The 72,089-nt window shown below is 42.1% G+C and overlaps 3 protein-coding genes and 1 long non-coding RNA gene across 21 annotated transcripts in view; all 4 read right to left on the minus strand.

Moving 5' to 3' along the window:
* Positions 1-362: 362 nt before the first annotated feature.
* On the minus strand, positions 363-23,131 carry LOC119011231 (protein APCDD1-like). The gene is made up of 5 exons (XM_037084178.1): positions 22,706-23,131; positions 13,942-14,125; positions 12,583-13,108; positions 2,249-2,570; positions 363-1,647 (listed from the first exon to the last, which is right to left on the minus strand). The coding sequence occupies exons 1-5, from the start codon at positions 22,743-22,745 to the stop codon at positions 1,184-1,186; spliced, it is 1,536 nt and encodes a 511-aa protein (XP_036940073.1). The 5' UTR covers positions 22,746-23,131; the 3' UTR covers positions 363-1,183.
* Positions 23,132-47,752: 24,621 nt separating this feature from the next.
* Positions 47,753-48,437, minus strand: LOC119011460. The gene is made up of 3 exons (XR_005072200.1): positions 48,370-48,437; positions 48,143-48,234; positions 47,753-47,870 (listed from the first exon to the last, which is right to left on the minus strand). It is a non-coding gene; the product is annotated as an uncharacterized LOC119011460 (long non-coding RNA).
* Positions 48,438-59,315: 10,878 nt separating this feature from the next.
* On the minus strand, positions 59,316-65,661 carry LOC119011633 (zinc finger and BTB domain-containing protein 14-like). 5 transcript variants are annotated; one of them, XR_005072233.1, is made up of 5 exons: positions 65,401-65,661; positions 63,407-64,767; positions 62,625-62,721; positions 60,472-60,660; positions 59,316-59,456 (listed from the first exon to the last, which is right to left on the minus strand). XR_005072233.1 is itself a non-coding variant. In XM_037084940.1 (2 exons), exon 2 carries the CDS (start codon positions 64,742-64,744, stop codon positions 63,572-63,574), a length of 1,173 nt encoding a protein of 390 aa, XP_036940835.1. In that variant the 5' UTR covers positions 64,745-64,767; positions 65,127-65,342; the 3' UTR covers positions 62,755-63,571. The 5 variants fall into 5 exon arrangements, 2 of the variants coding, with proteins under 2 accessions (XP_036940835.1, XP_036940836.1); XR_005072235.1 differs by lacking the exons at positions 59,316-59,456; positions 60,472-60,660 and adding an exon at positions 60,855-60,871; XR_005072234.1 differs by lacking the exons at positions 59,316-59,456; positions 60,472-60,660 and having other exon boundaries at positions 62,026-62,721.
* Positions 65,662-68,101: 2,440 nt separating this feature from the next.
* Positions 68,102-72,089, minus strand: part of epb41l3b (erythrocyte membrane protein band 4.1-like 3b) — a 56,658-nt gene continuing 52,670 nt past the window's right edge. For all 14 annotated transcript variants that reach the window (XM_037084926.1, XM_037084932.1, XM_037084928.1 and 11 more), the window contains one exon: positions 68,102-69,229. Coding sequence is in view for 2 of the 14 variants with exons in the window: in XM_037084931.1 (XP_036940826.1) it covers positions 69,224-69,229 (6 nt within the window). In the remaining 12 variants the exon portion in view is untranslated. The remainder of the gene's footprint in view (positions 69,230-72,089) is intronic.

A 72,089-nucleotide genomic window follows, 5' to 3' on the forward strand; every position in this document is an offset into this window, starting at 1 on the left:
AGATCCTAGTTAGCAGAGTAGGCTTCATAATAAGGATGTCTGATACTGGATTTTTACTGATTTCTGATGCCAATAGTTTCCAACACATTATAGCCCAATTGCCAATATGGATATAAGCACCATCTGGGACTGCAGAGACACAATGCTTTTGAAAGTTTACACACTGACTTGTCCAATTAAGAAATCTACTTAAGCCCTGTCGACAGGTTACGTTATAGCTATGCTTTTTCTATGTGTTTTGGCCTTCCATTCACATTTGAAGTGTGGACAGTGACTGTAAGACATGGTTTTTGACACTATTGATTGTACGATGATGAAAAAGAGACATAATGTAATTACAGTCTGCTTCCTGAGTACAACTGTACGCACATGCCAGTGTACGTGACTGGCAACGGGATAAATGTTTTGTCTTTTTGATTTATTAAGTTTACTTTTATTGTAATGTTGCACAGAGTTGCATTAATTCGATTTAGTGATTTCATACATTATTACATTTAGCCACTTTGCCCAGTCCTTATAAAGTCAATTGTTTTCCAGCAATTTGACAACATGACATAATTTCAAAATAGCCCCAATGGAAACAAGGAGTCAAGCGTCGTTCAGTGAGGAAGCAACTATCTGATCAGTGATGGAACAAAAGTCTCCTTATAATGGAAGATAACTGGCAGCAGATGAAACAGTTTTATTGTTTCCAAAATAACCTGATCTTAATGTGGAAACGATCACATACATGCTGCAGAGTTGAGTTTTATGTTTAAAGAAAATGACTGAACATTAGAAGTGTAGTTCCCTTTTTACTGTAAACAATGACTGTCCACAAGCACATCTCCTCCAGACGGGAGCTTCTTGTCAAGAGTTCATCATAGACAAAGTTTTCACACTTAAAATTGTGTCCTTTAGCAGTATCAAGAAATGATTTGCTAGTTGTAGGTAAATATACTGTATAAAACATACTCTCAGGTCTGTGTGGATATATAGACATCTTTGTATAGTTGTGGAAACACAAACAGGTGAGTCTTTGGTTCCACTGTAAAGTGCAGTTTCTGTGGTGCAGCAGTGTCGAGTCTTTGGTGGTTGAGAGGATCAGGAGCACCATCCTCTGTCACATAAAAGAAGTTTAAATGTGCTGGTTTAACAAGCAGTCTTGTAATCCACACTCTTGTTTGTGTGTAGAAAAAGCTCTCTAGCTTTGCCAGCAGATAAGCAGAGACGTGACGAAGGCAGCGAGGGCCACCTTGACTTGTGTCTGGCTGCCTCCGTGCCATCCTGTGCAGTCATTGTGGTGCAGCGGAGGCCTGTCGCTGCCGTCCACTATGCTGCGGTCGGACGGCAGGCTGCTGGCCGAGCATTGCACCAAGGGCATCTGGTAGGAGGTGGCCCGCTTCTCGGGCCGGTCCGGGCTGGAGCCGTCGCTGGGACGCTGGCCGTTGTAGAGCAGGTAGCGACCGTGGGCATCCTGCTCCATGCGGAAAAGCTCGTATTCTGTGTGCGGCAGCCGGATACCAAGTGCCACGCAGCCGTTGGTCACAGTGACGTCCTGCTCCACCCCGACTTGCCAGGACCCCTGCACCCCACACTCGTTACCGTTGAAGACGTTGAGGAGGGAGGTGGTGGCCAGGTCCATGGGAGTTACTCTCATGTGGTTCACTAGAGGAGGAAAGACACAAGATCTGTCAGCTGAACATCGCATGTCAGGGTGTGGCAAATACTCCCCGAGGTGCACCAGACTCTAAACCTCCAACTGGCTTATTTGAACAGACTTTCTCTGCTTGTTGCTCCAACTTGGGTCTTATTTTTGTCATTTTGGCCATACTGTAGTCCCTGTTACAGTAACTCACCAAGATAATTACAGAGATCTGGGAAAATTAGTGAAAAATCAGTGAAACAAATAACCAAACCAGCCGCTTGGGTGGATTTTCAAAACCAATGTTTTAACTGAACTTAAATTAGTGTACAAGAAACGTAGGTAATGATCCCTTATATTAAAATGCAAGATCTGATCATGTGACTGCTCATCTTTATCGTCCTGAGGTACTTCTTTTCATTATTTTTGATGACTTCAGATGGAAATGTTGACTTAACATGAATAAAAACCACAGTGTAAAAATGACCTGTTTTGGTCTCAAATCACAAACTGAGCAATAAATCCATTGAGTGAGAGTAAGGACGCAAATGTATTCTCCGAATTGTTGCTGTTAAACTTTTTAAAGAAAACTGCAGCTGTCAGACAAACATATCTACCAGTTACCTTTGAAGACAAAGTCCGTCCCGCCCATGACGCGGTTGGAGTGAAGGCCTCGGCTGTAGCGTCCACGGGCGTAGATGGTGAAGGTGGGGTGCTTACAGACGGGGTCAGAGTAGTGGTAGTAGTGGCCCTCCCAGGTGTGGTTGTTGTCGTGGAAGATGAAGTGACGGGTGAGGAAGAGGACCTCGGGACGAACCTCGCAGCGCTGACTCACCCACTGACCGTACAGCCCGACGGTCAGGTCGGCCCGTGGCGGCAGGATGGGAGGGTGGAACTCATCGGAGCGGTAGATGATGCGACAGGCGATGCAGCCGTGGTCATGATTCTAAAATCAAAGTAGTAAGTAAATAACCAAGTAAGGGTTTAAAGCTCATGATTGGATGTTGTATCATTGTGGAAAAAAAATGTTTTTGCAGAACATTATGAGTTCACTGTGAAGTTGACCTTTGACCTGTTAAATGTAAAATGTCACATTTAATACTATTTGAGTATTGTGGGAAATGTTTGATGTAATAAGCATTTGAATTTGCTGTGGCTAAAAATGTGTTTTGTGAGGTCGCACTGTCGACCTTTGACCACCATATTGACAAGAATGGTCCCAGGACACAGAGTCATCAAAATAAACCAGTCACTGCTCTCTGGTGGATGATTTTATTCATCTACCGGCAACAAGCTAATCTCAGCTGATAATGTCAGTTAGGCTCCAGTAGGCACATACGGAAGCCAAGAGGCGACTCAGGACATTTCTTTTTCTCGCGGGAACCATCGTCAAAGTCTGATCTAAATATTTTTTTCTCTTGTGTTTATGACGTGTGGACAGGTGGAATAAAAATTTTTTGGGTCCTTAATATTTTTTTCGTGAAAATTGTTTTTTATTCTCCCTCATGTGTGAAACTGAATAAAAATGTCATGCGTCATAGTTTATGGTTATAATGGTTACTGTCGGCTGCAGCAGTTAGGGTTCAGTTCTTTGGTGTGTTCTCGTGTTTCACGTTCAAAATGTTTTCGTAACACCACCAGCAGTAGTAACCAATGCACTCCAGCAGGGGGAGCACTCGACTTTTGGGCTGTGTTTCACACATGGAAAAAAAAAAATCTTGAAAGACTATTTTCCACACATGAATTTTGTTTCTCCTCCTGAAATTTCGCACATGATAAAAACAAAAAACAACAAAAAAACCCTAGTCCATTGGATTTTTTTTTTTTGAAGTATTTATCCTGAAGGTTTTTTTTTAACTCGCATTTTCCCTCCCAAATGTTTTTCCAATTGGTTCCCCAAAAAATAAATTAAGGAACTTATTAAGGAACTTAATTAGGAAAGATTATCCCGTCAGAACCTTTAATTCCCCACAACAGTTCTCAAGTCATAAAACACAGCAGAGAAAACATTTAGAAAATGGATCATTAAAAAAAATATAATAAATAAATAAAATATAATTCCTCACTTGCCCCTCTGGGCTTCCACAGATACAGTATTTGTAGAAATAGTGTAAAAGCACATTTTTACAGGTAAAGTAACAAAAACCCAATTTAGCGACAAAGCTTTCTTATGATAAAATGAATCAACTGATGAGGCTGTAAATTATCACAAACTGGGAGCTGACGTTCCCACTGAAATGTCCCTATTCAAGCCAGTCATAATGGGATCTGTCAGTGTCGAGAGCTTTTCTAATCCATCATCAGAATATTGTATCATGAAATGCACATAAAGGGACTCGGAGCTGAAGGAGGAAAAACTATTTCCTCTTCAGTGTTGGAAGCCAGACAAGGTTCCAACATTTTCTCAGGGTGATCACATCATTTTACCGTAAAAGACAGATGTCTGGTCAAAGCAGAGCCATGACAACAGGAAGTCACACAGCGAACAGCAGGCTGAACTTTCATGCTACTTATAAACAACAGCGGGACGTCTTTTATTCACCCTCATATTGACAGAAAAAAAAAGGGTTTGGAAGTCTGCGAGTGACCATCAATCATGCACAAGTCTGCTCGAGTGGAGCCCCGGAGCCGCATGTGATTACAGTATCCACAGACAGGACAGCTGCGGGGCTCCGGCTGGAGAAAAGACTGGAGGGCCGGACGGATTCGGAGCTTGAAGTCGTAACAATGTATTCTACAAAATCTCTTCCACCGAACTCCAGGGAGCCTGGAGTTTTTTGTTATTTGAGTGAGGGTGGTCAAAATGTAAGACCTAACCTCCCCGAAACAATTTTTTTCCCATTTTTTTTTCCCAGACAATGCTGTGTCCACATGGGATTTGTGGGGAGCTAGAAAGGAAAAAAAAAAAAAAAAGAGCGGGAGGACACAGGAGTATCACTACATGTTGGAGATGAGATAATCCCAGCACAGCTCCATAACCGCCTCGGAGTGAGAGGTTAATGGGACGACTGGAAGTGAAGCCTCCTGTGAATCCAGCTCTGAGCGTCTCAGCGATTGTGCTCACAAGTGAGAAACACATGTAGCAAGGAAAAAGAAATAAGTAGAGCGAGAATTAATGTACATTGGCATAGTTTTAGATATATGTGTGAAGAGACTAGAAAAAGTCGCGCGAGTTTCTGCTGCAGGTGCGGAGAACATTGCCCCACTTCTGCAGGAACTTTGAGACCATAAAACACAGACTAGTTGGGTCTGAGTGCTCCTACAGATCGCTCAGCTTTTTCATCTCAGGCAGTAAATTAGATGTTTGGTTTCACGTGAGCAATTAACAAAAAACTTTCTTTTGCAAGAAATATTGAATACCACCGCCAAGGAGGTTATGTTTGTGTGTTTGTTGGTTGGATTGTCAGCAGGATCAGACAAAAACCACTGAATGGGTTTCCTCTAAACTTGGATAGAGGAACAGTCTTGGACCAAAATAGATATTCAGTTTAGGCGTGGATGTAAACATTTGTTTGTATAATCTTCCTTTTGTCTGTGTGAACCAAAATACTGTTTTGTACAGCAGTAGCCATACACCTACATGTACAAGTTATATGTAGATGTAGATACAGTACGTGCCTGTGCAGTATTTCCTTCTGCGAGTACACGTGTATGTGTATTTATATGTGTATAAGTATACAATCTAACAAATTGCCTCCCAGATGTCAGACAGTGTCTACGTTGCATTGTGGGTAATGTAGACACCATGTTTTGAAAAGCAGTCCACTCCTATAATACTGTTGGACTCCTAATGGACGGTTTCAAAACAAATCATTGAAACCGATTTTCCACACGTTGTTCCTTTTCCAAATCCTGGTGCCTACATTACCCACAATGCATCGTAGCCACTAATCAGATTACATGCAGTTTCCTCTGGAGCTGCAAAAGGTTGTTGTTTTTTTTAAACACTTTTTTCCACATATGCAGTGATACTCCCTTTAACACACTCTAATGTGTAAAACTGGTGGAGTTACCCTTTAAGCATCTAAACTAACAAACTACACTAAAGGTGGTGCTGAGGAGCATGTCAATATTTTAAATCAGCCCCCCTCCTCTGCCATCGCGACAATATGAGAACAATGCGAGTTCCGTCAGAAAATCAACCTGCAACAATAAAAGTGAAAAGCGAGTGCAGCTCATAAAAAAGGTTAATATGTTTGTAATCACCGCGGCTGAGCGTTAAAGCCAATCCAGAGGAGCCTGAGGCGAGCTGCACACAACCCAACCGCTTGTACAATTACTTGCAGGTTGCGAGTAAACTTTTTACTGGTGCTCTGACACCACACTTATCTCCAACATTCAGAAATAATGATTAAAACAAATTGCTGGCTGTTACTGGATGGTTATTTAAAAGGCCCAGCGTGTACGATTTGGTGTCATCTAGTGGCGAGGCTGCAGATTGAAACCAATTAACCACACCTCGCTAAAAATGTGAGAGGCCTTTTGTACAAAGTCTGTGTTTGGTTTGTCTGTTCTGGGCATCAATATGTATAAGAACAATTTCTATGACATTTTCTATCCAGTGTTTAAAACACCATGTATACAGTATGTTAAGATAAAGTTAAGCCTCGTTAGGAGATATGCTGTTATATCCGTTATAAGATGAAGTCACAGCCAGCAGCAATGAAAACAGGGGAAACTTCTCAAGAAAGTTACAAAATCTGCCCGACAGCACATCTAAAGCCCTCTTACACATAGTACCGTGTATGTGTGATCTTATTAGGCTGCCAAGACTCCAAGTACAAACACAAATTAAAAACGTCTCTCTCTTTTTTTGTGCCGTATTTTGCATAAGAGAGTGGCATCAATTAGCTCATCGAGCTCCGAGCAGCGAGGCCCAAACCTCGTTGCTTCCTGGTCTCACAGGGCGTGTTTGCATTGGTTAACAAGTCTCTCTTGGCTGCAGTAGCTGCCGTTTGCTTGCCTAACCTGACCTCAGCAGCAGCTCACTGTCCAAGTTTGGGTTTTTCCAACAGCCAAGATGGTTACAAGTGCTAAACCGAACTCCAACGGTGGATTCCAAATGAGGACACCTCACACCAGTGAGCTCCTTCATGATCACTTGAGATGTTAAAGGAATGGCTACTAGTGAGTTAACACGGGCACGGGAACATATGATCAATTAGTGGTTATTCTCAAAAATATCAATATCTTGCTCATCTCCCCTGAAACAACTCCAAAGCCTCCAAACAGTCAGCTCAGACTGACCTGAGCCTGCAGCTGTACTCCTCCGTGCACCGGTCAAGTTGCTGCTCCTGAGCCGTGGTGTTGAGCAACAGCCAGAATATTGTGATGTCATACTGGAGTTGACCTTCTGCATATCAAATGCCATCAGTTCATCTTTTTATCCATTTAGACATTTGTGTAACATTTTGACATGATTATCTGAATCTTGTTGAGCAATGGCCAAAAATGTGTTCTGTGATGTCACAGTGACGTCCAACAGCCAAAATAAGATCAGCTCATCCTCGAGTCCAAGTGGACGTTCGTGCCAGAGAGACGTTCCCTTGATGTTCCTCTGAGATGTCACGTTCACATGAAAGGGACGCCATGAAGTCATGATGGACACCATCATCTAAACCATTTCTCTTTAAATCCAAGTGGACTTTTGAGGAGAATTCTCTTAAATTTGGCATTTGGAAGTATTCTGGAGATATCCTGTTCACAAATTTTCAGGGATCCACTGAAGTTGAAACTGAGGAGCCCTCAAGTCCAATAAGTATGGAGGCACATTGCTGCCACACCAGAGAAAGAAAAAAGGATCACTATCATGTTATAAAAAAAATGTTATTGTTATAACAAGACATCTTTAATGTTATATCAAGACAAAAACTTTTTTTTGATAAAAAATATAATTTGTATTGTTACAATGTAAAAAGCTTCATGTCAAAACACAATAACTTAGTTACATAGTTATAGATAAAACCTGAAAAATATCTTGTTATAGCGATCGAATTTTCATGTCATAACTTGATCGTGTTTCTGGTGTGGCAGCCATGTGCTTCTGTTAATATGAGAAAGTGACGCTACAAGCAAAGTTTTCATTTCTGGTATGTGAAAGCACAGACGAGCGGTTTCTAAAAGGATTTCAAATGAACTGACAATGAAAGCTTCAAGTTCACAAACTTCAAAATACATTTGGAGCTCGGTGCCTTTGCCATATAGCACACACACACACACGCACACACACACAGTGCAGCTTGTACAGGCTTGTTTTGCAATAACTTGTTGGCTCTGTGTGATGGAAGCAAACACATTTTATACTCTGACTGGAATTGAGGAAAAATAAGGAAATGAGGAAGGATATTACTGCCCTCGCTTCATAGAAACTAGATTTAATAATTACGTTTTATACTACTGCGTTCGGCGGTCACTTTCCTCTGAACCAACAGATGAGTGAGTCCAAACCACAGCAGATCGAGCGGAGCGAGAACTGAATTGCACTTTGTTTGGCAGCATTTGGAGGATTACCACCACAGTTCAGGGGAAGATGATGTCCAGAAGCAAACATCTGACGGGGAACAGAGACTACAGCAGGCTTTATATATACATATATGAAAAAAAGAAAGGAATATGTTTGATATCAAAACCACTATACCCATGTTTCTGGCATCCTTAGAGCCGGACCAGCATCTGTCCTGTAATATGACCTCATAATAAAGAGCCTTATCTTAAGACTGAATAGCTTCATTACTCAAGTTTCAGATGTATTTTGGAGGCTTACAGGCTCACAAACAAGTATCAAAGAATAACATAAATCAAACTCAGGAATGCGTAACACAACATTACAATGGAGTCTCCGCATGAGGGCGACGTGTCAAAACACGACAACCACTGAAACACAAAATCAAAAACCGATCCGTCTGAACAAGAAATCATTATCGAGCGGTCAGTGCTCTGCCTCGGTGACGCAGCAGTGATCCAGGCGACAGAAAACAGAAAACTTTGAAACAAAGTCTGCTGCTTCGCTCTTGCATCACTGCTGAGATCCACCCAATAACCACAAATGAACATGCTGGCACCAGCAGAGCTTCTGGACTGGGACCAGCTCTGGGTACACCGCTTAAGATTAATGGATTGGATCGTCACCATGGCAGTAAAAAGTCCCTGAAAAGAAACCATCACAACCTCAAAAGATGGTCAGATTTAGTACTCTGTGTGTAGGAAGGAGTGAGGCATTTTCTACGACTGCTTTACCAAGAAAAAACTAATTTACTGTATGTGCATAGCTGATGGGCAATGGGGCCCAAAATTGGCCAAAGCCATCAAATTAGTCAACATTTACAATGTTCAGAAATGTCTATAACACAGACCTGTATCATTTCAGAATCACGTTACCAAACTTAAAGGGTCAGTTCACTCAAACGATAAAATATTTCCTCATTTATCTCCGAGTTTTCTAAGTCTGAGAAAATTCCGAGAGACTTTTGGTTTTATGTTTGAAATCGAATTAAGAAACCACTTTCTTTCATGTGGAAAGTGAAAAAACAGTTTGGGAGAACACAATGCTCGCCAAAAGTAGGACATGACAGTAGTGTTAAATAATCTGCTAACACACAATAGACGTGTCTTGTGTTTAGTGCGTACAGACAAATTAAAACTCCCGGGTTAGGATTAGGGTTAGGGTTAGTTAATTAACATTTTTCCATGTGTGTCAAGTCATAAAGTTATGAACAGAGGAAAGAACACAGATTACAACAGGAAAAAAACCTCACTTCGCCCTCAAGGCTTCCGTAGTTTTGGTCTCCACCAGCTCCTGCTAAATGTTCCACTCTTGGGGCCTTTCCATACACATGAGCTGGCTCGGCTTGACTCAGACTCGAATTAGCTCGAGGGTGTGTCTTAAACTAAGGATGTGCTCGTCTTGAGTCAGGGTCACTGTGTGGTTAGTAAAAACCCTTGATCATCACGCAGCAACGTTACAAAATGTTGCTTGGAAGTGGGACTGACACGCTTCGGCCCAACTCCAGAGAAAGTCCATCTCGACATGGCTTGACACAACTTCGTGTCCCTCCACTGGGAATTGAAACACAAACGGGTGCAGCTTGCAGCCTGAAGTGCCAGCTGGAAAAGCCTCACATGTTCACCAGCGAGGCCCGCCGTGCACTCTGGGAACACTTTTTCTTTCTATGTTCGTCCTTTGCTCCCATCATTATGGCCCCCTGCTGGTGCTGCACCTTCATGCTATCCTCGAGTTGATCGTCGGGGCTGTCACACACTTTGTATCATTAGGAACGCTATTTCCGGAAACAGATGTAGATTTTTTTTAAATTCATGTTTCAAAGCACTGCAATCAGCATTCCATTCGCTTCTTTTCTACCGAGTTAGCAGCAGAAAAAGCAGGACCCTCAAAATCTTGCCAAGTAGTTCTGCATGGTGAGGCGCTGTAATTAAGTTTGACTCACTGCAATGTGGGGAAGTGCACCTAAGAGTGAATCAAAGCTCGCCCGACACCCCGTCTTTCTTTTCATTCAGAAACGACTGAGGGGGGAAAAATGAGCACGAGCAAAAAAACTTTGATTTGAGCCTCAGGCATGCATGAAATCAGACCTGGTATGCGCTTGCTGGAATAATTCATATGGCCGCATGATTCCGAATTCTAGGAATACCACATGTCGATCGCTCCCAGAGATAGGCGCGGGCCAGAGGGGCTCAAGGAGAGCAGATCTGGTCATTACAGCGCCACAGGGGAGCTCGTCTGAGCACACCTCCTCACTCCACGCTCTGTTTACCCTCTGATCAGCAACGCCGAGCCCCGTCATCCCCGAACAACTGGATGTTTATTTAGACGGCCGACCTGAACAGGATTTCGTCGTAATCTCTGTGCCGGGTGACAGTGAAAACATCACTCTAGGGTTTCAGTCAGCAGGGGAAACTGCTGCTCAGCAGTGTAAATAGAGAAATTACATCCTATAAGCCCAGCGGACGAAAGAAAGAGCTCTGACTTGATGCTAGATTTGAGAGATGAAATCAGTATGTACAGAGAATCTGGTTTCTAGCAGTGCAAATGTTTAGCATCGGGGCAGGACTGTTGACACACACACAAACACACTGATCAGACATCAGATTTGGATTTAACGGCATTGGACTTGGATGGATGTTTGTTTCCACTGACAGGTGGCAGACTACACTATCACAAGCTGTCAGGAAATTACTATAATCTCACATTGAAGCATTGAAACACTCTGTTACCTCATTAACACATCTTGCAGCCTTTACCTTCAAATGCCAATTCACCCAGGCATCATATCACAGCCTCGTGTAGGCTAAGATAAACTAAGATTAACTCTCACGCACGCATGCAGTTCTTAAGGTCAGCTCATGCTGTTTCTGATGTGCGTGTGGTCTTCAGGTCGACACAGTTGGAGTCCAGTTCAGCAGCGCAGTTCAGGAGGTGGAAAACAAAACTCTTCCCCAGGCCTCATCATGCATTTCAAAAAAGCGTTTGTGGGTGGGAGGCCTCCCACCGGTTGACACTGACGAGATGTAGACAGATAGTTAATAGGGAAACTATGTAAATGCTGATGGCGCCTTAGCTTTGTGTGTCAGCATGCTTACACTTCCTTAGCACAGTTTTCATATTACATGTATTGATTGCACCTATATGGATAAAGAAAGTGGTGGCATTAGAGGGGCGGTCAGAGTGTTGCACCATCTGAGAGCTGTTAATAGTTGTTGGTTGGATTGCTGTGAAATTCAAACAAACAAACAAACAATTCGTCATAGAGATATATGAGTCGGAGACAAAACCCAATATATCCTTATTACTGCAGAATTTTCTTGTTTTCTACTCTGGGACTAACTTCTTGTTTTTCTTGTGAGCTCTCAGGAAAGGAACTAGTAATCTACAGAATTACAGCAGCTCTTGATAAACCAACATTTTCCTTCAACAGAGACTCTGCAGCCTCGCTTCTCCTCGTCCCTCTAAACCAGGGGTGGAGAGCCTTTTTTTCTATCGAGGGCCATTTCAATTTTCATACCATCCTTCAGGGGCCATGAACATTTTTTTAAAAGTAAGCAGCTCAAAATATTTTTATGGTCTTTTTAACTTAATTGCAATAACATAAATAGCATGACCATTAATTAATGTTTTAGCCAATTTTAAATTTTATCCATCCCAGTGTATCTTATTGTTTTAATCCAGTTCATTTTTAATAATCTGTTCCTGTTGGTTTTATATTCACTGATGTTTAGTAGTTTAAGCAGTAGATAACCTTATAATGTAAAGCTCTTAAAGCTCAGATGTCTTGTTTTTTTCTGGCACATGCAGCTCCACAGCAGCAACGAGGCACTCCTTCACAAACTCACTGTCGGCATGAGGTTTCAGTTTCTTAGCAATTAGCTCACTAACCACAAAGCTAGCCTGTGTCATGTTGTCCTAGTCCGCTTGAGGTTTGGATAAAACTGCTTGCTGGCCTTTCAACGCATCCGGTTTTGCATGTTTCGCGCAGTAACGATGCTCAAAGTTGGCCTATTTCTTTACCGCCAGCGCGTCCCCCCCAACCAGGCGCACAGTCTTGCCTTTCACTTCCACAAAGAAGAATTCACTCGTCCATTTATCCTGGAAAGAGCGACACTCCGCATCAACTTTTTGTTCATTAGTCGCCATGTTCCGTTTTAGCAAATGCTAGTCTCCTCACGTTGTTGACACCTCTCAATAACTGAGGACATGACGCAATGACACACGATGACAGTTACGCTGATGTTGTGTTAAATGACCTTGAACTTGACCCGGAAAGACAGACACCTGCCCCGGGGGCATTTAATTGCATCTGATATACAATTTCCTGAATTAATTTTTTGTGGGTGGGTACTTATGGATGTCCTCGCGGGCCGGAACAAACAGTCTCGTGGCCGTATACGGCCTAGAGGTCGGAGGTTCCCCACCTTTGCTCTAAACGACAATCATTAGGACGTACCTTGGCGTTCTGCAGGGCCATCTGGTAGCTGGACGGTTTGTAGTACAGCCTCTGGGACGGCTCGGTGTGGATGTCCCCCAGGAACAGCTCCTCCACCAGGTGATCCAGGTTGTGATGCAGGTACTGCCTCTCCAACCTCAACAGCTGCAGCTCGTGCATGGCGAAGTTCAGCTCCCTGGAGCAGTCGAAGCCGCCCTCCTCGCTCCACAGCTCGTAGATGACATTGGGCTCCCAGGGGCCCTTCACGGCCCCCCTGCAGCTGCTGTTGAACCTCTGGCTGAGCTCTTTGGCCACGGTGGCCGTGTGACAAACCATCTGGATGCGGTGGAGGTGGTACTCCGCCTCCGTGCCGCCGCGGATGATCCAGGAGGCCTGGCGCAGGCGCAGACGGCCGCGGATCACCAGAGTGTAGGTGGGTTTGGTGCAGTGGTTGTCCTCGTAGTAGAACTGGTGAGCCTGGAAGGTGTTGTTGGAGAAGAAGCTGTAAGAGCGTGTCAGGAACTCCGGGCCTGGTCTCACCTCACAGCTGCAGCAGAAAACAGAGGTTTGAGATGAACACAACATAATATGTTATTAATGACTAACTGATGATTGATTGTTAAGGCAGATGACTATCAACCAAGGAAATTCCTTAAAATTAGGATCCCTAGTCACAACTATACAGTCACAGCCCTCAGCTATGGCTATGGACCCTTCACGCTTCTGACCTATAGGACCAATCTGGTGGTTTTTCTCCGGTGTAGACATTATATTTCCACAGACCAAAGGGTTACATCAACTTCTACAGATATTGTTTTTGTTTTTACCTTCCATGCAGCCAAAGGTTTCAGTTCATTGCCTACACAGTAATTATAAGGTAATTTTCTTGAAAACGTACTTAAAATTGAATTTAAATCACTGTTTTATGGTAAAAGTCAAGTTTCGCTTGTGTGGTAATGTAGATGCGAGCAGGAAATGAATTACAAAAATACTCTGTCACATCAAGGAGACTCAGAAATTCAGGATTTATGATTTGGCTGAAGCAAAGCATTATTTCTACAAGCTATGATTTTTTTCTTTAAATAGAAGACAAAAGGCTTACATGAACAGGAAGCTGTGCACGCATGAAGTAGAAGTAATCACTAGTTGAAAGTGCATAACTCAGTTTTTAAAAATGGAACATGCAAAACACCATTATTGTCTATTCGGAATGTGGCCCCAGTATCAAATCATCTAAACTATTTTAGGCTACATGTCAATGTTTAAATGCTCGTATTTAAAAATGTAGGGATAGTACTGGATGAACTGGATTGTGTGTGTCTGCCTTCCTATAAAATAAGATGCATAAAACACGAGGCCATTAAGGCCAAGGTTGTTTACCTCGTGGACACCCAGTGACCCTCTACGTTCGGAGGCATCTGCACAGTGATTCGGGCTCCATTGTGAAGGTGCTTCAACATGTGATGGCACTGAGAGTCTTTGACCAACCGCCCGAAGGTTTTCTCCATGGAGAGCCGGCTGGACCGACCGTCGGAGTAGTGAATAGAGGAACCTTCAGCCCAGACTGCGGGAACAAGAGGGACACCACAGGTTTAGCTTTGAGGAGATTTCACCATTATTCATTCACTTACTCTTTATCAAGACGGGACATTTTTTTGGGGGGGATGAAATGGTAATATGTCAAAACAAAGATTTTTGTCTTTAAAAGGGAACATTTCAGGATTCAAAGAGTTCACTGTTTGAGGTAACAATCCATTCACATAATTTTCTTGGGCTGTCAAGATCTATGATCTGTATTTTCTGACTCCACCCAAATGCACAAATCCATTTGACTGGATGTCTAAAAGCCAGTCAGAGTCCAACACCATCTAAAGTGAACTGCAGCAGTGCTACGACGCCTTTTTCAGCAAAGTGTTGTGGACCACGATGCCACGAGGAGGCGTCATAGTCATTTTTTATGTCCAATTCACATTCTCATATTAATCTTATTATCTTATAATGCATCCTTACTTCTGTTGTTTAAGAGAAAGCTGCAGCACAGTTTTTCTGTGAAGCTCCAGAAATGTCGTTCAGATAACGACTGAATATTCATTTTAGGGTGAACTTTTCCTTTAAGAGCGTTTATTGTAATTTTTATCATTAGGGGGTTCCAGCCTTAGATTCTTCATCCAATGGGTGTGACAGAAACAAAATCATTCTTAATTCTTAAACAAATTAATATTTTAATCAATTTTTTTAAGCTTATGATTCATGAGTGCAATAGAAATCCATCATAACAAAAGTTTTGCTCAGGTTTAAGGTCTTTATTATACTGAAATCCTGAACAGATGTGTAAACAAAAACAGAAAAGAATCATTCAAAACTGAAAAGATGTGGACTAAAAAATTGGTTATTCAATGAGCTTTGAACCTCAGACTTTCCTCATTGAGGTTGAAATGTTCAGTAAACTACTTAAGAGTGAGTTTAGCTTGGCAGAGCTGGTTTCTTTTAGATCTTTATATCCTTATAAATGAACTACGTTTGAAAAGGCAGTTAGTTACTCTCGGATCAAAAAGAAAATAAGTCTGGCTCTCATGCTTTCACTTTGCTTATCCAATCAGTCAGGCCTCTTTGAAGTCTCTACAGGGTTTTACTTAGTCATTTTAACTCATGTCATCGCCAGGGGATTACAGGGCTTTATCGGTGACCCGCAACACCTGGTGTGAGTGGAGTCTCTCTAGGTTGACGTAAACCGAACGTGTAATGAAAAGGAAAAGCTTAAGTATCGAAACAGAAAAACTGTTGGCTTTTTGGGACCCCAAAAACTACAACAAACTCTGAAATCAAGCAGCAAACAAATGCTTAAAAAAAAACAAAACAAAAAAAAAGCACAAGAGAAGCATTGATATTTGAAAACACTAAAGTTCCCACCCTGCGCGCGTCCCCTCGACGCACCACATGAAATAACAATACCTTCAACAATGGGCCGAGCTTAAGGGGATAAAATGTCGGAAATGAAAGCATTTTCAGAGCCTGCGGCCAAAGACGAGCCTTCAAGCTCACATTCCAGCGAGGATTTATTCCATATAATACTCCAAATATCATCAAAATCTACCTTGAAATATGAAGACTCTGCCTTAGATTATTTCTATCGGACCCGACTTGCTCGGCAATATCATTTAACGCCTTGGAATGCCTCTGCGGTCGCCTCGGCGCTTTAATTTGAGACCAATAACACAGAGGGAGGAACAAAAAACATCTGATTAAAAGCAGCCAAAAGCTCCATGAAGAACAAAAGCCCCATCCAGTTGTTTTACACCCAGTGAGGCAGCAACTACGTGTCTTAGCCAAGGCTTGTGTGTAAATCACCACATCACAGCGCTGCTCAGTGGAAACACTGGACAGCGTGGATACCCGATCCCCCGACTCAGCTGGTGGCATTAGTAACGCCGCTCTGCTGGCTGGAGCTGTGGTGAAAATCAAAGAAAAGGCTTCACAGTTTGCTGCGTTTTATGTGTGAATGTGTGTTTATGTGTGATGTGCGTGTGAGGACTTTTTTTTTTTTTTTTGCACCTGCAGAAAAGGCGAACATGGAAAAACAGTGGCTGTGAACACTTTAACGATTAACAAAGCTGTAACCAAGAAGTGTGTGTGAGAAACGAAAAGGAAACCTGATTAGATGTGTAACACCAGTGCATTTTTAGCTTCACTAAAGGTTTCCGCTGGTAAAGTAGCGTCTCAGGTTTAAGAGTAGGCGGCAGAGAACAAATATAAACCCTGTACATTTAATAAAAACAACACAAAGCAAAGTATTTGAAGAGCAAATCGACACATCGCTAGCTGGATGAATATTCACTGACTTTCTGACATTATGGATCTCTTATGAAAGTCGCTTTGCATTTCTAAAGTAAAAATACCAAAAACAGCAATATTTAAAATTTTTGTCATCTTGTCATGACAGATAAATTGAACACTTTTGGATTAATCGTCAGACAAGACAAGTCATCCGAAGACATCCCTTCATTTTTTACCATTTTCTGTCATTTTACTCAGTTTTTGGCACCCTATGGTGTTTTCTCTTGGACAAAAGATGTTTGAATTCAAAGTTTTCAGCTGCTGCCATCTTGACTCCAGTTTCAGTTCAATCACGAAAAATTTGAAGAAGACAGTTGTTGTGAGAAATAAAAAAGACCATGTGTCACAGTTGCCCTGATGGACTGCAGTTCTGATACACTCTCATGTTGCTTTTGGAAGCAGCCGGGTCTCGTGTGAAATCTAGTGGTGATATTAATTATAACTGGTCTGGTCATCGGCCCCAAATCAAACCTGTACCACTTGATATAAGTGGTAAATTATCTCTTGACATCTTGACATCCTGCTGGGATTCTGGATAATGAATGCCTTTTTTTGAGGAATACCTTGGATATAAATATAAATAATTTTTGGACATTTACTTAGCAAATTCTCATGCTCATTCAATATCTATTGAGTTTCTTTCCCAGCTTCAAAATAGATCTGGGACTTTCCACTTTCTCCTCACTAAAAATGCCGTGTAATGTTGAAAGGAAAGTCTAGGATGCATCTAATTTGGCTGTTTTTGGTCCCAGATGTGGGTAAATAAAAGAATCCAGAGACTGAAGAACTGAAATGAAACAGACCAAGACTTGTTAAACAGTTGTGGTTTTGTGGAAAAATCTGAATAATAATGAAACACGAGTTTTATTAAGAGTAATCTTTTGTATCACTCCAAAGTCAAACGGGATCTCAATATGGAAAAACATGCTTACAGGGAAACAAATGAGGAAATTATTAAAAAGAGGTTAGCCTGTTTGTAAATTTGGACGCGTACAACTTCTCTGCACACTGAATGAGTGTTGAATATGTGAGCGGTGGGACTTTCTTCCAATAACTTTTTTTTAAATAAAAAAAGAAAGAAAAGAAAAAACTCTCCCCTCATTACGGCAATAATCACAGTGACTGGACTCGAACCCTCTCTGGTCCCTTGCTGCTGCTGCGTTCCCAAACTGCTGCACTCTATCTAAATCAAAGCACCCACAAAACTCCCAGAGCCCCAAACCACACAGAACATTTCCAGTTGGCCCGATCCCACCGGTGAGGTAACAGCACTGGGACCCCTGACAAGCCGAGAGACTCCACATCGTTTATGGGAAGAGAAAAATCCACAAGTGCCAGAGCAGAGACCAGACAAAGAACTGTTCTTTGTGTTATCTTAGCATTTGGCAGCGACCATGTAGGTCTTAAACTAGGCAGAGAGAATACCACTTGAGAAAGTACTGGTGCTCGAGCAGTTTTATTTTTGGAAGATTTTCTACTTCTGCGTCACTGGAATTCAGTGAGAATTTTTTTTTTTTTTTTTAATCCTGCACTCATTTATCTGACAGCTGTGGGTATCAAGTTTGTGCAGGTTTAACATTCAGCATGAAGTAAAGTCATAAGATATTGTTTATGTTGGACAGCAAGACTCCACATCCACACTAGTGGCTCAGCTGCATAGTATTTAAGCAAAGTGGAGCTTGGAGCTAAATGCTAACATGCAGCAGAGGGTAAAAAAAAAAAAGAAAAAGATATGAGCCTAAGAGAATAGGGAAAATGTACTCACATAGACAAGAAGCTGACACAAGTGTTCTGCACCTTAACAAGTAGCTAGGTTTGGTGACTGAATCCATGCTTAGACCAGGCAAAATGTGACACGGACATGGAGCACTGGTGGGTCCATGACACACTTCAGCATGATATCAGGATGCACAGGGATGATGTTAACAGATGGATGGTCAGCAGGCATGTTTACCATGTTTATCATCAAAGTCTAGTGTGCTAGCATGCTAACATTTGTCAGTTGGTGCCAAACGCCCCGAAGTTGTTGGGCAATAAACCAAAGTATTGGACAAAGTATATTTTTGGTCTAATGTTGCTTTACATGCAGTTCAGAGATCGCTTAAGATCATCCGGTGGGGGACATGAATGTATGTACCCAATTCTCATGACAATTCACTCAACTGGACAGTTCCCTGTAAGTAAGACATGTAAACCTCATGGTGGCACTAGAGGAAAAATACAGGGGTCACTGTAGAAGTCTGTAGAATTCATCCTCTGGGAACATGAACATCTCTACAAGGTTTTGCTCGAATTCCCCAGAATATTTTGAGACATTCTACTGGATAACTACACGCATTGAGTCTTTAGGGCTCATCCTTTGGGAATCTTCGATATCTGTATCGATTCATATGGAAATCAAACTAAAAGGTGTCGAAACATTTCACCAAAAAGTAAACTGTTGACCTCATGGTGGCACAAGAAGTAAAGATGAATCACCAAAGATAGAGGGATTCATCCTCTCAGGATCATGAACATGTATCACATTTAAAAGGCAATCCATCTATTAAAAGGTGCTAGATGGACTGACTGATTTGTCATCTCTTCAGCTGCACTGCTAGCGCAAATCATGAATATGTTAAGGAAGAGATCAGAAAGAGCTTTGTGACAATCATTTCAGACATGACTGAAAGTGCACGATCCCTAAACTGTGGAGAAAGAATGTCCCGATTCATCTCAGAAAAAATTTAGCAGCTTTTCTGAGGCTTTCTGTTTTTAGGGTCAAGAGTCACATTTGATTCTCATTTTCTTAAGTAAACATGGACCAACAAAGTCCTCCAAATGGTCAGATACTTGAACATGTATATGTCCATGACAGACTCCATTTGTTGATGAGGATCGTGAAACATAATATGAGGCTGTACTGTACTGAAATGGGACATTAGTGAAGGTGGTTAGGTTATGGGTTAATCCTTCACTATCAGTGTCTCTCCAAGAATTTTCTCCCAACTTTCTCCTCCACCACTGAAACCTGCTCATACAGAGGAGGGAGATGCTGGGATGCAGGGAAATTAGCATCATTTGTATCTCCTCCCTGTCTGCGTCCTCCATCATCCTCCTGTTGGTCTGTCAGAACGTTTGGCAGTTTGTCTGTATTGTCTGAAATGATTTCTCAGGATGTTTCCCCTTGATATTAGGTTTCTGACTGAAGACTCTAGAGGCACCACTTGATGTTTGAGCTTTCAAAGCAACATGAAAAAACAAACAGAAACCCAAAACCACCATCATCTTCATCATCATCAAAAGACTGATATCAGACAACTAAAAAGCACGCGACTGATAAATCAGATGGCTGATAGCACTTTTTTTTTTTTAAATACTGGAGCATGTTGTTATTTTTTTTTTGAAGAGAGTGCCTATAGCCCATTTCCATGTCTCTTTATATTAAGGCCCATCGTTTTAGAAACACATTCATGAATTGCACTATGTTTGCTGTACTTTATGTACGCAGCATAAATTTGCATAACCAGAGACTACGGATGGAAACTAGCTCATTATCTTAAGCGGCACATTTACACTGATGTGTAAATATAAATGTTGATTAACGTGTGTTATCCCTGGCAAATAAACAAATAGATGAAATGTTCAAAGCTGCATATAAATACATGTGTGTATACAGCATGATAGGAAGCATAGAAACTCATGAATTATATATTAACTGAGTATGTAAGTGTTTTATGGGGTGCATTTATTTATATATCTGACTCTCGTTTCTCGTAATATAAAATGTTTATGTATTTGCCACAAATGTACCCTGACCCTGACCCTAACCCTACATGTCAAAGCTCCTCCGTGAACACATTTGAGTGAGCATTGGTCAAAATTCTTCTTTACGTCTCAAATATGCATATTGGTATCCGCCTCAGAGATGAAACATCGGTTCAAGATCTAGTTGGTAACTGTGATTAAAGTGGCTAAATGTCTTTTTTGTGTTTTAATAGTTTGCCTGCAACGACTTGAATATGACTCACACATATTGTCACATAATCGGCGAAAATGGAAAAAAAAAAACAAAAAAAACATCAACATTCAACATCAAGATGAAGAGTTATAGTAAGGCAAAAATGAAAAGGCTTCAGGTGGCTTCGATAACGATGCATTCAGAGTCTCAAGAAGTCAAGCTCCCAAGATGGACAAGTACAAGCCGTACGTTTGTGACTTGTAGCGTTCCCATTTATTAAACCATGATTGGGATTTTTTTCAAATATTTGGGGATGTCGCCACACCAGATTGTCACGACACAATCATTGCTGCTTAAAAAAAAATCACGATAACAATATTATCGCGATATCCACAGAAATTTGAAAAAAAGAATTTGACCAAACCTGTTTACTGTGTGTTTTGTCCCTTTTGTTAGCAAAAAAAAAAAAAAAAAAAATACGAGCCTAGTATTGAAGTACAGAGGCCCTATACGGTCGTGGGTTGATTCATATAATTTCCTCCATTTTTCTGTGGTCACAAGTTATTGGTGTCATTATGATGGCAAAACACATCTTTCCTTTTCTTGAGATCTCAAGAAAACAAACTTTGCTCATCTCGAGTTATCATGAGATAGAAAGAAAAATAAATCACTTCATAAGTTTCATAAGTCTCAAAGTAAGTTTCAAAGCAAACCATATGAACTTTTTATCATTCTTTTATTATTTTTTTACATAAATACTAAGTGCTTCTTGATCTCCAGTACTTTTAGCTTGAAACAGTTGCTACACTTGTTAAGATGCCATGTGTCTCTGCTGGCTGATGGAAGAGACATTAAGCTTTCAGGAATATGGAGGGAACAATCTTTTGTTTTCTTGTGATAATGGATTCATTTATCTTGCTTATCGCAGGAAAACAACACTTGACAGAAAAAACTCATTAACACAGGAAAAACAGAGGACATATTAGGTTTGACTCGTGGCTGTTTCAGACTTCTGTAGAAGAGAGAGACTCTGTGACCACAACTGTTAAAAAAAAAAGTATAATTACCCTCATTTACTGGTGAGAAGGCAACAAAACGAACTCATTAACAAAAGACGCACAAGTCCAAACATCTCCGCTGTATTACACACACACAATGTTACCATGTGTGTTTTATCAAAACATTCAGAATGTCACTTTTTAATATTATCTTGACTATTGTGATAGAATAGTAAAATAAATGATTAAAAACAATGAACTCATGATAACTAAACCCACAAAAAGTGACCCCAGGCTTTCCTCTACGGATGCTTGCATCATTACTATGACTTCATAAACTTTAATCAGTATGTTTCTGTATTGTACTGTTGTCCTTTCGGCGTGTGCCCTCGTTATCTTATACTGATGTGTCCCCGTGTGTCTGAAATACACAAACACATACATAAAAAGTTGTAGGATGAGCCACTGGTTGAGCAAACAGTTGAGTCTCCGTCTTCCACTGCAAAGTTGAATATTTACAGATGCAATAAAACTTCAAGACCCTGCTGAGGCCGGGCAGAAGTCCCTCAGGATTCATATCTGGATAAAAAATGTGAAATATAAGCAGCTCCGTGTTTCTGTCTTTTCTAAACTTTGCTGTTCAACTCTCCTAAGACTCGCTGAGGTTTCTTCTCCCCCCGGTAAATTTAGGCTGACGGTGCATTTTCATTTCCACTACGAAAGGCTGCAATAACACACCACCTAATTGAACGTTAGGTGCACTTAAACACACTTAAGGATAAGTGGACTCCGAAATATCGTTTTATCTCAACCCGCTCATTTGATCTTGCTGCCAAATGTTGCCTTCCACTGTCACTGGCAGCAGATGGATTGGGTCAACTGCAGTCCCATAATCCTCTGCTGCTCAGACAGGGGTTTTCATCAGGAATGGATGTTTTTTAAGTGGCTCTTAACTCTCTCGGCGCTTTCATCTGTCCGGCAGCCCCCCCAGGGAAGCTTTTTATTGCCTTTTAGTCTTCAAAACATGTTCATCACCGGGTCATGGGTGATAACTGAGCCAGAAAAATATTACTATAGCTGCTCCCGTTAAACACACAGACACAAACACACACAAACACACGCACAGCAATGAGGGCAAACAGGTGTGCTGAAGCAGAAGGAAACATTCACAGTTGCAGACAGAATTTAGATGATCTCTTCCTGTTTTTCCATGTTAGGTTGCATTTTGTACAAAAGGCTGTGAAAGCACTTTGTTTTCAACACACATGTGCAGCAAAACACGTCTTTCAGTCATCCTGGAGAACACAACACAACTCAAGAGGCCGAACACTTGCTACACCACACGGATCACAGTCACTTGGTGATCTCTTACCCAAAACAGCGCTGAGAAGCAGCGCAGATGACGGCCCCATTCCGCACTGCAGGCAGGATCCACACTGGTCACACTGAGAAAGTTTCCTTTTTTACGCAGCGTCCCCGTTTATTCCGACACGAGTGCTCACATTATGTATCCAAAGCGTGGAGGAAACACTCCCCTGATGTCCGAGCATCATAAGGAAACACGCGTCTGGTTCGCTACACAAAACAACAGCCAGCTGCACCTGAGGCTCGACACAAAGAATCGCACGGTCAAGTCCAAACTTCGCTGCAGGAGTTCAGCCGCTGTCGCTCACTGTTCAGCTGGAAGCAGCTCGGTCGCTTTTACGCGCGTCCTCCGTGCGTCCTGCGTCCTGGAGGAGTGTTCGTACGTCTGCTCAGACACCGGACTGGACTCGACGCCCCCCGCCTCCTCCTCCTCCTCCTCCTCTTCCTCCGGAGAGATCTTATGGGCGTGGAGTGTGCCGTGAAGTTTTCTCCCGTGAGGTGCACACTGCAACACGTCGCCCATGTCCACAGCTGCTGCACCTGTACATGTTTGGAGTCTTAAAGATACCTTTAAGTGGTTTAAATCATTTTCATTTCTCTAAAGAAAATTTGCAAACCAGCACCACCACTGCATCATCACAGCATCACAGTGCCACATCTGGATGGTTTTTTTTTGTTTTTTTTTTTTTTCAAAAAACAACAACATTATTTTCAAGTAAATCCCATTAAAATGAGACTTTACAAGTTAAATCTCTAAACTTTCACTTCTGGGTTTGAAGAAAAACAGATTTGTATTCAAGATCAGACTCATTTTTCGGCAGTGGAGACATCCTTTCATTGGGTCAATGGTTTCTTTCTTCTGACTTCCCCCAGAGACGGACCGGAGTCTGCTGGAGTCTCTGGTTTGATGACTTGCAACTCTATGACTCTAATCACTTGTTGATGCTCATTTTATATTTTCAGTTTATTTATTTATTTATTTATTTATTTTTTGTCTAGCTGGCAGTATTCATTTTTTAAAAGGTGCAATATGTAAGAATTTTAGTTCAGAAACTTTAAAAATAAGTAACCTAAATTATCAATAGATGTGTGAATTTTTTGATGTGAAATCAAAGACTTCCATGTATTGTGTTGCAGGCAGAGATATCTTGCTAGTGTTAGCATGCTAACCTGCTAGCCGCGGGCCTGTCGTGTCTTGTTAGACCACTCTGAGGTCACATTCTGGACTGCTAGCTGTGTGGCTAGCTGAGCTAACTTGCTACAGTTAGCAGCAGGTGGCTGCTGCTCCGGTGAAATGCTGAGTATAAGTTCAAGATGTGGCAAATTCTCATGTAGGCTATTGCACCTTTGAAAGTCATGGAGAGGGAATATTCACTTGATTGAGAAGAAATTAAGATTAAATCACTCACGTAGAGCAGCTCAACTTCTTAAAACTCTTGTTTGTGAGAAAGTTTCGTTCCCACCTCGTGGCGGTCGACCAGACAATCCCAAAGCATCAGTATTACTATCTTACCAACAGGAGCTTTAACTAGGACTCAATTTGAAACTGACTTGACACAACCTGTGGCTTGATTTGCCCAAGAACAAATCACTTTGGACTTCTGTGAGACTTGGTCCAGGACATATCCTCCTAATTATTTCCAAACATTAGTGTGTTGCAAAGTCATGATCCCGATCCAAAAGAGAAACTCCAAAGTTATCTCAAAAAGATTGCTGTAAGAAAAGGAACTTATTGTGCACAAACTCCAAAATGTCAAACCCAAGATAAAAGTTATTTAGGTTATTATTCTTGAAACAGATTTCAGTCCCAATTCTTGGGCACAAACAAAAAGCCAGAATGAACCTGACACCTAACCAAATGGACATTGGCACAAACACGGCGACATGTGAGGGTTCTTGTGCTGTAGTCTTGTTACAAAATAAGCAGCTGTGGTCGCATTGATGTTGACATGTTAAAAGTGTGATCAGATGAATGCAGAATGTTGAGGATAAAGCAGAGGGATAAAGTTGTCCCAGGACTACGCAGGAGGTTTCATTTATTCCATTAGTGTCCGACTTCCTGCTTGTCATCGTTGGTGATGAATGCTGCACATTCTTCTGGATAGTGGCTCTCAAATTATTCACCCTCTCATCGTGGCCTGCCTGGAGGGGGGAACAGCAGCAAGCGTTCACAGACACCTGTGTTAGTGTGTGAGTGTGTGTGTGTGTGTGTGTGTGTGTGTGTGTGTGTTAGAGTCATGAGAGACCTTGGCCTTGAGTTTCTGGCTCTCTGTCTCTTTTCAGCTTGTGTCTTTGCTGTCGTCTCTCTCTGATCTTCTGACCCTGAGGCGAGTCTTCAGCTCCGACACTGAGCCAACTGTGTTGCAACCGCCTTTGGACACTGATTATATCTGCATAGAAGCACCAGACTCATTTTTTTTCTTCTCTTTTATGATGTCAGCTTCACAACTTAGACCTCTTATGATCTAATCATTTCCGACTTAAAAAGAACGTCATGGAACACAGCTCAGCATACATTACAGCTTATTGTTTAATTTGATTTTAGCAGATAGAGAATAAGATCCTGTTAGAACTCCACCTTTACTTTGCACGTCAGATCTAAGAAATATTTGTTGTTCATTTAGTCCAGAAAATGTCAGAAAATAGTGAGGAATTGTTCACAAGCTCCCGACTGTCATAATTAAATTACCTTTGTGTCCGCAACTGAACGAGAAAAGCATCACATCTCTGACTAAAGAAGATTTTAGGTTTTTGTCAGTAACGCCAGCTCAGAATCTTTATGATGCTGCAATAAGATAATGTTTCGACCTCAAAAGGACACGTCCCCCCAAAAGTATCCTTTTTGCAGTGTTAAGTTTACATCCTTGCTTTCACATAAGTAGGAATGAGGGAGGCCCCGGCGTGCACAAAAACAGTATTTCATGAGCTTATCCAATAATCCTCCAATCCTTAATCAGTAGAGCAACCCTCCACCGAGGGAGTTTCTAATTAATTTCTATTGTCTGCAGTCTTAACCCTCACGGCTGCCTCCTTCTATACGCTCCATGGTATTTGCTCTTTTTCCCTCTAATCCTGGATCCACGCTCTGGGAGAGTAACTCCAGCCCTCCTCGCTCTCTCTCTCTCTTTCTCTCTGTCTCTCTCTCTCAAGTTCCTTCTTTTCTCTGGATCCGGAAAAGCTGCCGAGCGAGATCCGGACAAACAGACTGATGGGATTTGCAAGAAGAAGGCCGGAAGGGGTATTAATACGAAGTCTGTATAGAGGAGAGGCTGGAGGCAGGGAGGTGAAACTGGGAGGCTTGTTCTGGTGTGCTGACCCCTGCGTTGTCCTGTGTGGCTAATCAAAGCATCGCTGCACCCTCTTTGTGTCGCTGCAGGAATGCGATCCATGAGAGCCACAAATAAGCTTTGCTTTGATTTGAAAAAGGCTCAACGGGACAGTGAGAAACGTTTCCTACGGAGAGCGTTGATATCATTACAGAACTTTTTCCCTGTCTGTGCTGAAATTTGTTTGTCTCTTTTTCAACCGTCGAAGGATTTTTCTCACATGTTTTTTGCGTTACGCCTTTATCATCGGCGTCTCTAAACATGTCAGAGCAGATGAATGTGGTTGGGGACATTTCAAAGTTGCTGTCTCTCTGCTTCTCATTAAGGCCGTGTTCTGAAGCGCTGGGTGACTGCGCTGTTTTCTGTTTGCCTCTTTTTTTTTCCTTTTTTTTTTTCCCTTTTTTTTTTTTTTTTCATGTCTCCCCGTAGACGTTTGTGTCATTTCTGGAGAGTGTTGTAAAGGGCGGAATGAGAGGGGAGTGGCACACAATGAACATAAAACTCACACTGAGTTATGGGATGTTAATTGTTTAACCGTTTATTATTTGTTACTGGCCCCGAGGAGGCACCGACTGAGATTACTGACGGCAACAGAAATGTGTTCTTACCGACGTGTCCACCAACCTCTTCAACCCTCCCAACCACTTTCTGGTGTCCAGCCTCTTTTTCTCAAACGCCACAGGATTTTACCTGCAAGTTCCTGAATATATCAAATTCGTCAGGCTGAGCTCAAAGACAGTGGGAATAAGCGATGATTTTACTGCTTAAATCGACATAAACACATATTTCGTCCACTTGGATGCAGCAGAAAAAAAGTTGGAACACGACACCGACACATCATCATGTTTTAGGTCGACATGGTGAGACTTGTTGGCCAACATCTGCATAGTTACATATCAAGTGTATACTGGGAAGCATTGAAGTAATTTTTTCTGATCCACCTGAGGAACATCTGTCTTTTTACAGCTCCGTTTTGTCCACCGATAAATATTTGGCTCTTTTGCGCTACCTGGGTGCTAACTTTGTCTGTCGGCTGTTTAGTGCTGTGTAGGCAGCTTGCAGTGGACTTCTTAGAGAGCTTCTTGCTGTTGCCTGATGAGAGTGGTGTGTGAACCAAAACAGCAAAGTTGCAAGCAGTGAGCTGAGAGATGCTAAAATGCTCCACACAGCTGAGAACAAATCACCATGATCCTGTTGTGCCAGTGTCAATCTGTTTACATTCTTTAAACCAGTCATTAGACATGGCTCAAACAGCGGTTAGGCCTGTATATAATTTGTACTGTTTCATTATTCACCTTCTGTACTCTACAGTTCTAGTTCACCCAGCAAGAGCACCTCAATCCGAGTGAGACTTCAGGGGTGTCGTCTGAGGCTCCAGTAATCTGGTGATGGAACTCAACAATCAACTATCTTTTTCTCCGGGAAGTTACATTGTGTTGCTTTAAAATAATACTCAATCTGTGCCAGTCCAGTCTCAGATCAAGGAGGACACTGGGACAAGTGACCGAGGTTTGAGGCCTGTGTGACGCAAATGGATATTGACTTGTGCGAAGGAAGGACCAAGAGCTTTTATTTCCTAAACCTAGCCAAGTAGTTTTGATGCCTTTATTTTGAAAGTGCCACCAGATGCAGCATGTCTGTTACTGCTATGGCGAGGTCAGATGAGGTCTACTCGGCCACCTGGCTTTGCGTGATGCTGGGTTGTCTGTTCAGCAGAGGAGGCATCGACTTTTAGCCTCTTGTTCGGGTCAAGCTCGGAAAACACCGGCTCCTACGATTCTCAACAATGATGCAACAAAACAGTTTGTTTGGACCTTTTGGTGCACATCTACGTGACCATGATGACATCAACGTTACATCCCGTCACTTTCTCAGACTTTGGAAAGCTTCTCCAGAGTCACCTAACTCATCGTGCAACTGTTTCCGCGAGCCGAGTGGAACCTTTTCAAGAGGAGAAAGCTGATCTCTGTTTGTAAAATAAGCCAAAGGGCCCTTTAAGGCAATGTTAAACGAATGAAATATATCTGCAAACACGACAGTACTCGACCTGCGTTTGCTCCAACTGCAGTGGGACGACTGCGATATTTAGAAAATGAGTCAAACATGAGAGGTAGCCCTGAGCCCAGTCGAGGAGGCCTCGCTCCAAGTTTGGTTCCAATATGGCCGCCATCTGCTGCTGCAGAGACAATTGAAACGGTACAGTTAAATCAATCCAGACCACGAGCGGGAATTAGGGAGACAGAGAGGGGGGAAAAAGCAGAGAGGAGGTGTAGGAGTGGAGGGGAGGGAGGTTATTTCATCTGTGCTGCATTGGTAAATACTCCAATGAGCAATGAGAGACCCCATTGTGTGGAGCCTCTCTGAAATAAAGCCGCCTGCAGGGTCAAGGAGAAACTGTCTCTGAAAAACAAAATCCCCGAGACAAGAGGGAAATAAAGGGACAGTATTCAAGAGAGAGCATGCAGCGGCTGAGGAAACACAGCTCCTACTGTCACCGTCTTATTCTCCCCCCCACCCCCATCAATCTTTACATCATTTACAAATCCAGGCTTTCACAGTAGCTAAAAAAAAACAACAACTAAAAGACATCCCGCAGGAAGACCCAGATGCTGCAGGAACTTTTTATGAGGAAACAAGCTCCTGAGTGATTGCTTCCTCCGGCAGACCTCCAGGTCTTTCCTGCGGGTGCAAGGTGATCGACAGTAAGCAGAGCGTGAGGCGATGCAGCGCTGATATGAAAGCGCTTGGCTCGAGCACAGAGGAGTAATGATAAAACCTAAAACACTGACAGGACCAATAAGCTGTCATGTTTCCTGTGACGGATTGTTTACCGTAGGCGATTTTAGCAGGGCTGCCGCGGACAGGAATGAAGCGGCAAATGGCTCCTTCTAAAAAGGAAGAAAAACAACAAATGATAAAAATGGAAAAGGAGGGGAGAAGTTTAATTGCCGTCACGGGCCAGAAAAAGACAAACTCCCTGAAATTCACAGACATCCGTGATGCAGTACCACACTAAACCAAATGAGGCTGTTGCTCTGCCGTGCCAGAGGCAGGATTCTTGTGGTTTTTGTGGCCTCTGGACCATAAAGCGGCCTTTGGCTTTATCTGACGGGCCCCCTGTTTGTCCTCCATGGTGGCAGCTGCTCAGTGGACACACAGTCTGACTCGGCTAATCGTCCTGCCCTGTATGCAGACTTTGATAACCAATCACAGAAAAATGGTTGTTGATATCCAAAAAAAAAAAAAAAAATATCACTCTCAGTAAAGACTTAAGCAAATGTAGCGAACTATCTGGAAAAAACTCATAATTGCCGCCATTTTTTAATTGGCCGAGGGCAAAATTAAATAGAAACCTGTGAGCCAAGTGTAGTGTTTATTGTTTTTGATGTGTCAAAGGCTTTGGCATCAACATTTTCACTTGCTTTCTGGAGAACACAACCGGTTAAATGAACGTTTTGTGACTTGCTGCTGTGCTCACACTTTTACAACTGTTTTTAAAGCCTCTCTCCGACAAGTCCAACTTTCACAAAAAGATACAGGCAGCAGATGTGGTCCCGGCCTCATATAATATGATATAATAAGACGTGTTAATAGCATTTGTTCACCGCACCAGTTGTCATCTTGCAAACTCCGCATGAAAAAGGGAATAACAATGCATTACAACTCTGTTGAAGGGTCGCCACAGAGTCAGATAGAGAGATTTCATTTTATTTCTGTCCAAGTGGTTTTCCCCTGGGTGTGACAGGCAGCTGCATGCATCAAAGAGTCTGGCACCACTCTGAGGAGGAGGAACGGAGAGCTGTGAAACGCTTCCTGACCGGCCAGCCGCTCACAGGTGGCAGGAAGATGGCGGGAGAGCCGCCTCGCAAATGGCGCGATGGCGCTGGTGGGGGGGGGGGTGTAGCACTCCGAGACAGACGAACACATTAATCATCGTCATTTCAAGTTGTGCCATGTCGCCAACTATGTTTCCATCCAGTCAAGCTGATGACAATCATATTTATGACGTGGCTTTTGGGAGATGGAAGTTCAAAGTAGTATTAAGAACATTTTATTTAATAATATGATAAATGGCGGTTTTGACAGGAAGTGCCAGTTAATAAGGGTTTTATATTTGCATGAATGGTCCTTTTATCTTACGCTGAACACAAAGTGTTGCTTTGTAGGATTATGTAAGCTGTTTGCAAAAAATATCAAAGTTTAGAAGCTGTTTTGGAGCTTTTGATAATATCGTTGTAGTATAGATGTTCACTTTAAGGGCTGCTCGTCCTTTTTAACTTTAAAACTGAGTTAGCGTCTTTTGTTAAAGGTTAACTATGTGACAGTCTGAACAATAATACAGCAGAAGATACAGTGGTGTGCTGAACCGAGAATGATGTCCTGGATTTTTAAGGCATCTACTTTTATGTAAAACATTTATAATAACCAGCCCATGGCTGTTTCTACTTTACATGTTCTGAATGAATGTTTCTGCTCTGTTTGTATTTATGGGACTTTGGATCTGTTTGATTATAAGGTTCCTCCCTCTGTGGACTGACAGGTGGATCTGACCTCTGCACTCACAGTTTTTCTCGCTGTAGCCCCGAGCAGGAGCGATTGTGACCCTCCGCTGGATTTTCTGAGTGATGAGGTCAACAGTTTGTGTCCAGTTGTGTGGCCGGCATATTTATTTCACACCACAGCGCTGCAGCTGCAAGACATACTTTAGCTTTTCATCATGTTGTGTTGCTATGTTTCTGGTTATTGGACGCTTTCAGGTTCAAATCAGGGCTCTTCTCTGGAGATTGTCAAAAGGCATTCTGGGAGGAACTCGCTTATGGTGGAAAGAGACTAAACGTGTTAAAGGATGGCTGTTGCAACACTGAACATGAGTTAGATTTACACACTTAATGGTTAATACATTTTAAAGACATCTTGTTCTCTTCTAAGACCAAAAATATGTTGAACTGCTGAGTGTCCAAAATATCCTCTGAACCTGGATAAACCGTTCGCTGTTTGAAAGCACAAAGCTTCACAATATCCAAACCCAAACTCACTAAAACTACTACTACTGTCTGAGGCTGCTGAAATATGAAAGTGTGTGATCAGAAGTTGCCATATAAATTATTAAGGAATTAATACGCTTTAGATCAATGTTTCTGATCACAAGAGTAAGAGAACTATTTACAGAACAAGCTGATTATGAATGAGAATCCATAAACTACCCAAAGACAAGTACATGCATGTTGTCGTTTCATTGAGATGATAATCACAAAAGGTACATTATATTTACCAGATACTTATTTCTGTCAAGTACAGGTACATTAAATTTGTACTAAATTAGTATTCATTAAATACATTCCACGACTGCTGTATTATGATGCCAGTTTTGGGGATTTTAAACAAAAAGGGCTCTTCGGGGGTTAAAAAGCTCATCTATGTTGGTAAGTGAAGGGGTGTTCTTGCCTCGCAGCACTGCGGCACTCCACCCTCCTGGCTTTCACAATACTTTCATCTGTTACTAATTTAGATGCTTTACAGCAGAGACAAAATGCAATTTAACGGTAATTCATTACTGTTCACATCAGTTGTCAAAACGTGTCTGTGCAGGGAGAGAGCTGTTCTTTTAAGTCTTCAGCTGTCGAACACAAAGAGCGGCAGGAAGCGGCAGGTACGCTCGTGTTTGTGTTTTTGGAGCCTTTGAGTGATGGGGAAATTGCTACAGGGTCACATTTCAAAAACGCACCATCACAGCCCTCAACATTTGATCTGCTTTCTGTGTGTGTGTGTGTGAGAGAGAGAGAGTCTGTGTGTGTACGTGCCCTAGCCTGAAGACAGGAAAGGCATTAGGGGTATTTTTGATCCCAGTAATCTCCTTCACGGTGCAGATTTGTTTGTTCGGGGAGCACACACAGAAGACAGAGGTGGAGGCTAAGTCAGGCCATCGCAGTTTCATTGACACGACTGTATAAAAAACTGATGCGACGCTAATAGAACAGCAACTGACAACAAAGTTTAGAGCATAAAAAAAAAAAAAACATCTTTGCCAAAGCCTCCGAAGCAGTAAAAAGATGAGCGTGGGAGCCAAAGTCAGACTATCTGCGCGACTGAAGCGGTCAGGGCACGGAGATTGATGGATTCTCAACGCAACACCACAGATGTGCGCTGCAATTTTTCCATGAGCAAAGACAGATTTGCGGTGTGTGTGTGAAACAGAATTTGTCCCAGATTTTCTCTCTTCTTCTTCCTCCCTCTTTGCTCTCCTCTCTTCTCTGCGGGCTGGATGGAGGGAGCTTTGATGTGGCACTCTCTCAGTGTTGTGACCGCAGGCCCAAGAGGAACCAGATGCTCTTTGGACTGGCTTGTGGTGTGCAGAGGCATATATATAAATAAAAAATTAAAAAAAAGGAGAGAGAGAGAGAAAGATGGGTGCAGGGCTACGGGGGGGCTGTCCTCGTGCCAGCCGAGTTTACTGTAAAGTGTCCTGCATTGGAACAGACAGAGGAGGGTGTCTCGGCTGGGTGCCTGTCGACAGAAAGCAGCAGAGACAACATGAATGGACAAGGAAAGTTTGCATGAAGTCAAAATCGATGTTGTCGAAATTATTCCGACCAAAGTAAGCCGAGTGCTGTTTCTGGGCCGTTTGCTATTGCTGCTTCGGAATTGGTTTAACCTGCAAACCCTTTAAGAACGGGTTGCTTTTCCGCAGGTATGATCGCCACCATAGAGTCACATCATTCAGTCACTGCATAGGTCTCCACTTTCCCAGCATCGCCCGGAAACTTACATTGACTCTATGCATGCCTACACTGGCGCCCAAACATGACCGTTCCTCTGCCCACTGTAGCAATTTTCGCAGTGGACGCCCCACTTGTTTAGTCTTCTGTGAAGTCAGTGAATGTAACGCTACCTCTGGATTTGGTGGTAATAAGCGCTGGTCCCAAGTTACGGTAACCCCGCCCCCAGCCCCTGATGTAAGCGGTTCTTTGTTGTAGACTAGCAAAGCGTGGGTGTCGTTCTGGAACCAGTTTTCCTTGCCGAGAGCCCGTTCCTTCACTGGTGGTATACGCCCCCGTCCAGCATGTAGCCCAACAGTGGAAAAGGAGCTGTTTTGTAGGTATTCTTCTGGAAAACGCACATTAAGTGTAACTGTCAGTGCAAATCATTATCCACGATGATTGTCCACAGGAAACATGTACTGTTACAATACCGTTCGCTACAGCGAATGTGCATCCACACTAGCATTGCAATGTCCCAGTGCGATAGTCAGTTCGCTGTGCTCCTTTTTATTATCAAGGTTGTTCTTGAATAATAAACTGTTAGACTTACTGACATTGGTGTTATTTATTTTGGTTATTTATCTTTTCGTATTAACAATATGCCAGTATTTTAGTTCCTTATGGCCTATGAGCTGCTTCTCAAAGACAAAGATCTTTTGTTTTTTGTTTTTTTACTTTAAGTATTTAAGTATCTAAGTATCAACAGTTTATGACATGATTTACCTTTGAAAATGTGTTTCTTTTTTCAATTTTACAATAGAAGTAAGATGTGACAAAAATAAAAATCTGATAGTATCTCTCACCACAAAAACACGTGTCAGATTTATGTAAGTCATGAGTCAGATTCTGACAGACAGACAGAAGAAAAAATTTTATTGAGGAAAACTGTTCTATTTAAGATCCTGGATTGGGATTTAATGACGAGGATTAAATCCAGATCCTGATCAAAATCCAGCTCGGAATCACAAGACCATGACATTTTTACGCTGCCATTCACACTGACATTTTCACCTTGTGTTAAAGTTTATTCATAAGTAAGTGTTTTGATTGACCTGCCTTGTCTTCTTCTTCTTCTTCTTCTTCTTCAATTTCCTACATTTCCCAGAATGACTTGTGACAACACCCAGAGAACATGCCTGAACTTGTTTCCTTTCAGCTGTGGGTTTTGCTGTGTAGGTGGAGGGAGTGATGATGGCAGTGGAAGCAAGAGAGCAAGAGTTATTATGGTCCCAAAACGGACCAGAAAAAAAGCATGTTTTGTTGTTTGTTGTTGCTATTCTGCACTGACGGACTTGGTGGTATATATTGAGACTATACAGTCCATGGAGGAACTGGTCTTGTTACGTCTTATCTGATCAATTTCTAGATGGGAGATTAACCCTAAAGATTATATGTATGTGTTGAAAGCTAAGGATGGTAAAAGCATGTTTTTGTTATATTTGTAGACAAAATCTCTTAACATCCTGACAGGAATCAATAAATCAAAATAAAAAAAATAAAAAAAAGTATTGGTGGCTGTCTCACACCCCATCCAATTGTTTTTTTCAGCCTGATGAAATGACCTGAAAGACTAGCTGCCTGCATGGACACACTCTACCTGAGAGGTGGTTATGTTGCTAAATCTTTTAGCAAGCTAGCTGCAGAAGAAAAGAAGAAAAACTGAAGCTAAAATATCCTAACATGTTAGCTTGACGATGGTGAGTACTAACAACAGTTATGTGGGATGACACAATGGACTGCACTCGAAGCAGACATTCAGCTGCCAGATTCATTGTTATAGCACAAAGCACACATCCCCTGAGCCTAACCATTAGCATAAAACAATACAGGGTGGTGCAGTTTATAGTCCCTGAGATTGGTGCGCATTTTTAATTGGCAGGGCTCTCAAGTTTTGAACTCAGTTCAGAGTGAGATTTTGGCAGCAGTGGTGGGGGTTTGGTTGGGTTAGGGTTAAAGGTTGGGGACAGAAGAATGATCTCATAAATGACACATAAATTCATACAAATAAATCTATTTATTTAGCATTTCTCAGTGCAGGTATGTGTGTGTGTGTGTGTGTGTGTGTGTGTGTGTGTGTGTGTGTGTGTGTGTGTGTGAGAGAGAGAGAGAGAGAGAGAGAGAGAGAGAGAGAGAGAGAGAGAGAGAGAGAGAGAGAGAGAGAGAGAGAGAGAGAATGGTTATTGTAGGTGTTGATGGCAGGTTTTGAGGCCTACCTGCACCTCCTGAGGTGTGATGTCTGCAGCCTTAAGGAGCCTGTTGAGTATCTGGTGGTGAAGCCAACATTTAGCTTTTTTTCCCTACCAGACAGACAACATCAAGAAATAAAGCAAATTAAGTACAGGTAGTTTGAACAAGTTGCAGTTTGACTTGGCAATCAGCACTTTAACACAAAACTAGAAAGACAAACAGTAAATGCACATAGATTCAGCAAGAGAGGCACAATAAGTGCAAGTGCTTAAAAGTATTCCTCTATGTAAGCATGCTATTTTACCCATAGACTACATATACATTGTATGCCTACATACATTTTATGCCTTTTCCATCACATCAGAAATATCACCCAACTCATAACAACGATCTCCCCAAAAAAGTATATTGAGGTCAATGAGCATACAGGGTTATCTCCTCATGTGAGACTTAAAAATATTACCTATGTGTCAGAATAGCTGCTGAAATTAGCAGAGATTCAGCTGGCTAGCTACGCTAGTTCACACACTCTGGTCAAACTGTTAGCAAACATTACTGATTACCAGCTGCCTGGACACAATATTCCCCAATATTTGGCTGGTGTGTGGCAAGCGCCTTCTGAACTCAGTGGGGAACCCACTTGATTCCTACCTGTTCCACTGTTAGGAAAAATAGTGGCACAATTTAGTGGGCATTATCCTGGTAATTTCTCCGCAAGAAATACAAGGTGTGGCATGTGAGCATGTGAACGGCTTGAAATGCTTGAGACTTGAGAGCTTTGAATTTATTTTTGGCTAAATGCCTGATGTAGGCTCTGTGGTTACCACAGGATGGTAGCTCCAGAAACACAAGGGGCAGCGTATCACCAGAGTAACTGACAACTGCTGCTCTTGGCTAGCTATCCTTTACTGTAGCTAGCAACTGTTAGCTAAGTAGCTCATGGCCCAGTAAGCTGTGGAGCCAGCAGCTCAAGAGTTTGTCTGAAGGGATGTGAAAAGTCAAACCAAGAGTATTTTATATAGCATATATCTGCCAGCTGAAACTACAGGGGAAATCGCTTCCTGCCAGTACAAAGTTGTATTATGAGAAAGGAGGGGGCTAGTTGGTTAGCATGCAAACTTCAGTAGATAGCTTTGCAACACAATACAGAGAAGTCTTTTACATTGCCTCAACACTGTTGTTTTGTCACAATATATTAATGATGTTGATTTGGGGAATTTTTAAACAAAAATTTGGGCCAGAATTAATTTCTTAGACTAAAAAAATCAAAGGGAGCTCGTTGAACATAGCGACCTAGCTGCTAACACACCTCTCAGCTGTCCAGTCAGGGCTGGGGTGGTGTGTGTTTTCGTGTTTTGAGTGCCCTTGGATGCTTGAAGGGAGGGAGGGGGGTGGGACTTTTACAGTTGGATACTATCAGAATGTGGCTTGCAGGTTTCTCCACTCTTCCGGCATCAGGACCTTTAAGAATAGGCCTTCTTCTAATTTTAGACCCGATTGTTTCCTGTTATCTTAACTTTCGGGCACTTACCATAAAAAAGAAAATAGCTCTACTTTCTCTACTGTATGTCTCCCATGGCCGTTTAAATGAATGTTTTTCCAGGTTGACTTTTCCTTTCAGGACACTTCGGCAGACTGACTACTTGCTGACACAGCAGGTTTGTACCCTGATCCTGTGTTTTGAAGGACAATCTGTCTGACCACCAGGCCACCAACAACCACCCCAGCATCAGCAGGATGACAGAACACAAGCTGAATCGAATCTCCATAACCGCTCGTACTGTACCATTACACAAACCTCATAATAGTTTTGATTTATGACCCTCCAGTGACACTGTAGAGTTTGGCGGGAAGCCTACGCAGCTCCGTCTTTCGGCTTCGACCACAACAAACATATAGGCGAGCATCAAGAATTTCCCTCGGGTCGCCGGTCACCAGGGACGTTAATGTAGCTGAGAGGACATGAAAAGCAATGAAAACCACAGACAGTAAGATTAATCTGACCTCTTAAAAAAAGAAAAAAAACAAAAAAAAAAACGCTTTCTCATCTCTGTCTGCCGGGAGAGGAAGGAAGGATTGCAGCAGGAATAAAGTCAGTCTTTCCACCGTCGTTCTCTACTTTCATCATCTGTTTCCCCTCTCTGTTTCTCTGTCCGTCTCTCTGTGAGGCAGCCATGACATGAAGTGTTTATCTTATATGTCAAATAACTGTTTATGCAGTAAACCAGAGCAGGGCAATACAAATGGCAGGGTAACGGATGCTGGATGCTAAATACAATGAAACGATCCAGCTGTTTTGATTGGAGGGCAATTGAACCCGGCAGAGAATAAACAGAAAGGACTAAGAGTTGATTTTGTTTATTAAAGATGAAGACAAATACAGAGAGCAGCAGCTCGGTGAGTGACAAGTGTTTGAGCTCGCCGCTGGGGGAATTTCAGGAGGTTTTAAATGAGCTGCAGGATCACAATGACTTTAATCGCCAATTGCAATAAACACGGCAGAGTTTGTTTCGTTGACATCGCTGCAGAGGCGTACTGACAACTTGGAAATGTACAACTGGTAGTAAGACCACATGACATCACATAGATACAAACTGGAGACACAGAGAGAAAGAGACACGCAACCGATATCCCCAGTCAGGATGTTGTGATGAAGAGTGTTTTTAAGAGACCAAGAAACACACATTTTCTAGATACAATATGTACAGTTTTGAATCAGTGCATGTTGACATCAGCCCCAGGACTGCTGGGCCTTTGGTCCACCTCGCAATGTTGTGCAAAAGGACCGGAGATGGAAAGTAGGGTCATTATTGTGCAGCCTCCGAACAACGGCACTCAGTTGATGCCTGTGTGAAAGGAGTGATGTTTTGATGACATGTAGTGTGAGCAAACCACAACTGGAGGTTTAAAAAGCAGCTAGCAGCAGTTAGCAGCCAAGTGAGAGAAGTAGAACAGCAACGTCCTCTGAGCAGAGGACGAGATCAAACCGCCACAAAACAGGGACCATAAATGATCATTGTTGCAATCTTGTGCCAGTGTTTAGAACACTGTGAAAGATAAATGTCACGCTAGATGCCATCGCTGTCGTGTTACATGCCATGCCTGTTTGGCTTGCAGAGCACTGGCACGCTATCCAAACTTGCACGCTGAGGCCATAATGAAGTGGCTTTGTTGCGCGATCTCTGGGTTAAAAAAAGCTACATTTGTGCCCGTGTATTTAAGAAGACATTACAAAATGATGCAAGAGATGAAATGTTTTTGCAGTTTTAAATCTAAGTATACATTTTTCTCCTTTGATCAACGTTTGTATGTTATATCCACATATTATTATCAGCAATCATGGGGAAAGGAAATTAAGTATATAACAAGGCCCCTCTGTTGGGAATTGAACCCGTGACTTTGCAGTTACATACACTCCTGACATGCCTACACTTTTTACAAACTATTTTTTAGGCCTCCTGCTCCACTAATTTTATTCTGATTGCCTTTATTGTATTATTAAACTTTCAGTCAGGGATGTATTTTTTATATTTTGACAGACTAGACCCACAATTTTGTGAAAAATGTCATCGACAAAAACAAAACATACAATTCGACATTTTTAACGTCACACATCTAGGCTCCTTTTTTAGCTTGTCATCATCACATTTTTCTGTGTCTTTAATGGTAGTGTTTGACCATGAGAAGACTACTTTAGGGTATTTGTAAAGAGTGTAGCCCTGTTTCATGTTTCTGCATTAAAATGTCTAGAAATGAATAGATTGTGTTGTATAGTTTGGTTGAGTTGTGTATCTCCAACAACGTTCAAACTGAGGAAAATCTGTAATTTTGTTCAAAGTACTAGTTTATTTGGTCGCATGCTGCTTTAACTTTCAGGAGAGCGTTAGCGAGTGAGGAAGTAAGTCGGCGAATGTGACTAAACTTCCATCAGTAATGTTGGTTGTTTAACAACGACGACCACAAGTTCCTGTGTCTTAATGATCCCTTGCTACATTCATCATGTGCTTTGTTTTGATTGATATCTCATATTCAAACGTGCCACATGGATGCCATGTTCAGCAGTGAATGACAAATAAATTCATGTTATCATTTCGAGTGTAACCACAGTTCCCGCTCCATCTTGCCATGTAACGATCATGTCCCTGTAAAGAGTGGTTATTTGGCTCAGACGAATCGTTGTGTTCCCAAACTAACAAAGATGCCAGTCGAAGGGTTTTAAAATGCAGATTTTTCCAGCGAGCGTCGAGTCAGACGAAAAGTCGTTGACAGAAAAACGCTCAAACTATGCCAGTGGTTTGTTTTATGTGGAAAAGCGATGCCAATTTAAGGATCCTCTTTGGTTTCCCTCTTAAAGATCAAAGCGTCCGGGCTAATCTATTTGACTGGGCCCTGCTGTCTCCACGACAACAAGATCACAGACAGGAAGCCTGTCCTTCCTTCACGGACGCTTGTCATCAACAATGCAACCACTCAGCAGTGTCTGACTCTCCAATAAGTCACTGCGGATGTGCACGCATGTAACCCTGTTTGCAGTTTTGGGTGCGTGTGTGTGTAATTCAACCCCAGAAAGCTCCGCAAACCTTTCTCAGTTTTCCCTCTGTGTGTGTGTGTGTTTGTATATGAAGGCCATGTTTGTGGAAATCTTACAGTTTTGGGGTGATACTCAATCTCTGCTATTCCTTGTTTTACCCTCAGTTGTGTGTGTGTGTGTGTGTGCGTGCGTGCGTGTGCACGAGTGTTGAGTTCTGCTTCAGTGACCCTGAAAACATCTTTAAATGCTGCAGTCTTAGGTCACCGTGGAGCCCCTCATGTTTGCCCAACAGATGATTAGGAGCTAAGACGGAGCTTTTTTGTTTGGCGCAGAGATGGGATGAAGCTTATAGCACATAGTCCTTCCTCTGGAAAAATCATTCTCGCATAAAACTTTCAAACTTTTTTTTTTTTATAAATACGCTGTGTGCAAATCGCACCAATCCTACGGTCTAAGTAGCACGTTCCCAACGCATTTAAAGGCAAGAGTAGCCGTAGTTACACTGTATCTGTTCTGATAGTAACGCTAGGAGGCAGGAGGAATCAGTTACTGTCATAAATAGCCAAACCTATAAAAAACATACTTCAAAATCGCCTTGACACTTGGAAAAACACAAATAACTAACACAGCCACAGCCTTGGAATGCAATTTTACTCAACAGTATGCTGTGTGGTTCACGTCATATGTCTAGATAAGGAAGAAACAAACCTTCACATCTGTACCTTTAGGATATAGTCAGGTAAGGTAACTCCTTGATTTTAAAAGGCAGCATCTCTGAAAACTGCTGCTCAATACTGCTTGCCAGCTATCTTTGGCTGTAGCTAGCTGTCGTTAGCTATTAAGCTCAGATAACTGTGGAGCTAGTGCCCCCAGGTCAGACAGAGGGCAGCGGGGCCAAGCTCACCCTGGTTCTGCCGCCTACCAATCAGCGAGACTGGTAGCGAGCACAGCCTCTGAGACCAACAGAGAACAGTTTGAAGACAGAAAATATAGTATGGAGGTGATTTACACTGGCTCCGACCAGGACTATAACTTCAGGGACCAGACGACACGGCAGGCAGGAGTGCAGCAGAAGAGGAGAAAGAGTGTAGAGACTGAATATTATTCAGTGAATTGAGAATGTATTTTGACAAAACTTGAGGTGAGTGTCTTAAAACAATCTATTTTGGTGAGTTTAATTTCGACAGCTGCCTGATCGATACTGAACATGTGCAACTGTCAGCAGGGATGAAAAAAAAAGCAAGGTGTCTCACTCCTCAGCAACTTTACTTGAGGGTGTTTTCGTGATTGGAAACGTGACACACCAGAGAAATGCAAACTTATCTTCTGGCAATGTGAAAAATTCAAATGCCAATTTATGGCACGTTTACCCATGTTTAATAAACTCACGCATACACACTCATTTTGGTGTAAAAGTGGTAAAAGGGAGGACACATGCACAGTACTTATGCAATAGACAAAGCTAATAAGTGACTTCACCAGTCAAATCAAAGGTGGGTTTATTGACAGTGTTTCGGTCACAGCAATGCTACTACCAAGACTTTATCACCTGTCAACTGTGTGTCAGGGAACACAAATACTGAATTTTGTTCAACGGTTAAACTGATTTATAATTACATGGTGGGTGGAATCTAATCTTGGTTTCTCAGGGTAAATATCAGACTAAATATCACAAACAAACATCCTTCCATCTGCTGCACTCCTAAAGGCTCATAGTGTTTACTGGAGCTGTGAGCACAATGTGCAGATCATCACCTCACTCTCCTCCTGGCCATAGCCTGATGAGAACAGTGTGTGGGTGTCTGTGTGTGTCACAGACTTTTTGTCATCTTCGGATTGTTTCAAGCTGAATGTGAACAATATGATTTGGGATGCCTGTAGGCCTGTACAGACTCAGGGAATGTGGAGTCTGTGTCCCATTAAGAAACTGTTATAATCTGATGATTGAAAGCTGGAATGAGGCTGTGAAAGCTGGGGGGATCAGCTGCACTACATTAGGACTTAAAGCCTGACAGATCTCGCTATTCTGGGTTTAAGAAATAGATTCCATGGTGTCCAACTAACCAGATTTTTTCCTCTTCACTCCATCTTCTTTGCATAACATCAAGGGGCTTGGTAAAATGAAAAGACAATCATCATTCCTTTATGCATTACTGTGAGGCATGTGCTGCTTGGTGCAGTGAATGTGAAGCAGAAGCAGAGTTGTGTGTGTATGTGTGTGTGTAGGACATAAAATACAGGCCTCATTCTTGAGCTGGATTCACAGGTTTTATGACTTGTTGTCTGATGGTGGTTTTCATCTGCCCATAAGTACATAAACATTTAGAGGGACCACTTCAAGTCAAACTGTATAAAAGTTTTTAGTAGTGACTTTAAAACTGCTTAATTGTGATTTATAGATAAACAACAGTCAACAATGAAAACATTCGAATTGCCAGATTGTAATAAAATTGGTTGGTATATCCCACTTCAGCATGATTAGCTAACCCCGTGAGTTGAGTCACGGTACATCATTATTGACTTATATTCATTAACTACAAACGTAACTGCCTATTTGGACATGAGATACTTGAGCCCTCATTAATTCACTTTATTTTTCAACATTGAACCATCATGATTAATTAGCAAAGGACGGCTTGACTGCGGGTCGGGAGGTAGACTTGGTTGTCTGCTAACCATAAGGTTGGTAGTTTGACCCTCTTGCCTACATGTCAAAATGTCCTTGCCCCAGATGCACAAGTCATGCTATTTTCTGCACGTCATATTTTGTGGTTTAAATATAAATTTATATCAAATATGCCCTTTTAGAAAGTGGTGTCAATGCTGAACTGAATGTAGACTTTAGGCTGAGTTTACTGTCAAGCTTTTGGTAAACCCTGTACATTTGCTTTCCTTAGAAATTAAGATGTCTCTGTAACTAGGTGTATATGATGTCGATATATGTATGTGTATATGATGAGAAGGTCCTTTTTATCTGCCCTCTCATTTGTGTTAGCATGTTTGATATGTTTTACATTCACATGCCCAACAACATGCAACACCAAATGGCGTACCACGGTCTGGGCACGGACCAAGTGACAGATGTATCCGGACCCGTGACCGATTTCTGATGAGTGAAAAAATGCAGTAACCTTCACAAAGCATTGTTTTTTTTTTTTTCTCCCGATGGTCGCAGCTAATCCAGTTTATACAGTGCAGGGGTGAGAAAAACCTGTGACTGGGGGCAGTTGGGGTGGTGGGATGAGTCATATGCTTGATTTGCCCTTTGAAGTTTGCCTCTGTGACCAAAGAGTCAAGAGTGAATTGTTTTTAAAATTAGGTCATGTAAGTTAACGTACGTAAATGTCGCAACTTATGGCAATTATGTTACGCGAGTTACGAAAGTGAATCAAGTTGTTTTAACCCAAAATAAGATCTTTTCCTTAACCTAACAAAGCAGACACTTTATTAACAGTTCAAAAGTCAGAATGTGTCACTGAATGTGAACTGTTTGTCAGCAAGCTTTATTCTGAAAGTGAAGCAACTGACCAAGCTGCCATATTTGATGAATTGGGCACAAGAACATGCTGAACCATGTAGTCTGCGTACTGCACACACTGGACTGTATCCTCTGGTCCCTGACAGTTTGGTATGAAGACACGTCCCATCAGCATTTTAACCCTAGTGGATCAATTTTATTTCAACTGCGAGACATCTCTGGGTTAACTTTCGCTGAACTGAGAGCCCAGATGCGATTCCTTCACTGTCACCATCTAGAGTCAAATATTAAGTCTGAACGTCTTTTTAGAAGACGCTGATTAAGTCTCTGAACCTCCGCCTGGAGTTTATTAATCACCAGGCCTAAGTGTTGTATGATTCGCTCAGCCATTAGGAACCTGCCGAGGATTTGTCACAGAGCCTGAAAGCATCTCACTCCTCCCCTCCTCCTCTCCAGCCAGCACCGTTTCAAACACTTCATTACTGATGAGTTGCGAGGCAATGGATTTTCAAACATTTCACTGACTCCATCTCTTGGCAAGGCGCTTTTGTCTGGTCCCTCCAGCAGGTTGGAAGCAGATGGGAGGAGTGACGGGGGAAAATGTCTGTCAATATCTAAACTCTCTCAAACACTTGCCTCATAATCTGTCAAAGTGCCTGTGATCCTGATTTTGTAAAGGGCCCAACAGCGCAGCTGCAGATTTTAATAAACACTTTTTTTCTCATATATAATAATTCTTGAAGGAGAACTGTGAGCTGCGAACAGTGTTACTGAGTCTGTATATCAGACATCTGCTCTTATATTTATTTACAGAGCTGTATTCTTCCTGTGTTCATTATTTTGTCCTACACTCACATTCTTCACTAGGACAGATACAACACCAGTAAAATATATGCAGAGTTACAACCTTGTGTTTTCCTCACAGCCCATTCTTTATAACCATAAACTTCTTTTAACATATTTTTTGCACATTTTTTTGTATTAATATATTATCTATTTCATTGCAATGCAACACTATAACAATTCACTGTCTTCGTATGTGAAAACTTATAAAGCATTATATTTTTATATTATTATTATTATTATATATCTATTCTATTTTTCTTAAGTTCCGGTTTTAAATATCCAATCTTATTTTACTCTTTTAAACCCAATCTGCAAAACAAATGTTAGCCAAGGAAGTTTTTTGCAAAACCACAGGTTAAAATTGAACGTTTCTTTGTGTTGCAACTCAAAAGCACACAAAAACCACCTGGTTAGGGTTGGGAAATAGTCATTGATTGGCTTAAAATATCTGTTTGGTTCACCATGATCACAGATGTCGATGGTCTGACTAACCGGTTTTGGTCTCCACGAAAAATGGCTGAAGAAGTCCCCAGGAAATATCCAGTGGTGTGAGTCTTCCATCTCTAATGAGAGCATGATATGCCACGTTTGGTATGAGTGCTAACCTTGGATGTATCTGTGGTGTGCAGAAATGTTAACTGCCAACATTATGTCCTGTGGTTATTGTCTTGTAACCATTTTTTATACCCTTGTGTATGTCTCCGTCTCCTGCGCAGTAATGCAAATTAGCTTATAGCCAGTTCTGGTACAGATGAGAAGCTGTGCACTGTTCCTGTCAAATAAACAAATACATAAAATAAAAACATTCAGATTAATGCTATTACAGCTCCGTTAACCCACATCATTATCACTGTCGGGCAGAAATATCCCCCTCACATTTGTCTCTCTTTACACTATTAACAGAAGGCTCCTTTAGATGAATGCAGGCATGTTTTCATCAGGTTTTATGGAAAAATAGTGTTATTATTTTCATGTGGCATTACATCATCATCCGTCAATTCTTTTGCTCTTTAATTTATGGGGCCGATCTGATACCGTGCGGATGAAGACGTAACTGTTGATGCTTTGACTGTTTGCGTGCAGTTGGTTGCAGGGAAGCAGGGAAAAGAAAACACGTTCTGTGACACGCATGCAAGTGGATTAAGCCAAGTAATTAATCACTTATAAACATTTGGTTTCCATTTCATAAGTGTGTATCAGGTTTATGTAAAGGACAAATGAGTCCCCAACATTTGTGAACTCCGAGCTCCGCCAGTCTCCTGCATGCATGCTGTAATCAAGAACATAATTCAACACTGGCTCCAAAACAGTGTGTCTGAGTCTGTATGTCAAACATTTTCCTTCATATTTATTTACAGAGCTGTATTCTTATCTGTGTTTATTACGCTCTCACACGCTCACATTACTATTTGTGTGCACTTCGCTCTCAGAAGATTTCCAGTTTCATCCAGAATCTCTGAAATGCAGATGACACACGCGCAATTATGTGGATTACAGTAAAGTGAAATTGAAGCTTCCTCAATGCAACAAGATTATTTGATAATAGCATGAGCTGAAGAAGCCATTTTCCCAGTTTTTTGTCACATTAGACGCTGATGAACCATCTGGTAAAAGTTAGAGGAAAATCAGGTTCGTAAAGGATGAAAACTGCAACTTCTATCGCAACTTATGAGCCACATTAACGTCAAAGTTCTAGATTTATACTTATTCCTAAAAGGTTCTAAGAGCAGGTTCTGAGATCTATAAATCTCAAATAAACTTGACAGCGTCTGCCTCACAATATCCTTGTTTGAAATGCCAGCACAAATTAAGGTTTATTCAGAAATAGTCATGGACAAAAGAGAAAATCAAACTTTTGGGAGGACGAGATGGCAGAAGTGATTGAAACAAGGCAACATGCATCATTTGGTCAACTGAATAGCGAAACACACAGCTTGGTAGTGTGTGCCTGCTGCACTTTGTTTATAAGGCTCATGCAAAGTTCACCAAAAACACAACCAAACTGTAAAACCTCCACATAACCAGCAGGAAAATCACAAAGCTGGATTCAATCCAAGAAATATTAAACAGAGAGCCTCCTTGATCATTTACGAAGCTGTATACATCCTGATCACAGCCCCGTATGGACTTTTGCAAAAGGCATCTCTGTCTTGTGGCCAGCAGGCCTCTGCAAACACACCCTGACTGCTGCAGGGTTCTGACATACTGACCAAAGGTTGGACAGGCATTCAACCTGTCATCATGCTGTATTTCAGGGGTGCTTGACGTCCACATATGTGGCGGTGTTACATCAAAGAAGAGGTGGGTGAAATGATAAATCCAGAGCAAAAGGCATGTAAAGGTCTCGGTCCATCGAGGCCAAAGACCACATGAGAGGTTCATATTTGAAATGCATAATAAAAACTGATTCTAATAAAACTTTTTCTCCCAACAATAGCGTTGGTAATATGAGATACGATGTGAACAGAAGTCCGTACAGTAGGTGGAGCTGGCGGGAGATCCAAAACATGATCATTGTATAAACCCACAAAACAAATGCAATGAAGATATTTGCATATTCATTTACACAACATAGCTCCAGGTTGCTGTGCTTTCCATGCTTTTGTTTATATTAATTTTTCAAAGGTCAGAGTTTAAAGGACAGTCCTGCATGTTTGCAGGTGGTGAGGTTTGGGTCTCGGGGGGCCACATCAGATCCTGGGTGACAGAGCAATCTGTGTGAGCTCAAAGGCAAACTCTCAGCATTCCTCTCTCTGGAGCAGACCACCCAAAAAGACCCTCAATGCCCCCCCCCTGCTCATTCCCAGCTCACCCATCCCTCCCCTCCGTCTCGAGTTACAGGGCATCGCTGGTCTCCAAAAGAAAATGTCACAAAAAAGGAACTTGAACTTCAAAAGGCGACTAATCTGAAGTAGCCTGAGTTAATCGTGTGTATCTGTTCCACAGCTCCGAGGCCTCTGACCCGCAGGAGTCTCGCTCTGCCGGCTGCTACACCAAGCACCAAACACCGAGTGCTGACCCAGAGATTGGTAAAATTGCCACTACTCTGTGTTTGGTGGAAGAACTTCTCTGGCAAATTCAGTTGACAAAGCAGCTTGGATAGATTGACTGTCATTTGTTTGGTTGAGGAGGCTGATGTTCCTTCCAAAAAGTCTGATTTTATGAGACTGCAGAAGTGAATGTCAGAGTTTTTTAGTATTTTAATCCAGATGGACAATGCTTTTTGCTAAACATTAGTCGTCAAGTAGGAAAATAAAGTCCTATTTTTTTTTTGTTGGATATGAAGTAACGTCCTTGAAATATGCCATAAATTAAGCTTGATGTCTTTAAAAACTGCAGCTCTGTCTGTTGAACACAAATCAAAGTTATTTTCCTGTTCCAACTTGAAGCTGCACCAGCGAACAGTCAGACGAAGGGCCACTTATATTGAGTTTTGTCTCCAGATTCGGCAGGCAGTTATTTTCATATTAAAAGCTCTATAAACAACTAGACAACTGCTAATAGTCACCATCACAACTTTTACAGTTGATACAAAAATTCAGTGACTACTGCTTTCAGTTTGCGCCTACAGAGATTAAACTGTAAAGACAAAATTTCAGGTTTCAACCCCACACACAAACTTTGAGAACAAGTTCAGGCCTGACACACTTTAATCTGTAAAGCCTTTATCTTGGCAAAGAAACCAGACACAAACGTTTGAATAAAGAGGCTACGGAGAATCTTTTCAGCTGCCAAATATTCCAGATCTGATGACATAATGAGACGCTACTTGCTCAAACTTGACCAAAACACACAGAAATAACTAAGAGGACAACATTTGCTGCCTTTACGACTTTTTTTTTTTAGATAGATATACAAGGAAAGTTGCGTCTTCTACTCAGATGACAAAACAATTCCAACACAAGTCCAGAGTCTTTCCCCAGAGGATTAAATGCAGACCTCATGATAGGATTTTTAAGCCAGCACCTATTCGGAGGTCTGTAAGTGCCATGCTGTTGAACTTGCTTGAGAACAGATCCATATCTGTGACACTGAGCAGCTTTTATCTGCAGATGAAGACCATGCGAGAGAGTTGAGAGCTGCAGTAAAAGCTAGTGAGTAGCCTGAGAGTTGGAGTGTTTAATGGGGGGGGTAAAGGAGAAATCCTATTGATACACTACAAATCTTTCTCACATAAAAGCAGTCTCACATAAACATCCATTTAGTAGCTGTGCTGGAGCTTTCAAAGATCTACAGTCCCGTATCAAAGGACTGAAGTAAACATCTGACGTAAAACGAAGAGAAAATCATGACTGACAGCTCAGTAAGTGCTTCTCACCTTGGGGCGACATTGTTTTGTCTGGCAGTGTACTGTGGACACATCCTCCCTGTCTCATCATATTGCTCCTCTGTGATGCTTTTGTCTTTCATCTTTGCAAAACAGCCATATGAGCACAACATTTAAATAGTTTCTTTGCTCAGAATCAGACAGAAGCTGCATCTTCAAAGAAGGTAGTTGGGAGCTTTCAGCAACTGAACAGGGGGGAAGTAGAAGACAGAATTTACCTTGATGCAATGCGAGCGCACAGGACGTGTTGCGTTTCAAGCTCCACTGGTGTGACTTGATTGGGAAAGCACCTGTGGCCCACAGCTGAGTGTAGCGACCTTGTGCAAACTGCATTCTGGGAAATGTAGGATGCTTACAATCTAAGATGGACAGAATCAGAGCGGGTTTGTGGAAAGTGTCTGAAATAGAGCAGCTCAGCAGAGAAAGACTTTGAAAATGCATTGAACATCAGAGATGTTTTTTGTTAAGAAGTTAAAAGTGGAGGTTCAACCAGATCTCCATTTGTCATGTAAAATGTATAATGCGGGGGTTTTACAAGTTTGTTGTAGCTGTTTGCCTTTAAGATAATTTTTTTTACAAATGTCAGCATGGTGTCATATTATTTTATGTGTTCAGATGTTATTTTACCCCCAAAGTATACAGTGATACAGTGAAAGTAATAATAGTTAATAATAACTGTATTTCTTACCCTGGTGATCGTTTATTATTATTGGCATACATTCATCAGGGGACAGTTCATGAGTATATATTAAACTGATGTTTTGTGGCCACACATTGTCCAAACCCAAGATATTAAGCTTTTATTCTTGTGGGGATCTCAAAATTTCCAAAGATACCAAATACGTCAGATAAAATTATAGGATATGAAGCATAAGTTGATGCACAAGACATCTGGTGCAGCCACAGAGACACTTTGATTAAGTGTTGGACCGAGGAGACTTTACAGCGTGGACTTTGTCTTTTACTTTAAAGAAGGCCTACTTGAGGAGACATTTGAACCGCATCATATGTTACTAACAATTTGGAAACATCCATGTGGAGCTACACTGGATGTGTCTCCCAAGTACTACTAGTAAAGATGCTCTCAGATTTGTTTTCAACCCAATCGCTCAATAAATCTTTTGGCGTGATACGTTTCCTACAAACCACAGACAGGTTGAATCTCTACACCTGCACTTTTATATTTTGACAGCATTGTGGTTCAGGTCTGGTGAGGTAAAGGTATGCATAACACTTGGTTAGCGTTATTAAAACACAACGGTTTGGTTTGAGTACCTGATTTTGTTCCCAGCAAAACAGATGCAAAATTTATAGACATCTCACCAAAACATGCACGCTTTTGTTGCAAGAAAAAAATCCTTGAAAATGTCACCACGTCTTGTTATAAAAAACAGACAGAAAATGGCTTTGTCGTCAGAAAATCATCTCGCTGAGACGTACCCACTTGTGTTTCTGGAAAAATGTTTTGCTTAAAAATAGAAACTTTTGTCGCCTATATATGTCATTTGAATTTTATCCCATGAAGTGTTTATATACAGATGATGTGTAGACATCAGGGCTGGGCTGGGCTGTTGTTTACATGTCTACATTTCAGTTCTTCTTCTTCTTCTTCTTCTTCTTCTTCTTTCCTTTTGAAGTTAGAAGCCTTGGAAAAAGGTGTATGGGTCTTCTTTTTTTTTACGTCACCAGACGTTCGTCAGCTCGGCTCTGGATCGATCTGTGTGCGATCATACGATATGGCATACAGGAGCCAGACGTCATCAGCATTGGTAATGACAACATTAGATTTTCTCTGTGTTCGGGAGTAATGACAGACCCCTGACCGAACTGTCTGCATTCCTCGCTGTGGGACAGAGGCAGAGAAAACACCACCTATCACATTTCATCCGCAGCACCACCTTTGCCAAGCAGATAGCAACTCCAGTAACATGTGGCCTGCTCTTGAAGACTACCCGAAACCACATGTGCGTGAATCCCCCTTCCCCTCCCCTTACACACACACACACACGCGCGCGCACACACACACACACACACACACACACACACACACACACACACACACACACACACACACACACACACACACACACACACACACACACACACACACACACACACACACACAAAGAGGGAACCTGCTGTCGTCGGAGTGGGGTGATTAGGGGGAGGCCAAATCAAAGGAACAAATCTTGAAAATTAAAGGACTTGCAGCCCGGCCATCTTTTCCTCTCTCAGGCAGGAATGCTTCTCATTAGACGGCTGCCTCGATGTGAACCAGCAACCCGCAGATGCAGATTGGAGTGGGCGTTTGCTTTTTCGAACCCTCTCCAGGAAAAAAAAAGGCCTCAATCCCTTAATGTTTCCAGTGTGTCTGAACAGGTTTAGATCTGAATGTAACAGGATGTGTCAGAGGATTTAAATCAGACCGGTCATTGTTGTACAGTGAAGACCAGTTACAGATGTATTAAACACATCGATCAAAGGGTTTGTTCACCTAGAAACACTGAAAATCCTATATTCTCATTTTTGGTTTGGGTTCGGTTTTGGTTTAACTTGCCAGCGATTCGAGAGATTCTGAAATCATTTAATATTTCAGTGAGAAAGATGTCAAAATAAGACAATAATGTGTCTTTTCAGGAGCCATGTGTAAGTTCAGGCCCCAAGCACTGAGCAATATTGAGTTGTCACAGACAAAAGTTGATAAATTAGAAATGAAGTTGATGAAATCTTTCCTTGTCAGTCCAAAACAGTAATCCAAACTCCTACTGGATCAACAGCAGCCTGCATCAACATTCTCAAAATGTCATTTAGGGCAGTTTTCACAATGTAGCTGTTCCTTCAATTCACGGCTACAAATCAAAGAACAGGAAAAAACACAGAGCATTTCCAGTACCGCATAAAACAACAGAGCGCTGCAGATGGATGATACAACTTGATGACATGTCTCTGCTTGCTTTTTCTCGTCCCCGCACATTCATCACACAGATCGCGACCAAGATTTAATAAGACCCATCTCGTACCGCTTGATGTGCAGTGAACCTGCAATAAATGTTGTTGCAGTTTCATAGGGGCTACTTCTTTGTAAGATAGTAGTCTTTCCCACATCCAAACAAGATGACAATCTCAAAAAGCCTCAACAGATAAAACCAAAAGCATCTGCATGGCCAGACATGACCGGGGGCGGGATGTTAAAGCTGCTACAAGGAACTTTCATTTTGTTGATTCTGGCGGTCCCTGTGGTCAAAAGCAGTATGAGCAACACAACCTCTGTCACAAAGACATTTGTTTTGAAAGCAAGCCTGAAGGAAAAATGTATGGAAGCCCATAAAGGCCAGGGTTTAAAATTACTTTTTAAATGTCATTATCTCAAGACAACATAATAATTAATTATGATAAAAGCTGCCGTAGGACATCTTTTGTTCATAAAATAAGTGTTAAATAGCTTGGTATACAAAGAGTAATCACTGTTGTAGATTGTTTGGTCAGTAACCTGTGTCTCATTTTACACACTTTTATGGTATCCCTGGCCAAATTTTTCCAATCAGGACAGAGAACTCAATAAAGAGGCGGTCCTGTCTGATCCCGATCCTCCTGTTTGCTGCTTTGTCTTGTGATTACCACTGTGTAAAACCATAGTTTTTGTGAAAACAAATTAATCTCATTATCTGTAGATAACGAGATAAATCAACCTGTTATTAAGAGAAAATGTACTCTTCTTGAGTATTTATTTTTTTACTTTTACTCCCTACACTCTGGCACAAATATGCTTTCCACTCCTCACATATTTTAACAGGCTTGTTACTTCAGTTCAGCGCATTTCTATTTATGCTTGTCATTTTGCATCGTTACACGTCACCTTCCCAACGTCACAACTGTTCCTGTAGGCGCACAGTTTCACATGTCCAGTAAACAGCTATTGACTTTTTAATATGTTCATGGAAGAAACTGTCAGAATACAGCTCCTGGGCTGTAATGGATTAGAGTAGGCTGCTAAAAGAACTAATAAAATAACAATGACTAACACAGTGAATCATTAACCTGTTCACTCTGGTTACACTGGCGAGCCTTTTCCTTGCGACAGGAACAAATTTGTCAGTGTCAAAGGATAAAAGATAACGCACATTCATCTCAGGAGAGGCAGTTTCCTTCACTTTACCTTGGGAAAAAAAACCAATAGTCTAATAGTCTAATAGAAGTGAAGGTGGGGAGAGTCATAAAGAGGCTGTCAATAAATCACACCCGTACCCCGTCCTCTTCATCCCTCCCTGCGTCCATGACATGATGAATAGGAAACACTTGAGATCACGTGTTTACGTTTAAAGTGCCTGAGATATAAGATCCGTTGCCCAACACCTATACACATGTTTAACTTGTGTGAGCGAGCGTGTGTCTTTGTGTGTGCAAGGCAGCGGTGACGGGTGAGCAGGAAGTGTAATCCGCTCGCCTCCAGTTCTGAGCCCTTGACTCGCATCAACTTTATCGAGCTGGTGAATTATTCACCGCGGGGAGATATTTAATCATCCCAGTTTATTTAACCTTTCAGGAGGCCCGGCAGCCCACAGGGCCATGTCATAGGTGTGTGTACTCTACAGGGAAAGGCATGCGCTAAGTGAGTGTGTGTATAGAATTAGAGTCGGCGACGTATCCTGTTTACATTCACACGCTCCTCTCCCATAAGTTGCTGCTAGCTTGTAGTTGTGTATAAGTCAAGCTTACGTCCATTTGTTTTTCTTTTGTTGCTTGTAGAGAAAAAAGTTCATTCAAAAATGACAATGATGTCATAATCTACTCACCCCTCTGTCCATGGAAAGTCAGGTGAAGTCAAAAAAATTATGCTAACATGCTAACACTTTTAGCATATAACAAAGGTGAAGATTTCTGCCTAAAAAAGGGTGTAAACTAACTTGTTTCCAAATAAATTTGGGATGTTGGGGCTTTTTGAGACTTGAATCGTGCTGGACAAACTGTATGAGGACATTTTGTGTAGTCCCCAACTACTCGAATTGTTTTGGAAAATGCTTGCTTTTGCTGTGAATCTCCACAAATGTTTTGTGGACTACAAAGCTTCATCTGAGTTTTAATCGACATTGATGGTAAGCAGATGATGAATCGATTTTAATTTGTTGATTGAGCCTTCCCTGTGAGCAGCGTTATCTGTAGCTCGAGTGTCTCGCAGATGTGCAGAGAAATAGGTCACCACTCATGAGCACATGGCACTCCATTTTAGCATCTCGTAGTGGTAACGTCATCGCCGCTCCACCTGTTCTCTACACAGCGCGTCCATTTTGTGCCGAAACAGCAACTGTTGGGCCGGAGGGGGTTTAAATCCCTCTGAAAGCGGCCTGCCGACCTTCTCCCTACGAGGTGTTTATAGCAGCAGGTCAGATTTTAGGCACTTGAGCTATGTGATCCCCCCCCTCGCACCGATCCCACTCTCAAAAGTCCCGTCATTCCTCTCGCCGGAGTGCCTACCATTGCTAAGCTGAGGATTGAAATCTTAGATTGTGGGAATACGGCAGAGAAATTTCCACCTTTCATCCCCGTTTGAGTCTTTAAGTGTAAGGAGCTCAAAGGGACTTCTGGTCTGATGGTGATAAACGTGGCTTCAGATGATTTCCCAGGGAGTATGTGCACGTAACAACTGCAAACTGCTCGTATCTTTCCACCGCTCTCTTTGTTCTATTTCAATCAGTCGGTGGGCCGGCAGCCACTATCTGGAAAATTAGGAGACTTCCTTTGAAAAAATCAGTCGCAACATCGAATAACCACTTAACCACCTCTGCTGAACTCCCACGTTACATGATGTCGGGTGGTTGCTGCCAGATAATGAGTTCAAAACCTTTGGCTGCGTTGCTGTTGACCACTTGTGATGGTTGTGAGACAAGGCCTCCACTGTTCATGGAGCAGCTCTCTGTGGACGAGGACAGACCGAGGACGCTTCAGCTGCTGATAACGCCGGCTCTGGACTGATTCGAGTCATGTGTGACGGGATGAAAGCAGATGCATTGAGGTTGAAGTTCAAAGTGGTAATCTCCAGATTCCTGTTGCTTTGATTTTGGCGACATCTGTGGCGCTGAGCGGTCATTGCTGTGGTGTTTTCTTTTGTTTTTTTTCACCACACTTCTCAGCAGTCACATGTCAAACAGAGACACATTTCCCAAGAAGATAAAATAGCTTTTATGTTGACAGGAATGTGTGTTGATGTTTAAAAGGTCTTACATCTCTTGGTTTGCGACAGGCAACCAGGTGTATTGTGGGCAACAGAGTATTAAATGGATCAAATGACCATGCATAATGTGCATGTATATAAAGTTGTTACTCGTATTTATTATAATAATGATAACAATGATAACAATGCAACACTGTATCAGTGAAGCGCCTTTAAAAACAGAGTTTGCAAAGTGCTTTGACAAACAAGCAAGAACAGGAAACTCAGAAGACAATATTAAAAAAACACTCTACAGTCAGACAACAAAAACACAGTATAAGTCATTACAAGTAAAAGGAATAAAAGCCATAAAACAGCCAATATCACAAAAAAGACAGAGGAAAAGTGATGACAAAACAATATAATAAAATTATAGATACTTTGTTTTTTTTTTTTTTTTAATCAAAGTTCAATCAATAGTAATCACCTGGCTCTCCAGTTACCATGAGCTCTGGGCCCTTTAGCCTTACTTGGTTTGGTGAGATCAGGAGCTAATGCTTGCTAATGCTTGCTAATGCTAGCAACCTTTAGATAAGTACTGCTGTGTAATGTCAACTGAATAATTTTATTACACCCTCATAATCATGCTACTGATTTATAAGGCTGTGGCCGCTGATCACAGAAAGTGATAAATGTGGACCTGATGAAGATAAAGAGGATTTAAGTTGTTATGTTACATGCTCATGTGATATCTTAAAAAAAAAAAAAAAACAGACATATGCATGTAATGCACATGTTTTCATATCAGATTCCAAAGGAGTGTGCCTCTAGTGATAGGTCAATATTTGCATGGACTCCCTCTGACCTTGTGTGCTGCCCGGCCCAGTGAGGGTCCTGTGGTCTGAGTGTCTGGCAGAAGAAAACAGAGGCCCCCTCTCATGAACACCAGACCCCAACACGGCTGGCCGACATCAAAGTTCGCCTCCACGCTCAGACGCAGGCGAGACAAGGAGAGGCCAAGTGGACAGAAATCCAAGCGATACCTTTTATCATTTATTTTCCCTCAGCGGGGACATCCTCAGATTAAACACCAAAATAAAAAAGCCCTCCTGGAGACGCAGACTGAAGAAACAACCACTGATAATTGATACGCGAGCACCTGCTGCGGAAAGAGGACAGCGAGGTCCTCGACTTCACATACAGCTATTGTTCTCCATTTCCCAACCACAGAGGATTCACTTGAGAGTCAGCTGAATGAGATGTTTGCTTCACCTCCATCTCTGCTTTGACAGGCCTTTATGACAATACCGTTCAGGTCGACGTACCCTTCTTAAACACACATGTTGAATCTTAAGTAAGATGTTGACTCTCTTTTGCACTCTTCCCCTCTCTGAGAAAAAACCACAGAGTAAGTCGTGATGGTGAAGTCGTGATCTGGGAGGTGGGAGAAGACAAGAAAGTGGGCTGTTTTTTTTTTTTGTTTTTTTTTAAATCTGACTTACGTCTGGAGACGATTAGGAAGATCTGACTCTTCCAAGAAGCTTAAAAGTGAAATGCAATTTGTATCATTTCTTGTGTCATGCGAGTAAATCAAGGCTGTCTGCACAGAGCACAAGAGTCTGTTGAAACTGACTGCAGTGTGAGGTCGAAGGGGCAATCACTCACGGCCTACAACTGCTCAGAGTCACCGTGTTTATGTGTCGGGTTAAACTCTGTACTGGGGATTCATCCCTGATTCTCTCCAAGTTTCAGTTGAAATACTTTTGACAGCTCTGGCTTATTTGAAAGAAAACTCTCGGAACCAAGGCTGATTAACGATGTGGTACCTTTGTTTCTCGGATGTGTGCCACCTGCTTCGAATAGGTCTGTTCAAACATGGAAGTGGACGCATATAAGTATAATTGCAGGAGTAGGTCAGAGTAGCCCCTAACTGCTGGTAACTGTAGCTGCAGTTAGCTGTAACTCAGTTAATCATGCAGGTAGTGGTTGTATTAGCGCACTAACACCAGGGAATCATTCAGATCAGACTATCGCTCCACCAAGAGGAACTAGTTGGTGAGCATACTGACTTCAACATATATATCTCTGCAACACAACTCTGCAATGACCCTGAATAGATATGTATAATTTTGAGCTTATCCGTGAGGTGTTTTTAATTTAAAAAAAAAAAAAGTTTTGTAATCTCCTGAATGCGTTTGTCTGAGTAACACATTCCAGATTGGGGCAGATTACAGGTAACATTTTTTATAATCAGATTAGAGCTGCTTTTTCCTTTTTATGCCCTCAGAGACTCCCCAGATGTGGTCTCCAGACAAACGCTGCCTGTAGATCGTCAGTGTGATCGCAGAGGGAATTTCATTAGAGTGGGACCTCCATGACGGAGACTGATAACGGGGGGGGGGGGGGGGGGGGGGGCAGAGAACAGCGCGCGCTGTGTTTGACTAAAGACAGCCCTCAGTTGTTATCGGTGCTGGGTGATGAGGAGGAGGAGGAGAGGAGGGGAGGAGATAGAGATGGAAGGGAGCAGGGGAGGTCAAATGAAAAAAAAAAGAAGAAGAGAGAAGGAGAAGAGGTGAGGAGAACAGAGTGTGGGGAGAGGCAGGAGGAGTGGAAAAGATGAGGGAAAGTGGAAGGGGAGAGGGAGATAAAGGAGAGGAGAGGAAAAAACAGGAAAGGGAGAAAAGGAAAGGAAGGGAAGGAGATGAGAGGAAGAAAGGAAAATATGAGGAAAAGGAAGGCCCGGAGAGGAGAGGGAAGCAAAGGAAAGGAAGAAAAGAAAGAAAGAAAGAAAGAGAATGGAGAAGAGAAGAAATGGGAAAAATTGAAAGGAAAGGAAAGGAAAGGAAAGGAAAGGAAAGGAAAGGAAAGGAAAGGAAAGAAAGGAAAGGAAAGGAAAAAACAGAGGAAAGGAAAGGATACTAAAGGAGATGAAATGACAGAAAATGAGAGTAGAGAAGGAACAAAAGAAAACGATAAGGAAAAGGAAAGGGGAGAGAAAACAGGGCAGGGGAAAGGAAATGACAAAGGAGGATGGTGGATAAAGGAGAGGATAGGAATGAAAATAGGAGAGACGCGTAGGACATGTGCGACTTACTGTATCTCGAGCGTGCCAGATAATACTCTGGCTAAAATGATTTAATTAAACAATTGCCGTTTACTTCAACAACTTATATTGTAACATAGTTCTCAGTAGCAGCGTCGTATCGTACACAGTTGCCATCTCGTTACGCTCTGACCTCTGTACAAACAGCGTGTTAACTATGACCTGTCTCATTCAACAGCGCCCCCTTGTGGTATAAAAAGCAACAGTATATCTGTAACAACACAACAAACGTGTTTAGTGTTACTGTGAAAGCAAGCGAATGTGGTCTGTGTGAGAATGTCATGGAAAATTAAAGGTATTTTAGTGAATTTTGGTTTTCTGTCACAACTTTCATATGAATATGATACTATATGCACCTGCATCCATTGTTAATCGTTTGTCCTGATTGCCAGTTGTCACTGCTGCAACATTATTTCATAAATTAATCATAACCAAACTACTATTACCTTGACAACTCCTCCATCATTATGGTTAGCATAATAGCTATTAAAACCTATCGTGGATCATCAAAATACCTATTACATACCTATTACCTCTTACCATTACAAAATGACAATAAGACACTTTGTTAACTTTTATCAATTAATTAATCAATTACAATTCTGAGATGGTCTCGATCCATGATAATAAGCATGCATTTAACCGACTGAACTGTTTAATTAAGTCAAAATGTCAAAATTAATATATCGCATGTGCGAGATGCTAAGTCGCGATCGCGAGACACAGTCGCGCGTGCCAGATAGTAACTGGCGCGTGAGAGAGATAATAAGTGGCTCTCGCGAGATTAAAAAAACCCATCCTTGTCACCTCCAGGGCTCCGTAGAAAAGGTACCACAAGGTAAGTTTAGAAAAGGGAGAGAAGAGTTTGGAGTAGAAGAAAATGTGAACCGAGGAGAGCAAAGGAAATTAAAGAAACAGCGGAGGGCTGGAGGAGGGGAGGGCGGAGAAAACAGACGAGAGGGGAAAAGGGGGGTGAGATGATGAGGAGGGAACTAAGAGAGGACGAGGATGTAGTAGAAACGGAGCAGGTGGGAGAGGTGCGGAGATAAGAGGAGGACCAGAGTGGTAAAAAAGAGGAGAGAGCAGGGGACACGGTGCTGGAGGAGAGGGTGAGCGGGCCCGGACTCCTCCTCTGAGGAGTGATGCGATGGTAATCTCTCAGCTGGAACATCTGGTCCGGCCCTGAACAAATGACTCCTGCGGGCAAGATCGCAGCGATCCGGCTGTGTCTCTCAGGCCTGAGGAGATAACCAGGTCGGACTCTGCAGGTCAGCAGTGATCCACAAAGACGCACCTTGTCTGCGGACGCAGCGGGTCGCAGTTAATCAAAAGTGCCTTTATGTGGCCTGACAGGAGCAAAGCTGGTCAGATGAGACCTCCTGCACTCACGGTGATGAGTGCCACCCCCATGAGAACATCCCTCAGAGATCCTGCTGGCTTTAATGTGAAGATGAACCGTTAATTGAGTGTTATTTCACAGTTGTGTGCTGCCCCACAAATCAGTTTAATGACCCCGAATGAGAGCGTTTACGCAGTAACTGGAGATGCACAGTTGCTCGATGATTTATGCTCTTTTCTTTCTTAGGTTTAAGACGCCTCTGAGATCACATCGAGGACACGGAGCGTCTCATGAGAAGACAGTGGAGGACAGAGAGACACCATGATCCTCAAGTCCTCTCTAATGTGAAGAAATTCCAGATGGTGCTCAAGACGAGGACGACATCACAGGAGACTGTAAGGCTCGTGAATGTCAGCAGCTCTGATTAAAAGCCATTCCGCTTGGGAGAAAGAAAAAAAAAAACTGCTGGCTTTGCCTTTCATGCCCATTTATCATATGGGATTGTTTGTATACAGTTGTTTTATTCTCCCCAAGTGTGTGTGTGTCTGTGTGTGTGTGAGAGAGATGAGATGAATGTAATTAAAGTTTTTTAATTAGACGCTGTTCTTTTCTGGGAAGCCTGTGGCAGCGCTGGGTGGAGCCAGAGTGGAGACAGGAGGTTTGTGGTCTGGCTGAGGGAGCCACGCCGGCCGGGGTAATGGAAACCGGGTGTTCACTGTACACATACACACATACATGCAAACACACACACACACACACACACTCGCGCCCACACACACACACACACACACACACACACACACACACACACACACACACAAACCGAAGCTGAAGAGAGAATAAACACACACGGAAAGCCACATAAAGTTATGCAGACATGAATCTGAATGCACAGCCCCCACAATATTAATGTATACCACACACACACACACACACACACACACACACAGACACACACACACACACACACAAATACATAAATTCATTCATGTGACTACCTGCATTATAAAACTCAGCCTGCTGACACGTGAATTCCCTAAATAGTGATGATGTGTGCATTTGCATGCACATACATGCGTGCAGGCTCATGCATACATAAAAACAAATAAGGACTGCACACACACTCACTCACACACACACACACACACGCAATCACAATCTCATCCATACTGATGCACAGTCCTCACGCACAGGCACGGATGAGTACACGCAGGGAGGCACATGCATGATCGCACACCGTCACTCGCCCCCGGATGTGCGTGCACACACACAGAACTCATTATAGATGCATATAGCGCACACAGACTGATGCACGCATGCACACTCTCCACCACCCCCACCCCCACCCCGCTCATTATACATGGCAGCGCACGCATGTGTGCGTGCGCACACATACAAATGCGCTTAGGCACATGCTTGAGCACACACATACAAACACACAATAAGCCCTCATCACTCAAATCCCTTGGCACGCACACACATGCACGCACGCACCGACAGAATTCATGCACACATCACATAACAAACCTCTCTGAAAAAATACACACAAACAGACACAGGCAGTCACAACACACACACACACACAGCTTCAATCAGTCCAACTAGTGTGATACAGAACCATACCCTCCACACACACACACACACACACACACACACACACACACACACACACACACACACACACACACACACACACAAATGCACAAAACAGATCTCGGGCATCTACTGACATCAGTGAGGAAAGGCCTGCCTTTTCCATGAGACACTGACGTCAGTTTTCCACCAAACTGTTCGGCCCCAAACTGCAGGCGATCAAACTCTTCCTCTGTTGTCGATCAGTGTGAGATGCTCCCTGCACACCGTGGGGTCACAAACAGGTAGAGACCTATCCCGTCTACAGCATCTCCGTCTGACTGCCACTGCAAACAGAGCGGAGACTGTGAAACCCTGATACGGCTCTGGCCTCCCTCCAACCACTACACTCAGATGTATGTAAATATATGGAAAACACTGAGGTGTGAGAGCGCATACATTTCACACAGTCACCATATGTGCTCCGCAGCTGAGCTCAGCTCCCCACCAACTCTTAGCCCACCGTGCCATCAGGGTCTCCCAGCACTCCTGTCAGCTCTGGACCATGGACATGAGCGGGTCAGATTGGGCAACAACAGGTCAATCACTATGAACAGGGCACCATCTAGTGTTGCATGCAGAGTATGAGAGAGCCGCTCACAAAGTTTTTGTCTCCACGCTGACACACAGCCACATTGGGTGTGTGTCTGCTGTCTTTAAGTGTTTTCACCCTCATTAAACAGAGCGGTTTGGTTTTACATCCAGAGTTAAAACGAAAGAGCCAAAAGCAGAGCTGAAGGAGCCCAAAGGTGCAGTGGACTTTAAGGGTTGTTGTTGGTGGTGCTGCTGCTGCTGGTGGTGGTGGTGGTGGTGTGGGGGGTGGAGGCAACAGATGTGACTGTTTGCACAGTCCAGACTTCAACCCGAGTACTGAGGCAGTGCTGCATCTCAGAATGGAGCCAAGTTTAAAACTTAAAAGGTTCATTCTTTAAAAATCAATTTCTTTCTTGATCATCTGATAATTCCACTCATGTTCAGTGTTGAAAAATTCAGGAAAAATCCCCCCATCACAACTCAAATCGCTCCTTTCATCCAATCAGCAGTGGATTATCACATAAAACAAAGAAACACAAAATAATAAGACGCTGGAACCAGAGAAAATTATGATTTTTTTTCTTTTTTGCTGGGAAAAATGACAACATTTAATCAGCAATTCTAAGCATTTTGTTGTCATAAGATGCCAAATAAATAATCTGCAACTATTTTGAAGTTATTTACTGAATTTTTAAGCTCTGAATTTAAATTTCTCTAAACATCTTTGTTTTCTCTGTCACACAGCTGGTTGGACAAAACAAGACTGTCTGAAGATTTCACCTTGATTTCCTGACAACTGGGACATTTTTTCACTCTTTTCGGAAATCTGCAAACAATTCATTGGTGGAATAATCATCAGCCGCTGCCCCAGTTATTGTTCTGTTGTCCCCGGTGTGTCTTTGTCCTGAAGCTGTCGTTACACAGACGAAACGCCACCAAACACAGGAGCTTTACAAGCAGCACGTCTCTCAAAACGTCCCTTTTTTTTAACATTCAAAACACTTTAACATTCGTAAATATGAGTCAAACATTCGGCCTCAGCGGGATCGTGCTCCTGCACACACCTGTGGCTCCACTCTGGCATGACTGTTGACACTTCATTTTGAACCCCTCAGCAGTTAAAATTCTGAATTTTTTATTTTAAATCGATTTGAATACAGAACATTTAAACATTTTGTCTTGCATTGATCGTTACGGTCTCACTGTATGTATATCAAAAGGTTTGTTGCTTAAAAAGGTGGGAAAATTTCCTTTTTTAAAGCGACCTTCTCAACAAGGGCCCAGACTGTTTCACACTGGTGCGTCTTACTTTCTCTTTTTGGTGCACGCAATATTACAATTAACTTCTTCACAAACTGCGTAATTGGTGCAAATGTTTTTCCCATTCCCAGCCAATCAAACTGTCGCATCCAGTTAGTGTCAGGAAAAAATGATTTTACATCTGATCAGCTGAACGTAAGGTGCACCAGTGCGACCAAGGAAAATGTTGAGATGTTCCGTCACACTCTACAGACTTTTGGGTGCAAATGAAACCGAAATTGTCACACCTTGGAGCCGCACACAAACCAAATGTACCCGATCTGACCAACTTAACCAATGTGGTGGCTGAGGAAGACTTTGATATCCTTGCCATATCTAACCCACAGGTTTTTTTTTTAATTAAATTGAACTGTTGGTTGCATCTTTCTAAAGCTTTCACATTTTAAAGAACTGATACCATGATCTCAGGTGCTTCCAGGGCTCGTGTGGCTGCGTGGCTGACACCTCGGCTGTATAAATAGACCTTCAGGATACAGATCCTGCTTCCTCCACGCCTGTCAACACAAACCAAACTTTTCAAAAACCAATAAAACACAGCAAATGGTGTTTATTGTCAAAGTGTAGGAGTAGGACAATGTTATATGTGCATAATTCATTATTGTGTACTCTAATTGTGCAACAAACTAAGCTACAGTATATACAGACATCTATCATTAACTGTTGATAGCTGGATGACAGTTATACTGTATAACAGTAAATCTAGTTGGCCGGTTGCTTGGGCAGGACAGCCGTCACAGACAATCCCTCACGGGCCCAAGACTTTGGTATCATCTGCATCAAATGCAAAATGGTGACTCTTACTCTTACAGTGTAATATCAATCAATACAACTAAACACATCCATTAAAAACATCCACATGAATATACTCAATGCAACAAATGTTATGCAGAAAAATCTCCCCCGCCCCTCCCGCCAAACTCTGTTTCTCTCTTTTATCTCCATAAAATCCAGTAAAGGTTAAACAAACATTTAAATGTTACATATCCCATAAAAGTAAAAGAGAATAATGTTATGAGAACCCCCAGTCTAGATAGCAACGATGCCTTGTGAAAAATAGATGTATAGTAGAGTGAACTAAACATTTACAGGTGGAAAGAAAACATCGTTTTTGACATAACTCTTTAGAATAATAATACATCCCCACAGTCTCATGAACATGCTATGAACTCTGTTACTCACTCCGATCATTGTCCGTGTGATCTCAGGCCCTCAGCCTGTCACAGGGTTGTGGTTGTGTCAGTGTGTGTGCATGTTTTTGAGTGACTGCTCTGAATGTGTGTGTGTGGTTTGGTGTGTGTGTGTGTGTGTTTGTGTGTGTGTGTGTGTGCATAAGTGTGTGTAGGCTCAACAGTCCCCTGAGTTGTGCGAGTGTGGCCCGGTCTCCATTTTCCAGTCTCTCTGGTCGGCGGCTTCTGCCTGGCCGTGCTGGGAGGCGGCGGGAGACAGGGACATCTGTCTGCGAGGGTTGCCGCTGTGCATGGTGTTCCAGTGGCGCTTCAGATCCGACGCTTTGATGAAGGCTTTGTCGCAGGAGCCGCAGTTGAATGGCCGCTCGCCCCGGTGCTGCCGTTCGTGGTCTTTCAGGTGGGACTTGTGCTTGAAGGCCTTTTCGCACATTTGGCACGCGAAGGGCCGCTCGTTGCTGTGGACCCTCTCGTGCCGCTTCAGGTCGGGGCCCCTGATGAAGGCCTTGCCGCACACGACGCAGCGGTGGGGCTTGAAGCCGGAGTGGATCTTCAGGTGCTCCTTGAGGTGTGCGGCGGTGGTGAAGGCTTTGGGGCAGTGCTCGCAGCCGTAGGGGCGGTTGGCGGTGAGCAGCCGCTCCTTTTTGGCATTGTGGTCCATGGGCTTGGCGCCTGCGCTTTGGCAGGAGCCGTGGTCGCGGTGGCCGTACAGCAGGTACTCCAGCTTCATGTCGCTGGAGGACGAGGAGCCCCAGCCGTGGCTGTGAGGGTCTTTGCTCATGTTGGTGTTGTAGTTGTGTGGCTGAGACACGTGGGAGCCGCCGGGCCCCATGCTGTCCATCCCCTGATCGTAGAAGCTGTTCTTCCTCACCTCCTCCATGGCCAGCTCCTTCAGGATGGCGTCCTGAGCTCGCATCCCGTGGTCGCCCGGAGCCTGGTTCTCCCGAGTCTTCATGTTGGTCAGCTCGCGTTTCTGCGTGCACAGGTTATCCAGGAAGTTGATCCCCAGGATCTGCCCCGACGACATCATCATATTGATGTCCTTCTTCCTCACCGCGAGCCGCGCTGTGTACATGTAATTGAGCACCTCCTCGAAGATGTCGGAGCGGATGAAGTCCAGCTCCACGATGGAGTTGTCCTCGTCGCTCTGCTTCTTGAACAGCTTTTTGAAGTAGTTGCTGCAGGCGGCCAAGACACAGCGGTGCGCTCTGAACTCGATGTTCTCCACCACCACCACCACATCACAGTGCTCGCCCTCCATCCTCTGCTGGTTGAGCATCTTCAGGAAGGTGGCTTTGTGGTCATAGTCGATGTATCTCAGTAAATCAGACATGTTGCACGTCAAAGTGGAGCAACCTGCGGGAGAGGGGAGAGGAGGCAAGGGGTCAGATCGTGCGGTCTCCACAACACATCGGGCATCAAAGTTAAGCTGCACAGCTGAGGGGTGGAGCTCTATTTGCATGCCTGATGGGAGAATCCGTGCAGGTCGAGTGAAGAACAAACACTTCGCACGTTATTAAAAAGGACAAACATGCAACCAGCCGCTATAACATTTGTTTACAGGTGACGGTTAAAAGTGCAGAGCGTAAACAAAAGTAGCCGAGTCAACCATGCAGAAATCCTTGAGGAAAAACACACGGCGGGCCCGACAGCACTGAAAGCCGCAGCAAAGCTAATAAAAAGGATAAACCGCGAACACAAACAAACACACGCACTTTTCTCAACTCAACTAAAGCGCTTTAGCCGCCGCGCTGGCGTGACAGTCGCGTTGCGTGAGGAGAGGATAACCTTAGCAAGAATATTTCACATTTCACTGCGCCCAGCCATTTTGGTCAGCAAGCCTCCATTGGCATGTTTCTGGTGTCTTTAAAGCAGTTAACAGGCGGCGGGGCGCGCGGCGGCGGCCGGCCGGCCCAACGGTCGCTCCACGCCGCGCCGTTTTTCGCGCTGCTCGCGAGCGACAAAGGGAAAAGAGAAAATGTTTAATACCCGAAGCCTGAACGCGATCCCTGTGTTGTCACGCAAGGCAGTCGACGACGATCCAGAGCTGTCGTTTTTCCTCTTCCTCCTCTTGTTGTGACTGTTGGGCTCCACAGGAAATGTGTTGCTGTTCTGCTGCCACCTACAGCACCGGAGCAGGTACTCCGCACAGATCCTCTCCGAGCGAGAGGAGGACTCACTCCTCCCCCAGAGCGGTTCGTCCTCGTATTAAAAATGAACACATACATAGGAAAAACGTACGAGGTTTTTCAGTGGGTTAGCTCGCTGTAAAAAACAAAATAAAACAAAACAAAACAAAACAAAACAAAAAAACATGTATTTTAAATTGAGACACTGAAATTCACTTAGCATGGTTCATATAAATAAACATCTACTTCCAACTGCATTAAAGGGGCACTATGTAGTTTTTGGAGAATAAACTCAGACTCGGAATTTTAATATTTACAATATTAATGATGTGATAACACAAATATTTGTTTTCCATAAATCATGAAAACAAGGAGATTTTGTTTGTTTACTTTGTTTAAGCGTGAAATAATCATTTAACAAAGATCTTTCTTTCTACAATGTATTCCTCAAAGCTGCACAGTGCACCTTTAGTCATTAAATACTTGAGTATTATACTATGAGTCCCTGAAGTGTGCATGTCATCTTTGATTAAAAAAAAAAATCATTATCATTATATATATATATAAATATGTATATACTACATATATATAAAATATATAAGAAACATACACATATATAATAAATATATATACACATATGAATATATGTATATATTTATATATGTATATATAAATTCATTTTTTAAATAAATGTACTACTTCCAATATTTGCCTATACAGACATGTTTATTTAGTAGCTTTATTTTCTATTTGATTATTTATTTGATGTTTTGTTTTATTAATGGTATTATACAAGAGCTACTTTTTAACTACAGTAAGTTAGCTTTCATATTGTTTTATATTTGTCATCATCCCTAATGCAAATGCACCCTGACTACTTGTGTGTGATGTATCATCATTATATTTTATCTTGAACTTTTATTTTCGCTACAAATACATTGTTGTGTATCTCTATACAGACTTTGTGCATCTTTCCTTTTTATAAATCTATTTCATCATGCACAAAAAGTGCAAACGCAATATGTAATGCCCATCTTCGTATTAAATTTACATGTTTCATTCAAACAAATCTTTACAATATTCATTACAGCACTTGTTCCACCTTTTCAGTTTATTTCCAGTATATTTATACAAGCCGTTTTATTACCCACTTGTTTGTACTTTACTGTTAAATTTTTGTTCAAACTCCCTGTATGTGTAGGCTGCTTAGCCGATAAAGCTGATTCTTAATATAAGACAGAAATATAATACAATCTGCCTTCCCTTTTTGAGTAGCTAAAGATTTAACTTTGACTAGAAACATCTTAAATCCCCTGATAACTTAAGTTCAGAGTATATCTTGAGTATTTCTCTCTAATGATCTGCTTAATCAGGTGCAATTTGTTCTAATGTGATTGTCAGTGACAACACAAGCAACAACTGCACTCTCATCAATTTAATGTCAGGTAATGATAAATTCTGTCTGGCACTGACAAATATATACATCACCATTTAAAAAGCCAGGTCCACTTATAAACCAGTGAGAACAGCTCAGATAAAGCCCTCAGCTTAAATAACCACAACTACAGAAAGTTTGGCCAGAATGTTTGCTCTATGTTGGATCCTATCACAAAAAGATGATTGAGATAATGTGTCCTCAAGGCCTTTAATCAAGAACCTAAACATTAAACAGGAAGCCGTATCTTAACTCTTCTCGTCTTATCTGGTGTTGTTTTAGTTATATTTGTTGTTTCTTTAAATTTTTGTACTGGATATATAGTTTTACACAGTTGAAACATGTTTTTTTAAAGACTACTTTTTATTCAAATCAAACTTTAGCCTTTGCTCATTTTAGTTTCACCCCAAAGAAACACTGGCAGCCTATTAAAATCTACAATTGCAATGTAACACATGGGCATACTTACCACACGTGCACTAAATGTATCACAAACACAGCAGTTCTTCATTTAGTCGCGTCAATAAATTTAAATATATTGGAGATTATTCGGGGAATAAAGATTTAAGAGACATCGGCAATGATTTAAGAAGAGCTTCCATTTTTTTGTGCACCCAGCAACAGAAACAGAGTGAGGCCTCTTACCTTATGCATCTCTCTGACGCACACGCGCGTACACGGCGGGGCGGGGCTTCAGCAGCCTGCGTGCCTACAACATAATTACCTGAAGCAGTAAAAACCCAGTGAAAGACCCGGGGCTATTTCTTTTAACAGATACATTAAGTGCTCACAGTGTTCTGCCTCATCAATTATACATAGATCAACTACAGTTTACAGCTGTTACATATCTGTTTTTTTATTTTAGCCAAAACTTAAGAGTCAGAGTTCATCAGGTTATTTTAGTGCCTGAGGATAAGAATTCTGTTCTGTCCCTTATCCCTAGGCACATGCACCTTAACATTTATTTGTCGATTGTTTTGTTTCAAATTTTTCCCCCAAAGGATTTAACAAATGTATATATATTACTTATCACAAAATCAGAAAACTTTAGATCTGAACTCAAGTCGGACTCAATATCTCAGTGTTACAAGACATAATAATAATAATCATTGTCCAAGGTGACACGTTTTTGCGCTGTGTTCAACATTTTTATTATTTGAGAAGAAAACAGCAAATTAAAAACAAATGCATATGCCACTTTTATTTCACCAGTCTGAGGAACAACATGGCTGTACACGATCAGGAATTGGTTATTCAGATACAGATGAACAGATGGGGGAAGTACAGGTGACGTGTTTAGGGTGAGGAGGGTGGTGGTAGTAGTGTGGGTGGTGGCGGGGGGGTTTGACAGATCTCTCTTGGCTTTGCATGTAAATCGGGCAGAGCTCGGCAGTCTGAGCCCTTTGCCTCACAGTCACACAAACCTGGGACTGCCGATCATCTACCCTTGGGAGACATTCAAAGCCTGCACAGGCACATTAAAATCTACTTCTTCTCGCACAGAAATCTTGATTCCTTGGCAACGTTTGCCCTCGTAAAAGTGTTGAAGTGGTTGAATCAATCGATGAGGAACGATAAAATACTGAATAATGATCATAAAAAGGAAAAATGCAATTCAAGTAGACACGACAAAAAAAATCAACCGTGGAAGATAATTTGCTATTGTCCTAGGAAAGCTCCGATATGTACAGAACAGGGCTGTAGTGACTTCTGTAGTGGCACACCTGACAGAGAATCATCGGCTTTGTTGGAGTGACGAGGCAAATGAGGGTTGGCACTTCTACAGCAAGGTTAAATAGTGTATGCTCCCTAACATATACAGCCTACAGCGATTTAGGTGTCTGGAGTGATGGCTTTATTTCATAAATAAAACGTTGCTACAATAATTATTCTCAAGAATCATAAAAATGCATCAAAGTCATAATAAGGCAGTGAAAGCAACAGGTCTGCTTGCTGCACACGGGGGATTCGGCGTGCAGATGAGATCGAGAACCGCTTGTAAAATCGTACAGTTTTCAGTATAATCTTTGCTGTTCTTGTATGATAATGCAACATTGCGTCCTTCTCATGCAAAATGCATTTATTTGTTTTGCAGGGGATGTTTTTTTTTTTTTTGCGACTAGCGGTGAGCTGCAGCATTTGGAGAGTAAGGAGCCTTTTTCTAGTCTTCTGAGAGTCCCGGAGGAATATGTAGAGTTCTGGATGTTGTTGGGTTCTGGGAGGTTGAACAGAAAACAGCCCTCAGTTGTTACTCCTGGAGGAACAGAGGGAACAGCAGTCAGTGCCATCCTGCATATTTAATCACATCTGAACCTTCAGTGACACACTGCACCCGGCCAAAGACTAAAAATGAGCCTCATATAAAAGGTTATGGCAGTTTCGCCCCCGTAAATAGATGCACCGAGGGACTACTGGGTTACAAAAATGCACAAAAACGACATAGATACACACAGACTTCTTCTTGAGCACTTTCCGGCTACAACAAACAATGCATCCCCCCCAAAAATAGATGCCAGCTATTGTAGTATCTATTAAGACTGGGAACACAGGCAGTGAGTCAGAAAGGCTGCTGTCACAACTGAAAAACCAACAAAGAAAAACCATAATTCTCAATCTGTAAACATGTGGTTTTTAAATTAAAATTTTAAGTCCATCAAAATTAAAAACACGACGCACACCACGCTTTCCTGAAAAAGAAACCGCTTTCTTGCCTGAATCAAAGAGAGACAGAGAGTGGGAGGAATAGTTTCTTAAGACAGAGGTGTTCTGGATTTCTAAATTGGGCCCAAGATTAGGAATTAGACGCAAATCTTTTTCATGGGTCTTCTATTGTCAGTTAAGATTTCTACAAAAATAATAAGTGTTGGAAGTTCAAGATGAGAGATTATAGATGCTAAAGATTAGGTTCCAAAAATGATTCTAACATTACATACTATGTGTGTTTTGGGTTGTTTATATTTCAAACTGCAGTTATATTTAAAAACGTGATGTTGAGATTAGTCTTCTGTATCAAGGCTGTAACAGTAGCTGCATTTACATGGAGCCTAATTTGCTGATTATACTCTGATTCACAGCCCAAACGGAATAAAAATGCTCCATTAAAACACCTCCAAATTTCATCCTCAGAGGTGTAGTTTAAGCCTTCTCAGAAAATAAAAACTTTTCCACTTAAACGATATAAGCTGAATATTTTCCAGCTGCAGTCTCTCTGTGTGACCACCACCTTAACAATGGTAGATATCCATCTACAGGACAAGGAGCTGCTCAAACACGAGCCAGAAGAGACAAAAATTAAAACAACTGGCCTGAAATCTTCGATCAGCATGAAGAACTATTGTCCGTGTAAACACAGCTAGTGTTGCAATGAACATTAAATAACTTCATACTGATGTTATGCATTTTACAGGAGCTACTTCTTGTTTTTAATTGGGTAAAATGTAAAACTATAAGCAAACTATTAAGATGTCTTGTGTTTCATTGTAAAAACTATTCAATCTGATATCATCTGAAATGCATCATGTAAGTGCAGTCGGACGACAGAAGCAAATCAGCCGTTCACGGCCAGACAGACTGACAAAACTAAGAAAAAAAAAGTAGAATTAAGTTTTAAGTTTTAGAAATGAACTTTTCACTGTTTGTGTCCTGGACTGATGGTGGACTGTGGTAAGGTAGGGTTTTATTACATGCGTGTCAAATTAAAAACTGAAAGTAGGAGTGATGACATTGTGACGTAGTGGGGGCACTGCAAGACTGGGGATGTTTGTATCGCAGCTTTGGTCTTGGTTTCACAATCATAACGCCCATTTTCTGCATACATGACATGGTGATTTATTAGTGATCAGTTACTGATCAACTGATTGTGTACAGTGCAGCAAAGTCACTTCCGACTGCGCCCTGATAAAGGAAGGATGGCCTAAAATGTTTGCTGAAGAAGAGGTGAACGATGTATTTTCAATTCTGAGGGACTTCCACTTTTCAAGCTCATACTGGTCTGCACATCAGTGAAGTCAGAATTTGTTTAATTTTAACTTCAACATTTTTGAAAATGCTACAAAAATCTGTGTGTATCTACTGTGAAAAGACTTGAGCATCCCAGAGAGCAGAGAAGAAACACTTAGTATCATGTTAATAGTCAGAAACAGAGCCTGTCTGACACACAGATATTAGACAGCACACTCACACACATACACACAGGACTGAGGGCAAGGCCGCAGAAACAAAGCCAAGCATTCCCATCTGGTGAGTCACGCAAGTACACACATGCACACTCGCTCATCCCAAACCCTGCGCCTTGGGATCGTTTCAGTCAGAAGCTAGTGAATAACAAGCTTCAGAGCCAAGAAGGTGATTTAGAATAAACTGGACAGTCTTATACACACAAAATGTTTGAGAGAAAAGGTGGCGAGGCTGGAACGACATGCTGCGGTGCGATGGAATGAGAGGTCCCCCCTCACGCAGCTCCACACCTGAAGTAATACTCACAACACTGACGGCAGACAAGTTCAAACACAAATGGCTGCATTTGTGAGAATTTGCAGAAACGCTACCACAAGGACTGCTGACCTAATTTATTTTTTTATCTCAAACAGAAGGGAAAGTGCAACTGAAAGCAGCAGTATGTCAGTTTCTGATGCCAGTGTCCAAAAAACACAGTTTGAGCAGCTCATGCTTTCACCCCATGCACAAACATTTCTCTGTTGAAGAACTATTGTTATTATTGAATTTATTGAAAGCTTGTTTGATACTGAGATGCAATGATTTTTGGATTAGTTGTTGGCCTTTGAATGAATTGTGAACTATTTTGATGATCAATTAGAGTCATTTTTGGAAAAAAAAAAAAAAAAGAAAACAAAAAGTCAAAATTTTCTACTTCAAGCTTCTTAAAAGTGAATGTTTCCTGGTTTATTTCCTTTGGGAAACACTGATCAATATTTTTCATGATTTTCTGACCAAACAACGATTGATTCATTGAGAAAATAATCGTTAGTTGCAGCCTTGATCTGTTATTGAGCCTATAATGATAATAATGCAAACACAGTCAGATAGCAAACAGGATAAACTTAATTTACTGATCTCCTACATTACTCAAAATAAGTTAAGGATATTGGGATATG

Source organism: Acanthopagrus latus, chromosome 21, assembly GCF_904848185.1.
Source record: "Acanthopagrus latus isolate v.2019 chromosome 21, fAcaLat1.1, whole genome shotgun sequence".
Classification (NCBI taxonomy): Eukaryota; Metazoa; Chordata; class Actinopteri; order Spariformes; family Sparidae; genus Acanthopagrus; species Acanthopagrus latus.

What these genes read in the sequence shown, in the direction of transcription:
- LOC119011231 (XM_037084178.1), bottom strand. Translation starts at nt 22,745, where the DNA reads ATGGGGCCGTCATCTGCGCTGCTTCTCAGCGCTGTTTTGG. An exon ending in GCTTCTCAGCGCTGTTTTGG is followed by an intron (nt 14,126 to 22,705) that starts GTAAGAGATCAC and finishes TTGTTCCCGCAG; the next exon opens with TCTGGGCTGAAGGTTCCTCT. An exon ending in GGTCACTGGGTGTCCACGAG is followed by an intron (nt 13,109 to 13,941) that starts GTAAACAACCTT and finishes TTTCTGCTGCAG; the next exon opens with CTGTGAGGTGAGACCAGGCC.
- LOC119011633 (XM_037084940.1), bottom strand. Translation starts at nt 64,744, where the DNA reads ATGTCTGATTTACTGAGATACATCGACTATGACCACAAAGCCACCTTC.